Raw genomic sequence first — 72,089 nt, forward strand, 5'->3', positions numbered from 1 at the left:
TTCTTGGACTCATACATAACCCTTCGGATTAAGGGGGGGAATGTTGGACACCTAATCCTCAATGGGTTAGTGTGGAAGTTGAATGGACAAAAAGAGTCCAAGAGACCTTGGGATGTGAAACCCAACGGTCACAACAATGTATTATAAATGTATATCTCATGTTAATAAAAAAATGTACTTGCATGTTTTATCTTTCATATCTCTGTTGTTGTTCATGTGTGTTTAACACTACAAATCTCTGTAATCTTTCTCAAGAAAAATCGTTACATCATATAATGAATTAGATCACTTACCAATGAATGCTCCTATCTTTGAAAAATGAAATAAAAATTTATATAGCACTAAAGCACAATATAGGATTAGCACATAACTAGCACGTACCACAAATCAATGAGACAAGGACACCATAAATTGAACCCCAAAGTATTTTATGATATCAAACATTCCCAGCAAAGAAATGACTCAATACCAGAGTTACAAATTTACATAGCCTAGAACCAGTCATCATGATTTGAGAAGCAAATGGCTTCTAATTTATAGAAAAATTCTCCAAGTGGAAAATAACGGCTAGTTGGCTTGATCCATGTCAAAATAATCTCGATCATTGATAATTGCTTGATCATCTTTTAATCTTTGCCATCGAAAATATTTATTTTGAGGAAAATTTTGAATTTCTCATCAAACCCATTTTTTATTCATCCAAAAAATATGTTCCTGGATTAATGTCCACAAAATTTTAACTTTGACTTAACCACCAAGGTCAAAGGGCTTAATTTTTCTTAAAAAATCAATTTTTGCCTTGGTGTGGGACCTCCAAAAATTAACTTCATTTTGACCCACGAATTTTTTAGTCATTTTCCACTCGAGAAAAATAATTTCTCTAAAATTATTTTTGACTCTAAATTAATTAATTTTATGGCTTAGGACTTAATTTTATTTTAGCGAAAAAAATTAATTAATTGACACGAAGAGATTGATTATTTTTTCCACCCTTAAATATTTTAGCCATGATGAGTAAGTATGAGGGACCATGCACTAAAATATTTTTTACGTCATATATTAAATTCAACCCATCTAGTAGACCAAGTGATTTGTAATAAATAATTTAGCCAAATAGCTTAAATTATTCTCAAAACACTTTTACAAAGATTTGATATAACACTCGGCCTCACCTAAGACCTTGACAATGAGTTCCACTCTAGCTTTGGGGTTTAATATGGAGAAAAAAATCTGTCAATTATCCTTCTTTAGAAACACGCACAATGCGATGAGGTTAAGAAACCTCCTAGGATGAAATGTGTCACCAAAATCAAAGGCTTACCTAGGTTTTGTTACATAATTAAATAGGCATAGTAGCATCATTTACATTACAACTTGTGGTTTACAATGATATATCATGTAGTTGGCTGATGATTCTGATTTTTGAAAAAAATTGTACATTGCTTCCCTGGACTTGTGACAAAATGAGTGCAACACAACTCATATGCCACCTCGCCTACTTTACAGATACCTTTGTAAGGCCCATAAAACGTCGGTTTCAATTTTTCTGCTCTGCTCTAGTGTAGACTAGTGATAGGGTTGTAATCGCAAGAAAACAAGATCTCTTATATCAAAACCGTGCTTTGGTCTATGTTGGTTTGCATACAACTTCAATTGATTGTGAGCAACATGTAGGTTTTCATTGAGTACCTTGATAATTTCCTAACTCTCTTGTATCCAGTCTCTGGAAAGAGGTGCCTTGTTGTCTCCAAAATATTTATTGATGAAGGATGGTGCATCATATCCATACAAAGCCTTGAAGGGTGTCACCGCAATGCATAAGTGGTAGGTGGTGTTGTATCAATGCTCCCCAAGGTACAACCACTTAATCCATGTCTTATGCTAACCTGTCACATAGTTGCATAAGTACCCTTCAATCCACTTATTCACAATTTATGTATGATTGTTGGTTTGAGGGTGATAGCTAGTGCTAGGGGTCAATTCAGTTCCCACTAGCCTAAAAATCTCCTACCAAAATGCACCCATAAATCTATTGTCACGATCGCTGACTATATTCTTTGGAAACCCATGCAGTCTTAAGACTTTTTCGAATAATTAATTGAGATGGGAAATTAGTGTGTGAATTTAATTAGCTTGTCTACCACCATATAAATGGAGTCCTTCCCTTGCACTTTGGGTAACCCTATGATGAAATCCATCAAGATGCTCTCCCATTTTTGTTCTGGGATTGGTAGTGATTGGAGAAGACCCACAGGATGTGTATGCTCCACCTTATTTTGTTGGCATGTCATGCATTCCTTGACGTATTTCATCACATATTCCTTGATCCCTTTCCACAAGAATCGTTATTGAATCTCTCGATGTCTTAAAGAATCCATAATGCCCAGCGGAGGGAATATCATGTGTAGCCTTCAAAATCTTTTCCCAGAGTGTAGATTCAAGAACCAAGTATATCTTGTATTTATAATACATGACTCCATCAATTATTTTGTACCTATCATCATGGATGATCTGGTCTATTAGTTCATATAAAATTGTTCCTTGGCATACTCTGTTGCGAGGTGTGCCTTCCAACCTTCTGTGAGTTTCATGAGGGCACATGTTGTTGGTTTCCTGGAAAGTGTGTCGGCCACAACATTCTTCTTTCCCTTTACATACTTGATATCAAATTCATAAGCTTGGATCTTGCTTACCCATTTTCGTGCCACTTATTAAGGTCTTTTTGCCCCAGGAAATGACACGGGTTGTTTTGGTTTGTCTTGACTATGAACCAGTTTCCAACCAAATATTGTTTGAATTTTGCTAAAAGCATGCATGATATCCAACATTTCCTTGTCATATATGGAGTAAATCTTCTTTGTTTCCTGAAGCTTTTGACTTTCGAATGTGATAGGGTGAACCTTTTGCATTAAGACAACCCATATTCCTTCCCCTGACGCATCACACTCTAATATGAAGGGTTGACCAAAGTCAAGAAGAGACAAGACTGGACATGAGCTCATTATTTCTTTGAACTTGTTAAATGTTTTGTCATATTCTTCTGTCCACCTAAATTCTCCCTTTTTAGTTAAGTTTGGCAAAGGTGCACTTAGCTAAGATAAACCCTTAACGAACCATCGATAGTAACTGTAGATCCCAACGAACCCATGTAATTCTGCTAGGTTTTTGGGTGTGGGATAATCCAATATTACCTGATTTTTTTCCTGATGAACTTGTACTCCCTTTTCATTGATTGTGTCCTAAATAAAGAATCGTCACCAACCCATACTCGTATTTTGATGCTTTTTCATATAGAGACAGCTCCTGCATAATGCTCAAAATTGTATCCAAATGCCTTAGATAATCATCCCATGTTTTGCTATAAATGAGAAGGTCGTCAAAGAACACTAATAAAAACTTACTTCGCTGCTTGTTGAAGACATTGTTCATACACGATTGGAAAGTGGCGGGGGCATTGGTTAGCACAAATGACATGACCAAAAATTCGAAATGTCCATAATGACATCGAAATGTCGTTTTCGGTACGTCCTCTTCTTGAACTTGGATTTGATGGTACCCTAACCATAAACCAATTGTTGAAAAGTAAACGGCCCTGTGAATTTCGTCCAATAATTCATCGATCATGGGGATAGGGTCCCGATTTTTTATAGTTTTCTTTATGAGCGCTTAGTAATAAATGTACATTCTCCATGTGTCATCCCTCTTTTTTACCAAGGACACGGATGAGACAAATGGACTCGAGCTAAGTCTGATGTGACCCATTTCTAGCAGCTCTTGGATGGTCTTTTCTATTTCATTCTTGAATTTATTCAGGTGTCGGTAAGGCATGGTGATCACAAGCTTAGCTCCCTCTTAGGTGGAAATCCTGTAGAAATATCATGAAACATCGAAGCATGCTTGTTAATTATTTTTTGAATATCTATGTTATACTGCAGTTTATCATTGTTGGGTACCTTTTGGCTCATGATTTTGCAGTTTGTTGCATATGCGACATCGTAGTGCCTAAAGATAGCTTCCATTCTTCTGGCTGAAACAACATGTGGCTCACCACTTTCATACCTCTCAAGACTACCCTACTACCATTTGGTGCTTTAAATTCCATCTCCAGTGTTTGGTAGTCCATTGTGTGTTTGCCCAACAAATACAACCATTGAATCCCTGATACCATATTGAGATCTACAAGATCTATTACGTAGAAATCATTAGTAAAAGTATAGCTATTGATAGTTACGCTTAAACCTGGGATCATTCGGGTGCAATCCAAGTTGTACCCATCTGCAATTATCACATCTAAGCCCTCGAACTCTTCAGTGGTAAATCCCCTTTTAGCCACTAGCGCTGCATCAATGAAGTTGTGTGTGGCTCTTCCATCAAATTTTAGGGTTGTGATGTGTTGTCCCTTGACGACTCCCCTGACCCTAAAGGTGTAAAACTTGGGCGTGCCTAAAAGGGTTGCAATCTTAACCTGTAGTCATGTTTTCTTTTCTCTGTTGCGCCTTTCCTCTTAAGGTGGCTCTTCCTTGGGCTTATTAGCCTTTTCTTCTTCCTTTGCTTCCTTATTCGGTGGCTCTTCATCGGTACTTGGAGCAGCCTCTTCTCTTATTCGTCATCAAAGAGAACTTCGATGTAGTGAATATTCCCCTTTCCTAAACAATGATGTCCTAGTTCCCATGGTTCCCTACAAATAAAACATAACTTTTTCCTCGTCAATTCGCTTCAAGTTTCCTCATCTAATTTGTCCCTTTTGGGCCCATCACATTGGAAATACTTCTTCTCCTTATCTTTAGGAGGAATGGAAGGCTTGGATGGAGCCTTAGCTTCAGCGGCTGCATTTCCCATGTCTCGAGTCTTCTTGATGGCTTCTTGAAGAGTGGTAGAATTGAATGCTTTGACACATCCTTGTAAGGGCTCAGCTAATGCTTCGATGAAAATCATAACTAATCTCTCTTCAGATATATTTGTTACCATAACCGGGGTGCGTTGAAATTCTGCAATAAACCCTTCATGTAACCATGTTTGCTTAAGGAGTGCTAGTTCTCTGAAGTGGCTGCCTGGGTTCTTACGATTAAAACTTTCTATAGTCCTTTGTATAAAATCTTCATAAGAAGTGATGTTGGCATGTCTCGTAGTTACTAAACAGTGATAACACCACTCGTGCTTCTCCTTCTAAATGTAATGTGGCAAATTGGATTGTTTGCTTCAGTGATTAGATGAGCCTGAAGTATGTGTCTAATTTTTGCACCCAAGCCCCTGTTGTACATTTAGATGATCCATAAAATGATGGAAGGGAAACTTTACTCACCTTGCATATTAAAATTAGGTTGTCCCTAGGGTTTGTTCCTGAATCTGAAATTATTGTATCCATTAAAGGTCATAGCAGTGTGCGTGTTTTCTTCTAGTGCTGCATATTCCTGAAAGTAACCATCCAACAATCTATTTGATTCATCAGCTTCTTGGTTTGTCGCGACTTGATTATTCATGAATTGGGGAAGCAACAAACGGTGACTCCTTTTGTTTGTTTCCCCGACGTTAGGAGGACCAAGGTTATGATTCCCATTCCCTTCCATGTTAGTTTTGCTATTGCAAGCAACATTTTCAATACCTATGAGATGAGTCATCAGTTGAGCGAGTTGTTGTTGACCCCAGGCCAAGGTGTGCATTATCTATTGTCCTTCTTCCCTTGTAATATTAAATTTGATATTTTGTCTATCCATGTATCAATACATGTAAGAGATCCATGGTGTCTAGATCTCCTTGTTCCTCCTTCCCCTCCACGGCTTCACTGCAATTACCCTTATTTTTCTTGGTTGTAACATTACTTGTATGTCTTGGAAACATGCACAAAACTCAAGCTAGCAAGATTCCAGCACTCTGATACCACTGGAAAGTGTTATGTTCATTTTACCCTAGATCTCTTAAGATGCCAGGGTTTTATCAATCCTTGTCTCATTCAGTTACTCTCATCAAAGTATTCTTTTGTAAATAAGCATTTCTCAATAATGCAAATAATTGATCAAAGTGCACATAACAACGAAAGCATTCCAACCAACATTAATTCCGTCAATTTTAATTTTTTCCAAACAACAGACCCCTAGCAAATATCCACATGTATTAATATTTCAACGAAAGTATTCAACAGAGAGTTATTTCAACAAAACCTTAATTTTTATCAAATCTCATAAAACTAGCTTAGATCCATCTAACACTGGATCCATCATGTGCCGAGAGGGATCAAATCCCTCGAGGCTCAAACCTTCTTTTTGGAGTGTAGAATTTGAGAAAAGGTTTGCACCTCAAGGGATTTGATGCCTCTCAGCACATGATAGATCCAGTGTTGAATGGTTCTAAGTTGGTTCTAGTTGAGGGCAACAATGTCACATTTTTAGATTATCATTATTATTTGTATGTTTGAGACTAACTTCAAAAATCACATTATGTTTTCTTTGCTTGGCATGACCATATCATTCTCTTCTTTAATTAAGTTTGTGTTGCTTGCCTTGAATGGTTTGTACGTCTTTGTTTGGATGCTTTGAGTGGTTTGTGTATTTATGTGTTTGGATTTGGATGATAATGTTTTTGAATTTTACAATGGGTGTGTTCTATTTTTATGTGAATGTAATTGTCTATTAGTAATTAGTTGGTAATGAAGAAGGGAGACAAGCTTGCCAATAGTTTGTGGGAGGATTGATATTGCACATCTATTTCATTTTATTTTAGATATCACAACTTCTGACAACTAATTAATTCTCAATAGTGTCCTAGGTATTACTAAATATATCTTGAAGAGTAGTTTTAATCATTTATTGCGTCGAGATTACTCGTGAATTATAAAATCTTTACATTATTTGTTTCTGCAAACAATTATCACATCTCCTTCAAGAATATTTTGATCTATTTTGAATGTTTATAAATATATTTTTTCCTCTTATAAATATCCAATTATCTATTAGCAATTTTGAATATATGTAATTGTCTATTAGTAATTATTTGGTGATGTAGAAGGGAGTCGATCTTATCAAGGATTAAGTTGCACTTTGCATGAGGATTGATTTGCACATCTATTTAAGCTAATTAATTCTTAATAGTGTCCTTTTAGGTATCTTGAAAATATTTTTCTTAAAAACATCTGATGCATCTAATGTAAGCAATCAAATGAGATAAAAAAAATCAACATCTACACTAAATCAATCCATCCAGTGAAAGCAATCACATAGGATTAGAAATCCAAATCTACACTTAAATAAATGCATCTAGAGCAAGCAATCAAAATGGTTTAGAAATCAACATATACACTGAAATCAATGCATCTAGAGCAAGCAATCAAATAGGATTAGAAATCAACATCTACATTAAAATCAATGTATCTAGTGCAAGCAATTGAATAGAATTCTAAGAAAACATCACCTACACTAAAATTAATGCATCTGGTGCAAGAAATATTCTTCCCTCTCTCCCATTCATCTAATCTTGAAAAATATTTTTAATAATTTACAGCGTCAAGATTAACAACATCCAATCCATCTAATTTGAGCAATCAATCAAATAAGATTAGAAAATAACATCTACAATGGAATTAATGCGTCTAATGCAAGCAATCAAATCAGATTAGAAATTCGTCCCTCACCCTCCCTTTCTCTCCCACCTCATTCTCTCCCCCCCTCTCTCTTCAGCGTCCAACTCTATCACTATCTCACTCCCCTTATCCTCTCTCCTTCTCTCCCCCCTTCCTTCCATCTCTCCTTTGTCTCTCTATCTCACCCCAAAACACACTCTCTCACCATATCTCCCTTGTCACTCCCTTTCTTTCTCTTTCCACTTTTCTCTCTCTATGCATTTCTTCTTCACTCCCTCTCCCCCTCCAACTCCATCTCTCTATCCCTCCCTCTCTCCCCCTCCAACTCCATCTCTCTATCCCTCCCTCTCTCCTCCTCTCTCTCAAGTCCTCTCTCTAGTCCTTCCCCTCTCTCCCTTTCTCTCCTACCTCCCTCTCTCTCCCCAATCTCTCTTTCTCTATGCCCTTTAACCTTGTCACTATCTCTCTCCCCCCTCTCCCTCTCTCTATCTGTCCTCCAACCTTGTCACTATCTCTCCCCCTCCATTTTTGTGTCTCCCGCTCTCTTTTACCCTCACTCCCTCTCCTCTCTTTTTCTCTCTCTCTCTCTTCATTCCTCCTCTTGCCTCTCCTTCATTGTATCTCCTCCTTTCCCTTGTCATTCCCCCTATCTCTCAACCTCTATCACTTTTAAGTTTTTGTTCTTCCCTCCATATATATCTAAAATTAATAAATATCATGATATATTAATATATATTAAAATATAACAAATTTAATATTGCATTAATCTAAAGTTATTAAATTAATAATATTAATATTATAATATATTAATATTAATATTAAATATAATATCAATATTAGATTTAATGATGTTTTTTTATGTGGCATAATAACAAAATGTATAATAGGAATATATTAAATTAATGTTTTCAAATATTACCCCTAGAAATATGTGTCTTTAAAGATTTTAATATATCTTTGTGATATGGTTTTTTATTTTAAATATATCTTTGTGATATGGTTTTTTATTTTAAATATTCATTTTACAAATGTTTAGTTAAAAGAAATATTAAAAGATTTTGGAGCAAGATTTTCTACTCCTTGTGTTGAATTAATCTTTTTCCTTTGATTTAAAATTTTACTTAATTTGGAATTTAATGTGGTAAAAAAAATTGTTAAATATAAATTTATGATCCATTCAAATTCACTAACTATTAAAAACATGAGATAATTTACTATCCATTCAAATACATAGTTGTATTTTAAAAATTAACCTTAGTCCATTAATAAAATTAAAAAGTTATATATAATTTAAGTTTGGCCAACATTAGTGAAAATTATTTTATTATTTTTTGATAACTTGACATACTTACAAGGATCATATTGGGTTGTAGAATGCACCTCTCAACAACCCATAATAATTTCAAACGCCAATAGATAAACAAGGTATTACCCAAATTAGTAGTTCCACAAAAGTCGCAAACATCCAAATAAATGAAATCCTCTAACTACACAAATGACCATGATTTAACTAATCTACCAAAATTGAGATGTATCATCCCCGCTTCCTATGCGAGACAAGATCTTGACCCTACCATTAAATCTTTTCAATGCTTTTACTGGCTCATGCTATCTATCTACAACCCTTAATCCAATGCCAAAACAACCGATTTGACGGTTTAGCAGACGAAAATTCCCGTGATGTTAAGAAAACCAATCAAGAATTTTGCAATCCTTTTAGAAGGCATTCCAAATACCAGAGGATGATGACACAAAACTGTCCAAGAGAATTGTTGTTGTCTCATGGTTTCCCTATGCCAAAACAAATTGGAAATAGATTAGGGTCAATTAAGGAGGAATCTTCCACTGCCGAAATTGACAATTGAAATAGGTCTCAAGACCTCAGAGCTAATGCTCAAAAAACATATAAAATGATCCACGATGATGCTCAAAATGAACCCAATCTTCCTTTATTTATAGGCTTCCTTGAGGGGCTTCAATTTCATAAATGGTTGAGTAAATGTTACTCAAAACCCCAGTTCAGGGTTTTTCACCCAATTGCGCCTAAACTTGCCCATCAATGGCTTTTTTTTTTGTGGGGGGGGGGGGGGGGGGGGGGGTGTGGGTTTACCCATTTTAGCTTGACTACAGCCTACAATGATGTATAGGCTAATGAGTCCTATTTGTCCTCAATTTGTTGAGGACATTACGTGATATCATGTCACACTAAGAATAGTGCTGTTAAACACACATGGAAAACATAGAATAGGAAAGATAGATCATTCAGTGCATTTTTTATTAACATCAGATATACATTTATAATACAATGTTGTGACTCTTGAGTTTCAGATCCCAAGGTCTCTTGGACTACTTTTGTCCATTCGACTTCCACACTAACCCACTTAGGATTAGGTGTCCAACATTCCCCCCCTTAATCCGAAGGGTTATGTATGAGTCCAAGAAGAGAGTTGTAATACAAAATGTGCAAAAAATGCATGGCAGCACTAGGTTGAATGTGCTCTCTGAAATGTTGGTATAAAGGGCAGTGGTTTAAGGATGACCACCAACACTGGAACGCTTAGTGCAGTTCCCGGAACTCTTCCAAAACTGGCAAGAAACTGAAGTTTTATGCTAGAGAAAGTGATCCTATTGTTTAAAGAGGGAAACCTTCAACCATAAAAGGGAGGTCTCACCCTGCATAAAAGGTAAAACTTCAACCTGAAAAGGGAAGTCTCAACCTGTGATGGTTTAAGGATAACCAACAACTCTGGAATGCTTAATGCAATTCTTTGAACTCTTCCAAAACTGGCAAGAAGCTGGAGTCTTCTGCTAGAGGAAGTGTTCTCAATCTGTGATGGTTTAAGGATGACCAACAACTCTGGAATGCTTAATGCAATTCCTGGAACTCTTCCAAAACTGGCAAGAAGCTGGAGTCTTCTGCTAGAGGAAGTGTTCTCAATCTGTGTTCACGGGCATCTTTGTCTCTGGCTACAACTCTGAAACTGGTGTGGCAGGTTGTGGCTCAGGCTCGCTTGATGTGACTTTGAAGCTTGTAGATGACCATCATTTCCCCCCCTGTCAGATGCAAGGTGAGAAGATGGAGAAAACTCAACTGCAAGACTGTTCAATACTCTGGAACAAGTTCTGACATGTGTTTGGAATATCTTCTTGGCTGTTGATGCCCATTGCCAAGAAGCGATCCATCCAAGATGAATCTTTGTTCTTGCAGGACGTTTGTTTCTGAAGCATCTGTTTGAAGAATGAGTGGTTTTATGACAGTGCTTACATGGATGAAGATCAAAACAGTGATCTTTCAAATGGCCAACTCGGTCACAGTGTTGGCATTTCACGATCTGTTGTTGTTGTTGTTGTTGTTGTTGTTGTGGAAGAGGGGCAGAATCTGGAACAAATGGAGGTGAATTGTCATGAATAAATCCAGCACTCTGAAACTAAATGGGATTGGAGTAGTCTGGAATATGAAAGAACAAGTCCTTGTCATATCCAAGACCAGTTTTGTGCTTGTTGTGGACAAGCTGTTCCCAAGGTCTGATGATGGGCTTGGGAAGTGCAGACTGAACCTCTGCATCTACATGTAACTTTGCTGCTTTATCTGAATGAACTGTAACATTATTGACTCGCTGTTTATGGGAGTCTGTTTCAATCTTCTGAACAGAAACAGGTTCAGAATGATGACTCCACTGCTGTAATTCTTCCTGCTGTAGCTTTGTTTCCAGCTGCAAAAACTCAATATTTTCTTGTACATTTTTTAAACAGATTTGAATGTTTGCGACAATGGCTTTATCAATCATAATTGTATTGTCCATGGTAGAATGTATTAGAGTATTCAGTAATTCTAATACAACACCCATTCTATCCATTTTGACAATAATATCACTGCAAAAAATTGATTGGTGTACCACTTTGTCTTCAAAAAAATCTTCAAGTATGTAGCTTTTCAATATACTTCCATATACCATGCAATTTCATACCATATGACATATTTTTCCATGAACATATTGTGCGCAAAATTACACAGAAATTAAAAAAAAAAAAAAAAAAAAAAAACATCTTAACCAACAGACTGTAATGAAGAAGTAGCTGGGAAGCAGAGAACTTGGTTACACGATGAGATGGATACAACATATCTCTTCAGAAATCCAAATAAGTATATGACAACCCAACCATTAGCAGAGGTCTATGCAGCTAGACTTGAATTTCAAACCCCTTCAAATAGTGTACAGGGATGGAATTGGCAGCCAAATGCTTCAAGAAAGATGGTCTACTAATAATTATCACCAAAAAGTACTTTCTGTCACTAACCCTTCACAGTACGCATGCAACAATATATGGGCAGACCCTTTTACAATACTGCTGGATATTCCAATGATTTAACTCCATTGTTCTCTGCTCATCACTCCAATACATGGATAGTTATTAACATTGCACAACTGGTAAACTTCAATTCAGGAACAGGGATCCGCTTCAACATCCCTCATTGCATCTACTTGTCAAGGCTAGATGACCCAAACTGGGCTCCAACAACACACTCAGTAAGAATTAAGGATGCTTATACCCCAGTCCACTTACCAACGATACAACTTCAGCAAAGCATTATTCTAAGAAAAATCATGTGCACAGTGTCAAATTCGCTCTGATCCCTTTATTCTTCAATGATTACAATGCAGAACCTGAAACTTGCTCCCGCTGACACGAAAGCAATTAATTTCCTTAATCAGTGCTAGTACGATGCCTGGAGATCACTCTTCAGCGATACTGGGTTAATTCAGCCTCCTGGACAATATAATTCAGCCACCAATAAAGTCTGCTTCAGCACTTGAGATTGACTGATATACCAATTGGAATGATAACAACTTTCAACCTGCTGCAAATAAGGAATCAGACCTCTGGAAAGATGAATTCGTCCTTGGCAGAGATAAGGTCTGCACATAAAATAAACTCAGCCTCTGATAATAAGAATTCGTCCTCTTTAAAACTGATTTAGAATTCCTGAAAGATACCAAAGATAATTTTGTTCTCCACCCAGAATAACAAGCTTCTGATTTGGATCCTTTTGCTGGAAAATTTGTATTTCTTCTTGAGGAGAAATCGACCATCCAAGCAAAATGAATTTGGCCCTCTTTATTCAGCCTTCAGGTAGCCACATAAAATCATGAAATCAACCTCTCCTTCCAATCTTCAATGGACTGAGATAACTCTTCCAAGTTGAGCAAATAGCAGGGGAAATGCCCAACTCGGCCTGCAAAATCTACACAATTTCCTGGTGCAAATCGAGCCCTGGATGATTAATGACACTCAACCTTGATAATTGTGAAATCAAACTCCAAAATTCGGCCCTCTTGAAAGACTAACTTGGCCCCTTTATAAATCAATGCCTTCAACTTCAAAATCCATCATCTCTTCAAGTAATCGAATTTGACACTGTGCACATGATCTTTCAGGTTCTCGACTATATGCTGGGCGGATGGCACAATAGAAAACCCACTCGGCCTTTGCAACAAAAGACAAATTTGACCCTCTACAGTTCTGCCTCCCACACTTGCTAATTCAATCTGAAGATGGATAAATTCATCGCCTTTTTGTTCTGCTTCAGAATTGAAGGGATACTCAGCCCTCTTGAGAATAATAAGAATCCCGTACTCCCTTCTTCGATTTGCCTAAGCTTCACGATCGGCTGGATTCGGTTGGTGATTTGGACAACGAGTTGAATTCTTCACAGTCAAACCTTTGCTTTGAAGAAATATAAGCCCGTGACTCGGTTACAATGCCCGATTCTTAACGTCTGCTTTAAAGAACCGAACTAATTTAACTTTCTGGTGAGAAATTATCAGAAAGGACCAGCCAAAAGTCATTGAACGTCAATAATTTTGATTGGAACAAGCGCAGAGCAGGAAAGAAGTTAGCGCAACGACAACTGCAAGAAGAAAGAAGCCGCTGGTAACTAGATCTCGCCACCGGGAACTCAAAATTTGGATCGATTGTCCAATGCTAACATTAAAGACCCTAAATTAGCAAGTTTAGGGCCATCTTAAGTCCACATCCCTTCCATTTGCAAAACGTAACGGGAAAAGATTTTAAAAATTCGAGATGGGAAATCATCTATTTCGAAAGCATGGCTCTCAATGACTGTGATGCATTCGCACTGTTGAGCTTCTCTAGACCCTTGTAAGTATATCGTCTGAAGCTCTCCAAATCCCCTGACCCTGAACTTCAGGCAAAAGCAGCGCCTTATTCAATTTCTCTTAATAAATTGGACTTTGAGCAAAGCAAATTTCAACGGCGCCTAGGCTAGTCTCACGGGACTCCTCGTGCGTTGGGACTCCTTTTGCGACTGTCTGTATCTTCAAATTCAAACTCGAACGGCCATCATCCATGGCTGGCTGTCCATTGTAAGTAACCAGCGATATTCACTGAGCATAATGGTTGGAGGGCGGCCTATTCAGAGAGTAAAACGTATACTGACACCATCTGCATGGAGCAGGCTTCAGGCAACAGCAGCGTATTATATGTCAGAGCAGAGCAGAGGAGCAGCGCTCAGGCCAGTGGAAGCGTCAGGGCAGGAGAATAATGATGCGTTGCGGTTTGGAGCATATGACCAGCGTGGAGAGAGCAGCGCTGTTGTGCTTTGGATTGATAGCCTATGGCTTGAGTGGTGTATGTAACGTATTCAGAATTGGAGGTTACATTCAATTATTCTGTCAAGAACAATAAAATGGCTGCAATTCGTACTACAGAACTGGGCAAAAAAGACAGCTAAAATATAGCCGACAAGATTCGCTCTAAGGTAAATGTAACACCCAGGCTGGGGAGAAGGCAGATTGGTCAAAGAAAAGGGCACAGAAAATTATTATGGCAGAGAGCCCAAAGCGCAGAAAGGAAAGTTATGGACAGAGAGCGCAGGTAAAAATATGGCAGACAGACTTGTCAGAAGAACCGCTTGGACAGTGCTGGACAGCGCCAGGAGCAGCTAACATTTAGCTGAAGAATTGATGGCAGAAATGACTGCACAGAAAGGCCATAAGACAAATGGCTCACATTAATTATGTAGGGCAGGAATACGCCTGCTCTGATACCATGTTAAACACACATGGAAAACATAGAATAGGAAAGATAGATCATTCAGTACATTTTTTATTAACATCAGATATACATTTATAATACAATGTTGTGACTCTTGGGTTTCAGATCCCAAGGTCTCTTGGACTGCTTTTGTCCATTCGACTTCCACACTAACCCACTTAGGATTAGGTGTCCAACAAGTGCTAAAAAAAACACTGCAACATATTATTCATTAACGAGAGACATATTTATTGCAAGGAGAAATGATTCTCCTACTATGTCGATTGTTAGTTTGTCCAACGAGTTTTCTATTACATATTTACAACTAATACTATTCACCACAATCTTGGAGGATTAAGGTATCTAAACGTTATAAACTCTTCATGGGGGAAGAGAGTGGGATCACCTCCACCAACACTAATGAAGAAAAAGGGGTCTTAAACCCTCAAAGCTTCAGGGTAAAAAACAAACAGAGAATTCAATCCAATTCAATGATAATAAAATGATTACCTCTTTTATTTATAGATTCTTCATGGGGGTTTTCTCTTAATCTAATGTTAGGGGTTCATGTGCAACCTCAAATTATGGCTTTTTTCCCAGCCACCACAAACTTTACCTAAAATTGCCCCAAAACATAGCATAATGGGTTCCCCTCTATCAATCACTATAGCCTATAAGATTGGATAGGCTACTTCGTCCTCCTTTGAGCAATTAATCCATAGGGGACATTAAAACGCCCCCTTCCCAACAATGTTTGTGGGCCGAGCAATGGCCACCCTAGGTGCTACAAAATTTGCCCTATCTTCAAACCTTTGCCTGCATCTATAGCATTTGCATTTGCTCAACACTTAACCTTTTGATCTTTTCAAGGACGAAGCCATCTTTTCCAAATTTGTGGATGGGGTAAAAGGGTCAAGCAACGCCAATCATGCTCCACAGATACTATTGTATCTATTAAAGTCAGATTTAAACCAAGTCCCCCAACATGTATTGGGGGAGGAAAACATCAATGGTTGGGTCTGAATTGAAAGCTTTTACAATGTCAAACCATCTTGAAGGCTCAACAGAACCATCCAAATGCAGAAGAATTTGAAAGAGATCCTTCGCAATTATGTCTAAAAGTACTTTGTGCAAAGAAAAAATAAGGACATGATGCTTACTGCCTTCTGCAACAGCTATGCTTTCACTTCCTCAGCCTGCTATACCTAGTCCACATTCTTATAATATTTCTTAAGCTACCAATTTTAGCGCTTGTTGCAAATCATGTAGGCTTGATTTAATATCTTTACTATCAGGGACACATTCAGATAGATGTGATGCAATGTTGTCAGGTGACATATCACCTATTGCAAGCCATGGATGCCCACATAAATTTAGCAGGTATTGGAGAGCCTGGAAAACATGATAGGAACATTTGGATGTAGATGTAGCATCATCTTTTGGATCTGACAAACAATAAGTCTCAACCAAAGTAGATATTCCTTTCTTGGCCTCTCAATGAGAAATTGTTCATAACGTTTTAACTGTACAGGGATCAAATTACAGTGATGACCCTAAATAATTTTTTCTAGCAAATCAGCCAACACTTCATCCTAGGTTCATCAAAGAAGAACAGGCATAACCTATGAGATGCAAGGCGAAGGTTGGTATTGTTTATAGAAAATATCATCATAAATATGAGAAAGTCAATAGTTAAAAAAAAGTACTAGAAACTAGAAAAGACAAGTGAATCTATTATCCACTACTTGACCCTCTTGCCAAATTTCTTGTCTCGTGCTTGATTGGAGTCTCCTCCTACATAGTCGAACGACATTGGTGCTCTTGATTAAATACAAGTTCCATACGGTAGTGCATGACAAAATCCAATGGAAACATTGCAATCCCCATAATCCTAGAATCCTAAATAAATGATAAGTCCGTTGGATTTTGAGTGAAATCTAAAATTCTACTTTCTCCATATGAAATCCAATTAGGTAGAAACCACTCTCAAACATCCTGAGTCATTTCATGGTAATATTCAAAAATTTAAGTAAAAGAACGGCATTTTCATCCTTTTACTTTAAGAATTTAACATTACCATGAATTGCATACCAAAACTAGGGCCATAAGCTTGAACATTAGGCTGCCCACTCAAAAAAAATTGTTTCCAATCTGCAATAGTTGTTGAACATTACGCTGCTCCACTCAAAGAAAATTGTTTCCAATCTTCAAAGCTCCCTTTATCACTCCTGAATTGGCAGGGTGTGAAATAAAAAACGAAAACGAAAGATAAAATAAAAATAAAAACCGAAAAAAAACACCACTTGAAGGCTGAAACATGTCCGTACAACCTGGAAACGTGTTTCAGGCCATACTGGGCCACGTTTCCCCCACATGAAACATGGCAGTACACCTGAAACGCGTTTCCAGGCCGTACCAAACGCGTTTCCCTATTGTTTCTGCCTAGAAACGGCCTCTGGTCCAGCATTTCCAGCAACATAGCTTTCTGCATTATTTGAAACAATCTTGTCTTAGAGAAGTTGCTGAGTCAATTACTGCTTGGAGGGCTTTTCAAAGACATCCCTTTCATGAAGATATCGAAACAGCATCATCTTGAAACAAGAGCAGAAAAAAAAAAGAAAACAGCAAGAACAAAAGAGAGTAGACCAAGAACTAATGAAACTGAATGTGTATCTGATTATTCGATGATGATTTCATTACATGGTATTCAATATAACCTGTGAACAGCTACCGTTACATATAACTAAACTAACCGTAACTAAAAACTAAATTGGTTACAAAACTGTTTGACCAAGTTCGTTGTCAAACCAACAAACTCCACCTTGACAACAACTTTCCCATTCATCATCTTTCCTGCAAGCCAAGAGAAGCTAAACACCACCGCAACTTCTCTACTGTAACTGGCTTTGTGAATATGTCTGCACAATTTTCTCGTGTGTGGACCTTTTTAAGAGCTACTTTTCCACCATCGATCACATGTCTCAGAAAATGATATCTCACATCAATGTGCTTGGTTCTACTGTGATAGGCAGGGTTTGTGGCCAAGTGAATAGCACTTTGACTGTCACAAAGTACACTCACTTTCTCCTGCGTCCTTCCGATTTCATCGAGCAAACCCTTTAACCAGATTGCTTCTTTACTGGCATCTGAAGCAGCTATATATTCAGCTTCGGTAGTGGACAATGCAACCGTGTCTTGAAGCTTTGACATCCAACTAATTGCTCCACCTGCAAGAGTAAAGACGTAACCTGTAGTAGATCTTCTTTTGTCCAAATCACCTGCATAATCAGCATCTACATATCCGCAGACTGATCCTTCACTACCATCAAAGACGATGCAATGATCTCTTGTGCCTCTTAGATATCGAAGCACCCATTTCACTGCTTGCCAATGTTCTTTACCTGGATTTGCCATGAATCTGCTGACAACTCCAACTGCATGTGAAATGTCAGGTCTTGTAGATACCATCTCATACATTAAGTTGCCTACTGCATTTGCATATGGTACATGAGACATATACTGCTTTTCTTCATCAGCTCTTGGACTCAAAACCGAAGAAAGCTTAAAATGGAAAGCTAAAGGAACATTAACAGGGTTCACATTATTCATAGAGAACTTTTCAAGTACCTTCTCCACATACTTCTGCTGTGATAACCAAAGCTTACCATTTTTCCTGTCTCTGTGTATCTCCATGCCCAAGATATGTTTTGCTGCTCCAAGATCCTTCATATCAAACGCCCTAGAGAGTTGAGCCTTTAACCTGTTGATCTCTTCCATGCTTTTGCTTGCAATAAGCATATCGTCAACATACAAAGCTAAGATAATGAATATGCCATTGAAACTTTTGAAGTACACACAATGATCATACTCACTTCTTATAAAGTTCTGGCTCACCATGAAGGAATCAAACTTCTTGTACCATTGTCTGGGAGACTGCCTCAGACCATACAATGATTTCCTGAGCTTGCAAACTAATCTTCTGCTGCGACCTCGTACAAAACCTTCTGGTTGTTCCATATATATCTCTTCATTCAAATCACCATGTAGAAAAGCTGTTTTAACATCTAACTGTTCTAACTCAAGATTAAGCAACGCAGTTAGTGCCAACACAGTACGTATAGAAACAAGTTTTACAACTGGAGAAAAAATCTCATGAAAGTCTATACCTTCAACCTGAGAATACCCTTTTGCTACCAGTCTCGCCTTATACCTCTTGATACTACCATCAACTTTCCGTTTCAGCTTGAAGACCCATTTACACCCAACAACACTTCTCCCTTCAGGAAGCTCTACAAGATCCCAGGTATTGTTCTTGGCTAAGGAGTCCATTTCTTCTTCCATAGCCTTTTTCCATTTCTCGCTATCTGTATCATCTATCGCTTCCTGATAACAAGACGGTTCCCCATCTTCAGTAACCAAAGCAAAAGATGAAGCAGCAGAATCTTCATACCTTTTGGGAGTTTTCCTTTCCCTTGTAGACCTTCTCAGAGCGACTGGTTGCTGAACTGGTTCAGAAACTTGCTCTGGTTCAGAAGCTTCAACGGCTTCCTTTGTGTCTTCAACACCTTTGTCTCCAGAAGTCTCTCCTTCCTTTCGACTGCCACCGAAAGATCTGGCCTCCAACTGAACTTGTTGACTCGGCGATACCTGTTCCTGTTCAATTCTTTCAACATTTGATTTTAACAAAGATGATTCATCAAATGTTACATCTCTACTAATAACTATCTTCCGCAATATAGGATCCCACAACCTATATCCTTTCACTGCATAGTCATACCCAACAAAGACATAACATTTCGACTTTGGATCTAACTTTGAACGCTAATTTTTCGGAATCAGAGAATAAGCATCACAGCCAAATATCCTCAAATGAGAATAGTCACAAGACTGACCTGTCCAGACTTCTTCAGGAATTTTACAATCAATTGCTACTGAGGGTGATCTGTTAACTAAATAACAAGCAGTAGATACTGCTTCCGCCCACAACTCCTTTTGCAAGTTAGCATTGCTGATCATGCTTCTGGCTCTTTCCATAAGAGTCCGATTCATACGCTCAGCAACACCATTTTGCTGAGGAGTATAAACAGCAGTTTTGTGTCTAACAATGCCCTCATCCTTACAGTATTGTTCAAATTCAACAGAAGTGAACTCACCACCATTGTCAGTTCTTAGACATTTAATAGATTTGCCTGTTCTTTTCTCTACCATTACTTTAAATTGTTTAAACACATTGAATACATCAGCTTTCCTTTTTAGCAGATAGACCCAAACTTTACGAGAATAATCATCAATGAACGTTAAAAAATACAATGCACCTCCATATGACATAACAGGGGAAGGCCCCCATAGATCAGAATGAATGTAGTCTAAAACATCTTTACTATTATGATTGCCAACTTTAAATCTCTGTTTACACTGTTTCCCATACACACAATGTTTACAGAAATCTAAATTCAAGGATTTCAGACCGGGAAGAGATTTACGTTTCATCAGTATATGAAGACCTTTCTCGCTCATATGACCCAAACGTTGATGCCACAGACGAGTACCTGCTTCTTCCTTTTCCGACGCAACCGCTGCTTCTCCGACCTGAGTATTTCCTTTTAACCTGTAAAGATTCCCGACCTTCTCTGCCTTCATAACCACAAGGGCACCTTTGAAGACTTTCAAAACGCCATTCTGACCTGTAAACTTATAACCATCTGAATCCAACACTCCCAAAGAGATTAAATTTTTCTTCAAATCAGGCACATGTCTAACACTAGTTAATGTCCTAACTGTGTTATCATACATCTTAATCCTGATATCTCCCATCCCAACAGTCTGACATGACATATTGTTACCCATAAATACAGAACTACCGTTTACATTTTCATACGAAGTAAACCAGTTTCTATGTGGGCACATATGATGCGAAGCACCAGAGTCTAACAGCGAGCTATCAAAACTATGAGAGACATTACATTCAGGTGAAGTTTCTTCTATCGTACACAAATCTTCAGCAGATAAAACTTCGTCTACAATACTTGAATCAGCCTGATTCGCTTTGTTCTTCAGGTTTTCGGATTCCTTCCGTTTCCAACAGTCCTTCCTCAAGTGTCCAACTTTACCGCAGCTCCAACATTTGGCCTTACACTTTTTGCCCTTCGATTTCGACCTGGAAGTTCCCCTTGGTTTGTCTCCTCTTTCCTCTGAGCGTCCTCTAGCAATCATGGCTTCTGATGCAGTTGTATCAGTGCTGGATTTCCTTCGTACCTCTTCAGACAGAAGAGCTCCCACGACTGATTCAAACTTCAAAGAATCAGCAGAGCTGAAGCTGATCGAGGTTACGAAGTGATCCCATGATTCAGGCAGAGAACACAGCAAGGTTATGGCTTTATCTTCTTCCTGTATTTTTACTTCCATATCTGTTAATTGACAAATTAGTGTATTAAAGACATTCAAATGTTCTGCAACGCTTGAACCTTCTTTCATTCGAAGACTGTATAATTGTCGTTTCAGATAAATTCTGTTAGTTAATGATTTTGTCATATAAAGGGTTTCAAGTTTTCCCCACAACCCTGACACCGTGGTTTCTTCAACGATGTTGAAGAGAACTTCATCCGCTAGACATAGCCGGATGGTACTGAGAGCACGGGCATCCAAGTCCTCCCACTCTGTAGTAGTCATGGTTGTGGGTTTCTTAGTAACCCCATCCAATGCCTTGTGCAACCCTTGTTGCACAAGCAGATCCTTAACCTTCAGTTTCCAAAGAGCAAAATTGCTCTTTCCGGTGAATTTCTCCACCTCGAATCTAGCATTCGACATCTTGGCCATTTTCCTCCTTCCTAGGATTTCAGTCTTTTAAAAAAAAACTAATAACTTCCCCAATTCAAACAGAAAGACAAGTTTCAAATCTTTTGTTCTCTTGCAAACTTTTCCTTCTACAGTATTTGTAAAAAACAACACTCTTCTCTGCTGTAAAAAAAAATTCTGAACAACCTTTTTCAATCTGTTGTTCTATAATATTTGTAAACCAACAACCTTTTCAATCTCTGCTGTTTAAAAAAAAAATTCTGAACCAATCTTTTCAATCTGCTGCTGTCTTTTTTTTTTTTAAATAATAATTCTGCAAACCGTTCCTTCAAAAAATTCTGCTGCTGTCTTTTTTAAAAAAAAATAATTCTGCAAACTGCTATATTTAAAAAATCTGCAATCTGCTATTTTTTAAAAAAAACTCTGCAAACTGTTATCTTTTAAAGAATCTGCAAAACCCTTTTTTTCCTTTAACAAATTTCTGCTTAAAAAAAAACGATACAACGATACCCGGATTGTAACGCCGTCCTCAACCAACAATTCTGTTCTGCTACCGTATGCAGGAAAAATTGCAGCCAACTGCTGGTATAATTGCAGCCAACAGTCCTCACCGTTCTGCCGTCCTCAGCCAACAGTGTCCTCAACCAAGCCCGTCACGCTGCCCTCAGGGAGTCTGCCGCTCAACACGATCTTCAAACGCCGTCCGTCACGCTGCCCTCAGCTCAGCACGATTCTTCAAGCTTTCAACAACACCGTCCAGAGGGATAAATCACGGGTGTCCACGCTCAGCGTATTATTCAGGAACGCCGTCCGTCACGCTGCCCTCAGCTCAGCACGATTCTTCAAGCTCTCAACAACACCGTCCTCAGGGATAAATCACGCCCGGATTCGACTCAGGGTTTCTGCCGTCAATTAGGCTCTGATACCACTTCTTGAAACAAGAGCAGAGAAAAAAAAGAAAACAGCAAGAACAAAAGAGAGTAGACCAAGAACTAATGAAACTGAATGTGTATCTGATTATTCGATGATGATTTCATTACATGGTATTCAATATAACCTGTGAACAGCTACCGTTACATATAACTAAACTAACCGTAACTAAAAACTAAATTGGTTACAAAACTGTTTGACCAAGTTCGTTGTCAAACCAACACATCATCCCTATGTCCAAAACTACGTCAACACCTCCCTTGCTGACCCTTTTAAGGCTCATAATCTTGTTGCAACTCTTCAGCTACCTACTAGATTCCTGGCCTTCTGGGGATGTGTCTTCTACAGTCCGATTCTGTGACTGGTGATTCTTGTTTCTCGTCTTTTAGATGCTCAGTTTCTTGTCTTATTTTCTCATCTTTGGGCTTTGCAGCCTGTGCTTCCCAATCCCTGGGTTTGATGGTGTTTTCTTTAAGGGGCTCAACCTGGGCACTAACAAGCATTACTTCTAGTAACTTAGAATCTCGTGTTTTCCTTATGAAAACCTTTCCACCTTGACATGGATTTTATATTGTCTTTAACTGGCCAATAGTAAACATTATTTTCATTCTCTTGTGAAAATCCCTTTTCAACCGATGATGCCCCCACTTTGAGAAGACCATTCTGTTCCCTCAGATTTGGTTGACTTCTCTCATTTTCTTTGGTAATACCGTTACCCCTGTCAAAACTACTGTTTAGGAAAATTTTGTCTCGTTAGGAGCTATATGCGCTACTTCTGAAATTTTATTTTGACTAACAATGACATGCTCTAGATGCATAGCTTCAGACACTATTGGTCCACTAGATATCGTTTCACCTTTTGGAATTTCTTGCTGAGATGTTGCAACCCTTCTGCTCAACTCTTTCAACTTTGCAAGAGCCCTTCTCTTCAACTCTTTCAATTTTTCATTAGCTTTTGCCTTCTGCTCTTTTGTTCTCTCTTCTTTTCGTAACTTCTTTGCACGTGCTGCAATTTCCTTTAACCTCGCACATTGGGCCTCATAACCCACGTCTCCTGTAATAACCAACAATTCACATGCTGGCTAATTATCACTGTGCTTAAATAAATGAACGTTATCCCTCACCTTAAGAATTTTATATGGGTCATTCATTGAACCTGCTTTATGTTGGAACAGCAGACCGAAGTCTTAACGAGCTGACTGAATAGATATGCTAAAGGACTGGCATAAGGCAAGGGAGCAGACCAAGGCTACAGTAAGGCTGGCAGAGGACTGCTGAGGACAGAAAAAGAATGTTGTCTGCTACAGCAAGGTGAAAGCTACTGCCAGGTATGTTGTTTATTGTTTGAATGAATTAAGGTGAGAAAAAGACTGCCACAGTATTATTTGTTTGAGCAGGGGAAGGCTTCGAGGACAAAGCCTCTCACGTAGGATTTGGTCAAAAGATTAGACTAGTATTTTGGCATTTGTACGGGGATATAAAGGACCACTATCCCTGGTACAGGAGCACTCAGAGTTTTTTTGTTAATGGACTGATGAGAAACAAGTGAGTATTAATTCTTGTGTACTATACTTTGATGTGCCTGCTGGTGTGGTTTTTGCTGTGCAAATGTTTTTAAAGTTAGACACAATGTTCCACCAAGTTTCCAGGACGTGGCAGCGAGGGAGCGGGCAGCCTATGCAAAAGCTCCCCACCAATTTTTACGAAACGTGGGGGTACATCAGGGTGTTAAAAACTTATAAATACAAAAAAATAAGATATATCATTGAAATTTTAATATTTATAACGTAACTGTCTTTACCATTATATAATATATAACACTTACATTATGAAGGATAAATGATAAATCGATGAATCATATCACTGAAGTTTTCAATAAATTTAAAACGAAAAACATGATATCATATAATCATGCATGATACATGTAAGTTTGTAACTGTACAGTGTAACTACTAACATTGTACAATGAAAATAAATGTTTAAAGTTTCAAAGTTTAAACCATATTGAAGTTCCAACTATGATATATCATATATCAAGATTCAAAATATATCATATATATCATATATCAATACTCGAAATAAACTGAAGTCTGAAACAGAAAAGCAAATACATTAATAACATAAGAACATATCAAATCATAAATCATAAATGAGCATAATTGCTCAAGGTAATGCCCCGGTGGCCTCTGCATCCAGTGGTTGCATGAATAAATTAGGATCAACCATGTCACCCTCTGAATCAGAATCACTTGCATTCTCAAACATGCTAAGTGGCACACCAACCAACCCCATCTGTCTCATCAAGTCTCTCGAACTTCAGTGGGAGGATGTGTCTTGGTGATGGCAGGCCGAATTCAGCGAGATGACAAGAGGACAACTGAACAGAGCAATATCATGAAAAGATGAAACAAAGTGAAATGAACATTGAAGTTTAAACCCTTCGCAGTTCATAAAAATTAGGATTTTTTTGTTGTCTAGGGAAATGACCCCAAAACACCACACAACCCCTTTCGCCTAGGAAACGACCCCTTTTGGAGGATTCGAACCCCGAAATATGAGGAAGCGCCCCCTTACAAGTTTCCACGTGTACCCTGCTTTTTGGGAGCATGGGGAAACAACCCCCAGTCATCCCAAAGTCCCCGGAGCGCGAGGGAGCTAGGAAACTCGACCCCCAGTTGGGGGGATGCAACTTTGCGGAGCACTGGTTACAAAATGCTCGTGTCTTTATGTTTTCTAGTTATAACATAGAGCAGACCTAGGGTGCATGGATTTCTAATAGAAATTCACCAAACTCCTCCATATTTTTACAATGTTCCACCGGGTTTCTAGGACGAGGATACGCATGGGGGGGTGTATATAAGCAACCCCAAAATCTAGGGAAATTTCAGGGAAACAGGGGGACGTCAAAGTCATAAAAATTATAAAATTATTAAAAATTTAATATATAAAAATAAAAAATAAATCCCAACTATATGTCAATAACTAAGTTAGTAAACAGTAAATCTTAATAATTATGAAATGTACATCTAAATATGATCCTCATTTCGTATTACACTATTATGAATCATAATTATCATTTGACATTTATGCAATCATTAAAGTAAAATTGTAAATCTTAAGTTAAATTACTAAACTGAATCCATCATTTGACATTATGCAATGTTCCAGCTAAATTTATCATTTGGCAATAGGCATTAATATTATGCAAGGTACATCTAAATTAAAATATTCATTTGACAATTGAAATTACACGATGCACATCATATGACAATGACATAGAAAGCAGTGAAATACTAGTAAATTTCTCAAAAAGAAATAAATAATAAGTTGCAAGTCCAATCTGGTGGCTCCAAGTCACAAAATGAAAATCAGCTCCAATCCGGCAGCTCCAAGTCAGAAAATGAAAATCACAGCAAATTGCATATGAAAAATGTCGAGCAGTGGCAGTAGGAAATTCTCGGGTGGCAAGGTAAAATGTCGAGCAAAAGTAGAAGAAAAATGTCGGGCGACAAGGTAAAATCATAGGGTTAATGAGAAATGAATGTCGAATGTGAAATGTGAATGATTATGCTTTAAAGTTTAATTTATCATTCAGGGGGTGTTTTCATTTTTTATGTTTTAATTGTTATTAGCCATAAAATTAGGCGGGACGCGGGGGACACTTTTCGTCGCCAGAAAAAAGCCCCCCGAGTTTCCCCAAAAAAGGGGATGTGAGGAAATGTTTCCCCAGAGTTTCCCCATCCTGGGAGCATGAGGGAGCAAGGAAGCGTGTCCCCCACCCTGAGGGCGCATCCCTGTGGAACACTGTATTTTTAGTATTTTTTTCTTTTTGCTGAGTGTGAAAAAGTCACTGTCTTCCGTAGTCACATCACAGGCTAGCCAAGTCTTAAAAGATTCCAATTCTGAAAACAGTGGCATTTAAAGAATAATGCTAATTCTACATCAGATTCCAAAGAGAATCAGAGTTGGTTGTCAAAATAATCCTACACACCCTGCAAAAATGAAATTACAGTGCATGAGCCCTTTTGTAGCCAATACAAACCTCCCAAGCCATGGTGAGGACATAGGTGCCTAATAAGCATGGCATATGCTTACAGTTTAAACCTTGATATTCAACTCAATAGAAAAGTAAGAAAGTTATTACTTATCATGTTGTAAATAATTACAAGAAAAATGGTTAGCTAGATAGACAATAGAGTTTGCCCAATATCTTACATGCCGCATCAAATACTTTCAATTAACCACGAAAAAAAATACTTTAGTAAGTTCTTTAAACATGAGGGTACTTACATGATAAAAATTCTCACACGAAAGCAGTTCTAGTTCATGCATGATCATATGGCAGAGATCAAGTCTAATTGCATGTTTTAAGTGGTCTGGTTGTTGAAATTCCTTGAAAGCTGAGTTCTTTGGTGTTTTCCTTTTGTTTTATTTTGCAAAGGAAAACATATGAGAATCTCTCTCAGATATTTCCAGAACGATCCTGTACAGATCTATTGTATATCATTTCAAACATGGATCCATGAAGCAACCATGACATGTTCAAGAAGCATCCAGATCTCATATGTAACCAGGCATATCAGGGAAGGATGAGGAAAGGATCCAATAATATGGCCAAAAAAGAAAGCAAGAAGAAATTGCTGGTTTCCAATAAGTATTTCATATTCTTGAAAATGAAACTGTTATTCACAACCTCCTAAGGATTTGGGGCATACAAAATGAGCTTCAGAATAGAGACATTGAAGAGTATTTCATCTGGTGGCCCTACAGGCCTATTCATAAAATTTCCATGGACACTATGCCGTCTTAGACTGAAGCTCCCATGATGCAGATAACTATTAATAATATCAAACAGTGCAGAGAGAGACTTTATCACGGCATATGTAACAAGTCCTTTCAAATAAGGTGTACCCAGAATGCAACTTGTATTACAACGGACATGCAGCATCTATGCAGGACCATAGTTATAGAAAATGTCCAAAATGCTAAAATGCAGTAAACACCTCATATGGTTCTAACTTCTGACACATCTAAAATCATCAAACAAAGAAAAAATAACTACTAACTTCAAGATGGACGATAATTCAAACTAAAAATGTTAATGGATTTGCATATTTATACTGGATATCAGGATATGGTGTTGGATAACTCACATTTTGTTGGAACATTGTCTTGTAGCTTCAATATGAAGATGTGCAACACCAAAATTTCCTAATTGTTATGATTGCTCAGTTAATATTTTGCTATTAAGATCTTGAAAACACTTAAAGCGTAGAATCAAAGGGAGACAATGAGATGGATATCCTCCTGAGATTAACTCAAATATATATTTAATCTGCACAGTTTCATGAAGAATAAAAACGAGAAAATATTCACTCAAAACTGATGTTGTTTTTTGGATGCTACTCTTTCAATACTAATATTGCCTTCTAAAATCTGAGTGTACTCTGCACATAATTTTAAGATACCATGACGTGGATATGAATATAGGTTAGGAGTGTATATCGATATATCAACTTTGAGGAAAAAACCAGATATAATAAATCATACAGCTAGATACAGAAATTTAGAAATTGATACACAAACAAACATAAATATGTTAAAAATCTTACTTCATGGTATCTGCACTCTTAAACAAATCCAAGATAACTGAAAAGTGAAACCTATCAAAACAGCAGATTAAGGAATGCTCAATATATCAATGCATCACACTGAAAATGATGGCTGTGGGCTAATATTCCTACAAATCTCCTAGTCCTTCCCAGTTTTTCTCCTCTTGTTCCTTGTGCCACTGTCACTATCACTTTCTTCTTCATGCCTTCTACCCTCATGCTTCCTTGATCTTTTTCCCCTATTCCTCATATCATTGTCACTCTCACTCTCACTCTCACTATCACTGACACTCTCACTGCTGCTGTCATCTTCATACTGTCTTCTTCTCTCTTTGTGCTTCCTTGATTTTTTACTCTTGTTCCTCATGTCACTGTCACTTTCATCTTCATACTTCCTACTCTCATGCTTCCTTGAGCTCTTCCCCCTATTCCTCGTATCACTGTCACTGTTGCTTTCATCTGCATACTTCCTACCACTCTCTTCATGTTTTCCTGAACTTTTCCTCCTGTTTTTCATGACATCATCATCATCATCATTGTGGTGGTCGATTTGATCTTCATGCCTGTTCCTTTTCCTGCTTTCATCACGCTTCTCAATCTCTTTCCTATTATTTTCTGTACTTCTTCCATTATGTCTTCTGTCTGATTGCCTGTCATTATCTGATCTCCCCTCTCTCCCATATGATTCATCTCGATGTTTTGATTTTTCACTTACCCTTCGCCTGCTATCTTCATGTCTCCTCATTTGAGCTGCCTTCTGTTCTTCTTCCCTCATCCTAGCAGCCTCTTCTTCACGCTCCAACCGTTCCCTTTCCTCGAGCTTCCTCTTCCTGCGCTCTTCTCTTTCCAATTCTAATCGTTCCTTCTCTTCCCTCTCCTTCTTCTTGTGTTCCTCTTTCTCAGCTTTTTTACGCTCTTTTTCCTTCTGTTTTTCTTTATCTCTTTGCTCCAGTAGCTTCTGATGATGCTCCCTCTCTCTTTCTTCTCTTGCTAAAATTCTTTCCTGCTTACGTTGTTCCTGAAGCTCTCTGTCAAAAGCCTCTCCCTCTTTTATGTCTCCGAGACCAAGAGCAGCCTTAAATGTCTCCAGTTGCTTTTCCTTCTTGGCTGCAATATGATGAGTTTGGGTTTCAGAAACCCTGAACAATACAAATCACAAGTTAGAATATGCAGATAATATGCAATAAAAAAAAAGGAAAAAAAAAATTATACAGCAGTAACATCCACCAAATTCAAAAAATTAAAAAGGTAAACATTTAATCTGCACAAAACGTTGCTATAAAACAAGATTGTTATTGAAACAAAGACAACTTGCGAATCAGGACAATGTCAAATGCCTCAAATGCTTATCAAAAGCTCTTTAAAAGGGGATGTTGAAAAAAATAGTTATATACAAATATTTCTATATTCTATCTAACTGTATAGAAAGATCATGCGTCTATCCAAAGGAAAAGCAACAGTGACCTAGATCATCTAGAAGATCTATTCATATTACCTGGAAACAACAAAAGAAATAAGAAGTTTAAAAATAGAAACAGAAAAATGGGATCGAACACAGCAATAGAATATCACATTCTAACAAGTACAATTTGAATATCTCACATAGAAAAGTCTCTGCATATTAAAAGACAGGTGTGAACATAAAGGAAATACCTACAATAAGCTCAGGTGGCACTATAACATTCTTAAAAAGCCATCCCAAGTCAGTATTCACAAATATCCATTCCCATTAAATACCCAAGAGCAGACAACTACATCTGTGTTGGAAATATCCAGTTCAGTTGGGATATTTGCAAGTGTCCTTCCCTTCATGGAGAAGGGTGTTGATGTTCAAAAGTTTAGAGTTTGGTTGATGAATTGAACACTATTGTCTGAGTTGGGAGTATTAAATACAGTACAGCCAACTGTGTTTTCTAATAAGTTAAAATGTTCAGATGAAATTGCTCATGTCTATGAGTTGATGAACCTGGTAGAAAAAGCACCATGGAACTCTAGAGGTTGTTGAGTAGACACGTGAAGAATAAAACTTAACCAGAATATTCTTTTTGAGTTACAAATAATCATCCATTAGTGAATAATATGCTCAACCCAGACTGGTTTATTGGTGCACATAAATTTGGTGTCCAATCTTCATCACATTGATGTAACTTTTCGAGCATGCGTTCACTGTCCATAATGTTCACTGTGACACAATGAAACAAATCACTATCTCATCTCTTCAACTCGAGTCCTGTGCAGCTTGAACAATGTGAGATTATGTTCATGTCAGTCACTTGTGCAAGAACTATGTAACAGACCTATATGAAAATCTGTTACCAGAAACAGACAGTCAGTTCCCCTCATAAAATGGTTTAGAAATGGAATGGGGCAAAAAATGTAGTTTTCAATAACAACCATTTCCAATTTTCCATTTCTAAGACCACAACCATTTCTCAAGGGTTTCAAAGGCTGTTTCTCTTTCTGAGACTACAAAATCGTTTCTAGAGAAACAGAATGTTTCTCAACAAACATTTTTCTGTTTCTGTGATGGTCTGGTTGTTTTCTTATTTCCTCCATCACTTGAGAAAAACAGCAAAAATAAAATTAAAACATTACATGAAAAGAGACCCCAACTTATTTCCTGCCAGGTGCTAACTAACCGGTTTGCATTGCGGAGGAGTAAATGTTCTTTGCCACACACCGTCACACACACCTCCATAAGGCTTGAATTCTTTGAATAGCAGCCTTTGTAGTGGTCATTTTGCTAAAGAAATTGAAGATACCACCAGGAAAATACTGAATCTGTGACTCAGTGACTCAGGCAAGGAGACTGAAGAAGGGAAATATCCATTGTTGAGAAGAATCATTGAAGTGCCATCATCCATTATTTGATTCAGCAGTTGGTTCCACACTGCTTGGCTGGTGCTCAAAGTCCCTGGTAAGTTTGTGGGGCATATCCCTACAAAGACGCAGTCAAGGAGGATAATAGCATGCCCTAGCCGCAGCATTAGAAGGCATCCCTAGACGGCATGGAAGGGTTGTATGGACAGCATATCTCTGAGGTAAGTTTAAGGGCTAAACACAGTTGGTTTAAGGTCTGTTTCAAGGTGAAGGAGGGCCGAGTTCCCTTGCTGGAAGAACCGCAGTCATAGGACTGATTTAAGGGCAGTTTAGTGACACGTTGGAGCAGTCTTACCTTGCAAATCAGGCCGCAGACTATAGGTGAGTTTAATGATTGTTTTGTGCATGATTTTAGGGTCTATATCTCTGTTTATAGGGCCGCAGTGAGGGACTGCTACAGCAGCAGAAGTTTAGATGGTTGAGAAGCCTGGAAAGGACCTCCTAACCAAGCCGCAGTCATATCTAAGGACAGCGAAGCAAAATAGAGGGATTCTCCCTATACGTTAGGCTTGTTTATAATGTTGAAGTGGAAAGATTGCTTCAAGTCTGGGCTAAGTGTTGTAGGGAGCCTTGTGGAGGTGGCCAAGTCCTACAACATCACCTTGGATACCTTGTAACCTTCAGCTGAAGTAAGCGGCCTGTTTGGAGAAGATTAGGGCACCGGTGTAGCCTTGTTGGTGTGCCCTAACCACACTGGTACATGCACAAAACCCTAGACAAGATAATGGATGAGGGTCTTAGGACATGGTACAGCAAGGCTACAAATGGGACAGTAGCCAAGCATGGTGTTGCAAACTCATTGGACAACAGCAAGGTACATTTTGCTACTAAATGGGACAGCAAAGGAATCCTAAAGCAAAGTGGGACAACAATTGTGACATGGTGCAGCATGGACAGCATGGATAGAAGTGGCAAGCATGGTGTTGCAAGCACATGAGACATGTTGTATGACAACATGGTTCAACAATGACACGTGGGATAGCAATGCAGCATAAGGTGCAGCAGTATGATGTGTACAGCATGGTCATGAGATCCAGCATTATGATGATGGGTGCAGCGTGGTGCAGCACAGTGAGGTGCAACTTGATGACGAGATATAGCACAATGATAAGTGAAAGAGTCACCTTGGAGAATTAGTGGAAGCAACATGTCTTCAACTAATCTCATGTATCATCTTCTTAGAGATGATTTATGCTCTTATCTAGATAAGTCAAAGTGTTGACTTCTGTTCTAAATGTACTATCTCTCTCTCTCTCTTTGCTGAACTATTGAAAAACATATAAGAAGAATTGATTAAGGGTTCCCCCACATTGGGGTTTGTCCCTGGCTAGGGCCACATCTTGTGTCCTCTTGTCTTGGCTTGTCTTCTGTGATTTATGTTTATGTTTTATCGATAGTTTACTTTAATGCTGATGTGATTGCTAATCTAGAAATAAAATTGAGCTAACTATGAAGAAAAAGTTGTTATGCTCTTAACCTGCAAAATAATACCCAGATACAGAATATGCGAAGAAAAGATACCCAGAACACAGAATATGCGAAGAAAAGATACCCAGAACACAAAATAGCAATGATTTTATTATTCAAAGAGCAATGTTCACATGCCTCTTCGAGGGGGCAACCTCCAATAGAGCAGAGCTCGATTAAAAAATAAGACACGATGCTCCTCGCAAGGAGTCTCTATCCTTTATATATGACTCATACATGCAATACCACGGACCAATACCGTGGGTTTTATTAATACCATCTATCTAATACTACGGCCCATTTGCAACTAACTGTGGTCCCGTCATTAATTGCGGGTTAACCACTTACAAATATTAATATGGGTTTTATTGACTCTTGACTATGACGTGATCCCATGACATAAATAAGGGGGTTAGGGTGGGACCCTAACATGCCCTCCCCCTTAAGACTAGCCTTGTCCTCAAGGCTGAAGCTGCGGAAACTGCTGAAGAATAGTGGCTGGTTCCCAAGTTCCATCTTCCGGAGAGGTGTCTTTCCATTTGACGAGGACTTCCTTAATCATGCGGCCGCGCAGGTGATTGTCTCGTGTGTCTAGAAGCTATTCGGGTTGAAGCCAGATTGACCCTTCTTCGTCTAATTCAGGTAGACTGGTTTGAACTCGGCAATTGTTCCCAATCACTTTCTTGAGGCACGATACATGGAAAACTGGATGGATTTTTGCCGTAGGTGGCAAAGCCAACTTGTAAGCCACTTCTCCAATGCGCTGAAGTACTTGGTATGGTCCGTAGAATTTTGGAGAGAGCTTTTGACAACCCTTGTCTTTGAGTGATGTTTGCTTATATGGTTGCAGCCTCAAAAAGACCTGATCCCCTTCTTGAAATTGGCGCTCTGAGCGATGTTGGTCGGCCTGTTGCTTCATGCGGTTCTGAGCTTGATGAAGATTCTCGCGAAGATGGGCGAGCATGGTTGCGCGGTGTTGTAGGAGTTGATCCACTGCTTGTACTTTGGAGCACCCCTTGAGATAAGAAGTAGGGGTGTTAGGATATTCCGACACATAGGATATAGTTAAGTTCAACTTGGTCTAGTATAGAGTTAGGTTAGAGTTAGGTAAAGTGTGTTTCTTTACCGTTGTACATTTTGTAACTTACAATCCGACGGTCACGATATGTAGTGATCCGACGGTTCACTCTCACCTCGGTATTACCGACACTTGATCCGTGGCTTGACACCCGATTGGTCCATGAGTTCTATTTAAAGCGCATGGAGGGTCATTGTTCGGGTAATCCGTGCATGAGAGAAGCTTATGTAAATTTTCATTCTTTGATTAATAAATTGCCTGTAGTACCCACGTTGGGACAGGCCGTGGACTGTTTCCCTCCTTGCACTCTGAGGGTTTTAACCACGTCAAAAATACTGGTGTATTGATTTGAGATCTGGTTGTGAGCGGTGTCCTTTTGGTATTCTTTCTGTGGAACTTACCCTGTAAATTCCTACATGGTATCAGAGCTATTTGAGGGCCGCGTCCGTTGGTGATCCAAATCTGAAGCCGGTAGAACTGCATGCGGCTGTCGTTTCCTAGATCTGCTGTTTCTGACTGCTTTCGAGCCGAGAGGACTGCTCTGTTGCGTTCGGAGCATCTATTCCAGTGAGGAAACCCTTTCGTTTCACGCGAAAAGGTTTCCGGTAGCCCTAGCTGCGTCATTTTTCAGATCGGGAGGTATACAGTGTTTTTTTGCAGTTTACTATTATTTTCTCTCTGCATTTTTCGGTCTCAGTTTATTTAGCCTTTTTTTTAACCGGATCTATACCTTTCATTTCTGCGTATGCTCTTTGCCCTGCGACTCTGTGCGATCTGGGCAAATCAGAAACAGAAAGGAAGGATTTTTCTCATGCGTATGCTCTTTTCCCTGCACCGTAGTGTGATCTCGAAAAATCAGAAACATTGAGAAAAATATTTAGTTTTTCGGCTAAAGCTAACCTTGAGATTTTTTTATTTTTTTTTAAATTTCTAGTTTTTTGGCTAAAGCTAACTTCGAGCCGCAAGGTTCGTTTTTCTTTGCATATTCGTGTTGGGTTTTGTGTTTTGTGTTTTGTAGGGAAAAAGAGCTTTCTCAAGGCAAGCACGCAAACCAAGGCCCCCCCCCCCCTCTCTCTCTCTCTCTCTCAAATTTTTTGTATAGATCAATTGGTTCAAAGCTATTTTAAGAGAGTAGAGGTCTTGGGTTCAAGTCTCCATTTTGTGGGGGTGGATTTTTTCATTCCCGCACATTCGCGCACTTTGCCGGCAACGTCAACAATTTTTTTTTTCAAAAAGCCATAACTTCTTCATCCGGAAGCCATTTTCAGAGCCGTTTTTTTTTTTAAACCGCCTATTTTTTCGAGATCTATCCGTTGGTACACTTACTTTCAGCATCTTCAGCTTCAGTTTTTTTAAAAATGGAAAGTCCATGCCAAGTCATTCTTGACAGCACTAACTACTTCCAATGGGTAGAATACATGGAAGATTTACTTAGAAGTAAAGGTCTCTTCAGAATAGCCACAAACCAAGAGAAGAAACCAAAAGATGAAGACAAGGCGGCAAAATGGGAAAATAGACAAGATCAAGCACGTGGTTTGATAGGGATGTCTATTTCTCCTGATCTTAGATTCCACATTGCAGGACTTGAGACTCCTCATGAAGCATTAGAAAAACTTGCTAAAGTTTTTGGGATTAAAAATGAAATTAGAGCCCATCAACTTGAAAATGAGCTGCTTACTTTGGATCCTAATAATTTTTCTTGCATTGAAGATTTCTTGTCCAAATTCAAGACCCTTAGATATCTCTTGGAAGGTGTTAAAGTTAAGAAAGAAGATGGTAACCTTATTTATTCCATCCTTACTAAGTTGGGACCAGCCTACTCTGTATTTGTTTCCACTTTCCATTCTACAAGGGAAGCTTTCATTTGTCAAGGACAAGACTACAAGCCCCTTCCTTTGACTCCTTTTGTGAATCCTTAATAAGAGAACAAGAAAAACTCTTACACCTTGGTCTTCTTAATCTTGGAAACTCTTCCACGAAAGCGTTAGCCGCCCAGCAGCAACCAAATTCAAAGAATCCTAAGAAGTCATATCCTCAAAAGAATGGTCCTAAACCATCTCAGCCTCAAAATGAAAGATCATTTCAGCAAAATGATAAGACCAATAAAAACAAATGGAAGAAGACTGATAGACATTGTAACTTTTGTAATCGAGAGGGCCACTTAGAATCTAAATGCTTTAAGAAGATGGAAGCCTTGGAAGCCGCAATGAAGAAACATAACATCCATGTGGAGCCAACCTCAACTTCAACTTCCGGAATGGCACTTTCTGCATCTCATTGTCAATCATCTCAGTCTGGTTATGCATTAAATGTATCTTCTTCTTCTTCTCATTCTCATGAGTGGCTCATTGATTCTGGAGCCTCTTGTCACATGGCCAAAAACCAAGCCATGTTTTCTTCTTTAAATGATTGTAACACCAAAAATATATATATTGGTGATGATAGATCTCTTAATGTTGTAGGGACTGGAACTGTTCATCTAGACAATGGTCAGTTTAATGATGTATTATGTGTTCCAACCTTATCCTGCAACCTTCTATCTGTCTATCAGATAACTCATTCAGGTGAAGGTAAAATTGTTGAATTTTCACCTCATGATGTTGTAATCAAGGATCTAAAAGATCCTAAACAGATTCTAGCTACTGGTCTTGCTGATGATTCCAAAAGGTTGTATAAGTTTCACAACTTTGGGTCATCCAATCTTCCCTCAGTATTTGTTGCTCATAATGATGAAGTGAGCAAACTTTGGCATGAGCGATTTGGTCACTTAAACTATCGCTCCCTTCAACATCTATGTAAAGAAAATATGGTGACAGGTCTTCCTATGGTATCTTGCAGAGATGGTGTTTGTTCCGGATGTGTACTCGGAAAACATCATCGGGACAGTTTTGACAAACGTGCCTCTTGGCACGCCTCAGCCCCTTTACAGCTTGTGCACAGTGATTTATGTGGTCCTCTTCCTATTGCTTCATTCTCTGGCTGCAAGTACTTCTTAACTTTCATTGATGATTTCTCCAGACGCACTTGGGTATACTTCTTAAAACTCAAGAGCGAAGTATTTACCACTTTTTTGGCCTTCAAAGCATTTGTTGAAAAACAATCTGGACATCAAATTCTTAAGCTAAGAACTGATAATGGTGGAGAATATGTTAAAAACACATTCATCAACTTTTGCACCGAAAATGGAATTCAAATGCAACATACTGTTCCATACACTCCACAACAAAATGGTGTAGCTGAAAGGAAAAATCGCACCTTAAAGGAAATGGCTAATTGTATGCTGCAATCTATAGGACTCAGTCTTAGTTTTTGGGCCGAAGCAATTAATTGTGCAAATTATATAATCAATCGCACTCCTACTAAAGTTCTAGAGAATATCACTCCAGAAGAAAGCTTGGAGTTCCATTAAACCAGATGTAAGTCACTTTCGTGTGTTTGGAAGTGAAGCATGGGCCCATATTCCAGATGAAAAGCATAAAGCTTTAGAACCTAAGAGTGAGAAATGTACTTTTGTTGGATATTCTGAAGATGTAAAAGGTTATAGACTTATTCCATTTAAGTCCAAAAATGTTATCATTAGAAGAGATGTAAAATTTGATGAAAATAAATCGGCCTGCGAGCCTAGTCCGGCGGATGTGCCACCTCTTCCTCTCTCTTCTATTTTTGAAAACATTTCTTCTTCAGATGATGAAAGCGAGGATGATAATCCTCCCCCACCTTCTCAGGATCCTCAACTTCCAAGATGGGTCCGTGCTACTCGGGATGCAGCAGGTGATCTTGCCGGTGATCCTACAGATCAGCGACGTACACGTTCTCAGTTTGAAAGAGCCTCTTCTTTACTGGCTCAAGCTCCAGTAAATCATGATCCTGACACTTTTGCAGAAGCTTCAGGCCATCCACATTGGGAAGCAGCTATGAATGAAGAATATCATTCATTAATGACAAATGATACATGGGATCTTGTTCCTCTACCAAAGGGACGCAAACTTGTTAGATGTAAATGGGTTTACAGAACCAAGTATGGACCAGATGGGAAAGTTGATAAACATAAAGCTCGTCTCGTTGCTAAGGGCTTTTCACAGGTCGAAGGCATTGACTACACTGAAACCTTCTCCCCTGTTGCCAAAATGAACTCTATCCGCCTTGTTCTTTCCCTTGCTGCCTCTTTAAAATGGGAAGTCCATCAAATGGATGTTAAATCTGCCTTCTTGCATGGGACTTGCAGGAAGAAATCTATATGGAACAACCCATTGGCTTCATACAAACAGACTCCAGCCTTGTTTGTCGACTTAAGAAATCCCTTTATGGCCTCAAGCAAGCTCCTCGGGCTTGGTATGCCAAAATGGATAGCTTTCTTTTAGAATCTGGCTTTTCTAGGTGTCATTCTGACAATACTGTCTACACCAAGAAAGTGGGCAACTCTCTTATCATCCTTGTTCTTTATGTTGATGATCTTATTCTTACTGGTAGTGATCCCAACCTTATAAACCATGTGAAGTCCAGCCTTAAAAAGAAATTTGAAATGACAGACTTAGGACACTTACACTATTTTCTCGGTCTTCAAGTCTTGCAATCCCAAGAGGGTATTTTCCTTTCCCAGTCCAATTATGCTTGTGATATTCTTCGTCATTTTCACATGGAAGACTGTAAGCCAGCCCCTTCTCCCTTTCAGTCTGGAGTCAAACTTTCAGTCTCTTGTACTTCTCCTGAAGTTGATGCTACCTTATACCGTCAACTTGTCGGAAAACTCTTGTATTTAACCCATACTCGTCCTGATTTTTCCTTTGCTGTTGGCCTTGTTGCTCGTTTTATGCAAAACCCCCGTGAAAGTCATTGGAAAGCAGTTAAAAGAATACTTCGTTATGTTCGAGGTACAATACAGTTTGGGATTCATTACAGTGCCAAAGCAGCTCCTCTGTTAGTTGGTTTCACTGATTCTGATTGGGCTGGTGACCCTGATGATCGGAAGTCTATTGCCGGCTATGTCTTCACTCTTGGTTCAGGACCTATTACATGGGCTTGTAAGAAACAGGCTGCCATTTCGCTTTCGTCAGCAGAAGCAGAGTATCGTGGTGCCGTGGAAGCTAGTAAGGAAGCCTTGTGGCTTCGTCAAATCCTATCAGAGTTTGGCTTTGAGCAGCAGCATCCAACCACACTTTGGTGTGATAATCAAAGTGCCATTCAGCTATGCAAAGATCCAGTCCAGCATCAGCGCAGCAAACACATTGAACTACACATGCACTTCATCAGAAAGCTCATTCATGACCATGTTCTTGAAGTGCAATATTGTCCAACAGATGATCAGGTTGCAGACATCTTCACAAAGGCTCTCACAGAGGCGAAGTTCACTAAACTTCGATATATGCTTGGAGTTCAAGAAGTTGTCACTAAGGGGGGATAGGCTCTAGTGCCTCCTTCCTTCTCCTATTGTGTCATATTTGTAAATCCTTCAATCCTATCCCAAGTTGTTCTTAAGGGGGGATGTTAGGATATTCCGACACATAGGATATAGTTAAGTTCAACTTGGTCTAGTATAGAGTTAGGTTAGAGTTAGGTAAAGTGTGTTTCTTTACCGTTGTACATTTTGTAACTTACAATCCGACGGTCACGATATGTAGTGATCCGACGGTTCACTCTCACCTCGGTATTACCGACACTTGATCCGTGGCTTGACACCCGATTGGTCCATGAGTTCTATTTAAAGCGCATGGAGGGTCATTGTTCGGGTAATCCATGCATGAGAGAAGCTTATGTAAATTTTCATTCTTTGATTAATAAATTGCCTGTAGTACCCACGTTCGGACAGGCCATGGACTGTTTCCCTCCTTGCACTCTGAGGGTTTTAACCACGTCAAAAATACTGGTGTATTGATTTGAGATCTGGTTGTGAGCGGTGTCCTTTTGGTATTCTTTCTGTGGAACTTACCCTGTAAATTCCTACAAGGGGAAGGCGGAAGTTGACCATAGACTGCTTCATAGGGAGTCATTTTGGTGGTGGCATGATAGTTGGTGTTATACCACCATTCAGCCAGAGGTAACCACTGTGCCCAAAGGTGTTGCTTTTCTGAAGTGAAACACCTAAGGTAGGTTTCTAGACATTTGTTGACGGCTTCGGTTTGACCATCTGTTTGCGGATGATATGAAGTACTGAGTTTGAGTTGAGTGCCTTGTATTCTGAAGAGTTCCTGCCAAAAATTGCTGGTGAAGATCGGGTCGCGGTCGAACACTATAGAAGTGGGCATGCCATGTAATTTGAAGATCTGATCCATGAAAGATTGAGCAACCAAAGTTGGTGTAAACGGGTGGGGTAGGGCGCAGAAATGAGCATACTTCGACAGTCGGTCCACAACCACCATGATGACTGACTTGTTCCCTGACTTTGGAAGACCTGTAATGAAATCCATAGAAACCTCCGTCCAAATTGATGTCGGAATGGGCAATGGTTGTAATGTGCCTGGTGTGTTGACGGTTTCCCCTTTGTGGCGTTGACAGACATCACATTCTGCTACGAAAGTAAGGATGTCCTTTTGTTGGCATTATGTTTCTGGTATGGCTATATGTTACAGATGTTGTACTTGATGGCAACTCCCGTGGCAAGGCTCTCAATATGTTGAAAATTAAGAAGTACGCAGGAAATCAGTTCAAAAGGTGCGTACCCGCAGGTACACCATGCAGGGACCGCGTCCAGATACGCAGGCCAGCCATTCAGGAGGTGCGTACCCCCAGTGCACACATTTCAAGACAGAGAAAAGCACACGTGGGGTTTCTTATGATTTACTCTTGGTATTTAGCCGACGGTATTTGTGTTATTACGGTTTTGGCTCGTGGTATTGTTCCATGATTTTAGGAGGAGCTTGCCTATATAAAGCAAAGGAGATCACTTGGCTAAGTATCTTTTGCAATTGAATATCTTTAGATCTGAAATATTGGGTTATGGTCTTAAAAGTTTGATCTATATGAAAGGGAAGTTGAAGGCGAATCTGTGAAGGGTGATCTCTCGAGCGCATGATCAGATCTGAGCAACTGTGCCACTCTGGTGGACTGCCTATTCGGCCCTAATCAGAAGTACGCAGGTGTTTAACAGAAGAGCTGCGTGGGTACGCAGAGTAGAAACAGGAGATCTGCGTGGGTACGCAGAGCAGAAACAGGAGACCTGCGTGGGTACGCAGAGCAGAAGAAGGAGAGCTGCGTGGGTACGCAGAGCGACTAAGGTTCAGGTGCGTACGCATAGTAAAAGTACGCGGCGCGATAGTATTTCTGGGTGCGTACCTGCAGTAACAGTACGCGGCGCGATAATGTCTCTAGGTGCGTACCTGCAGTAATAGTACGCAGTGCGGTTGAAGGAACAGTGCGTGGGCACGCAGTGCGGCAGAAGGATCTCTGCGGGTATACACAGGAAAGCAGAAGGTGAACTGCGTAGCGACGCAGGCCACAGAAGGGAAAACTGCGTATCTGTCTTAAGATGTTCTGTTGATTGAATTTTTCTGTTGATGAGGTGTTCTGGGTTAGTTCTGTTATTGCTGATCTGATAACTGCAGTGGACTGTAACTTTTATGTACTTGATGATCATTTGATGCTTTATGAAAAGAAGTAGGGGGTTGTAGCTCCCTTCCAGGAGAGACTGGAAAACGAGAGAGAGAGAGAGTTATAGCTCTCTGCAGGTTGCAGCCTGCGTACTGGTAAAGGACTGCACCAGTACAAAACCATTGTAAAAGAAGTTTCTAATTTGAAAGAAGATAGAGACATATTGCAGCAGGTGGTTTTCACCCACATTGGGTTTCCACCTTACATCTTGTGTTCTTTGGTGTGACTATCTGTTTTTCTTTGTTCATGCACATTATTTTATGGTACTGACATGCAAGAATAATTAAAAGAACAAATAAGGAAGATTTATTAAAAGAATTAGATAATACTGATTCACCCCCCCCCCCCTCAGTATTATTTTCAACACCTTTTTCATGCCTATCCAAAAGAATGATCTTCTGGTGCGAGCATACGTCTTCTGAAAGCCCGAATGTCCTGCAATGGGAGATGAGTGCAATTCTGCCAAAATGCGACTTTTGAGGGTAGATGTTGGTGATATTACGACTCTGTCCTTGTAGCGAAGAATATCATTCTGCCACGAGTAGCCCTTGCTGGAATTTGGATCTACCTGCAATTGAGAAATGAGTTGGGAGAGCCCTGGGTGTGAAAACCATTCCCTGCGAGCCTCTTCAATCCAGTCTGGAATGGGAAGGGAAATTGCGAGTAGAGTACTTTCCTCCTCAAATTGGCGCGATAATGCATCTGCTACACTGTTGTCTTTCCCTTTCTTGTAAATGATCTCATAATCATATCCCAGCATTTTGGCTAACCATTTATTTTGTTGTGGGGAGGATAGGCGTTGCTCCAAAAAATATTTAAGACTGTGATGATCTGTGCGGATTTGGAAACGTCGCCCCAATAAGTAAGGTCGCCAGGTCTCGACTACATGTAAGATGGCCATCATTTCCTTCTCTTAGGTAGATTGGCCCAGATTCCTCCCACTGAGTTGTTGGCTTGTGAAGGCCAATGGTCGCCCTTCCTACATTAAGACCGCCCCAATACCTGTACCCGAAGCATCACATTCAATGACAAAGGATTTGGTGAAGTCAGGTAGTGCTAAGACTGGAGTGGAACACATGGCGTTTTTGAGAGAGGTAAATGCCTGTTGTGCTTCTTCGTTCCAGAAGAAGGAATTTTTCTTTAAGAGTTGAGTGAGGGGCTTCGCTATGCGGCCATAGTTGCGGACAAATTTACGATAATAGCCTGTGAGACCCAAAAATCCTCTCAAGCTCTTCAAATTCTTAGGTTGAAGCCATTCTTGCATTGCCTGGATCTTTTTGGGGTCCACCTTGACACCTTCACGCCCCACAATGTGGCCCAAATACTCAACTTCTTCCATGCCAAACGAACACTTAGACATCTTGACAAATAATTTATGCTTGCGGAGCAGTTGCAAGAGTAGATCTACATGCTGAAGATGTGCCGCCCAAGTGCCACTATAGATGAGAATGTCATCGAAGAAGACAAGGATAAATTTTCTGAGATATGGTTTGAGGATGTGATTCATAAGACTCTGAAAAGTAGAAGGGGCATTACAGAGACCAAATGGCATGACCAGGAACTCATAATGGCCTTCATGAGTTCTGAAAGCCGTCTTGGGAATGTCGACTTCCTTCATGCGAATTTGGTGGTCGCCGGAGCGAAGATCCAACTTAGTGAAGAATTGAGCCCCATTGAGTTCGTCCAGCAAATTGTCAACCACCGGAATGGGAAATTTATCTTTGACTGTCAACTTGTTGAGGGCCCTGAAGTCGGGACACATCCGCCACTCCCCATCTTTCTTGAGGACCATGACCACTGGGGATGAATAAGGACCAATGCTGGGACGAATGACACATGCTTCCAACAATTCCTTGATGATTTTTTCTATTTCATTCTTTTGAGTGAACGGATATCTGTATGGCCGCACATTTGGGGGTTGGGCCCCTGGATCCAAGGTGATGCTATGATCATGTTCCCCTCGCGAGGGTGGAAGCTCATGAGGCTTATCAAAGACCGTCCGATGGTTATTTAAAATCTGCTGCATCTCAGGATGAATTGGCAGAGACCTGGTTTCGACTACCTGGATGGCATTAAATTGAGCTACCACTCCATGATGGCCCTTTTTTAACAATTTTTACATCCGATGCGAGCTGATGACAAAGGGGGCTCCCGCCTGGAGTCCACGGAGGGTATGTGTGGAGTTGGTCTACTTAAAACTCATATATAACTCCTGGAAATCCATTATGATTGGCCCAAGAGTGCGGAGCCATTCAGCGCCTAGGACAATGTCGCATCCCCCCATGTGTATGGCAAACATGTGGGTTTTCAACTGATAGTCCCCCATTTGAAGTTTGACATTTTCACAGCGGCCTTCACATTTCATTGTGCCCCCATCTGCAATTTGGACTTGGAAGTTAGAAACTGCCCGTACAAAACAATGCGCTGCTTCGGCGATTTTTTGATGGATGAAATTATGGGTACTTCCACTATCAATCAAGACTACTACTGGGCGATGTTTAAGAAAACCCCTGATTTTGAGAGTTTGAGGGGAAGAAATTCCTGCCAACGCATTTAGCGAAATAACTGGTTCGTCAGATACAATCTCCTTTTGGTTGTCTTCTTCGATCGCCTCCGGTTCCTCAAGTGGTGGATCTTCCTCGGTGGAGCTGTAGTCAGTGGCATCTATTTGAAAAAACTTGGGCTCCTTGCATTTATGACCCGGGGAATATTTTTCATCACAGTAGTAACATAGTCCTTGCTTCCTTCTTTCGGCCATTTCCGCAGGTGACACCTTTTGAACCTTAAGTGTCTGAGTCGTGTTGGGAGCCTGTGGGGGACGACCTTTAGCGGGGAAGTTGGGGCGGCTAGATTGGGCTGTTAATGCACGTTCCACCTTACGAGCTACCTGGCAAGCCTCTGTCCACGTGGGAGGGTGGTGGAGTAGAACTTGAGCTTTGATGGCTTCTTTAAGACCGCTGATAAAACATTCCATGTAGAACTCATCTGTGAGACCCTTAGTGCGGAAGGCTAAGGCTTCAAAAGCGGTAATATATTCATCCACTGTACCCGTCTGTCGGAGCTTAGTGAGACGCCCCAAAAAAGAGTCTTCCTATTCAAAGCGATTTCGAAGAGCTTTGGTAAATTGGGCCCAATTCTGAAAAGTTCCATTGCAACGCTGATGCCATTCCCCCCATTGCCATCGTTCATTGTCCAAGTACATGGTCCCCACCATAAGCTTAGTCCCCTCATCTAGGATATGATTCAATTGGAAATACTGCTCCATTTGTGCTAGCCATGCGGACGTGTGAGAACCGTCAAATTTATGCATATCCAACTTGGGAGGTCGCTGACTGGGTGGTGGATGGGTGTGCCAGACGTGAGGAGAGTGGCTAGATTCACCCTCATGGTATTCATGGCCCTTATACGCCTCCTCGTGGGCTGGCTCCTTGCCCTTCGAGAGTGCTAGCTGTACCTGGAGACTTATTCCGCGAATCTCAGTTTGGATGTTGTCCATCACAGTTTGGATGGAGGTCACCTTGTCTTCAATTTTGTCCATCCTTTCATTGGCCATCGCTTGAGCGCGAGTTTCTACCATACACCAACCTGATGAAAAATTGGGACCGCCTAAAAATTTTTACTAATAAATTGAATGGTACCACCTTGCTCAGCTCGTCGTCCTGATTCTGATGGGCTAGATCACCAATAAGCGCCCCAGAAGATCTCAGACTACGGAGTTTTACTCCTTCTGGATCAATACTGCAGTCGCCAAATCCTCAAAATGTCAATGCTGCCAAAAGTCCTGCGAAAAGTATTCCCCTGTATAGGAACCCTGCACAACAACTCCGATCTGGTGGATCTGAGAGATCTGAATGGTGGAACAACTGCTGCTGCGGATCTGATGGAGCTGCGGGACTGATGTCTGCTGCTGCAGCACGTCTTTGCACACACGGATCTGATGTGTGATCCCTGATAGAAAAAGGAACTATGGTCGAGAGGAGTGTCAGGTGCTACAGATCGCAATATACATAAGGGTCTGACAGTAGTACTCGGCCCAATGTTTCAGGGCTCTAACTAAGGAGGATCGACCGTACATTAGCCGTACAAGCCGACTACCCTATCGTACGGGCGAGTAATCTCTCTGAGTGCTGTTCTCGATGTACTGTAGCCACCAGACGGCCGAAGGTTTATCTAGGGCGAGGTTTCAAGGGAGCCTAGGGGGCTTCCTATATACCCAGAGGGTACGTGGAAGACAGTCCATGCGCGGTTCTGTCTAATGCGCTACTACTCGAAGGGGTACCCACAGGGGTTACAAGGGAGTCCAACAGACATGACCACCTCTTGTATTTCCTGCGTGCATGCCTCCCCAAATCCGCAGGTTTATGCGCTCAACGACAGATCCCGTGGTTTAAAGACGCCGGAACATGTCTCTAGCCAAAAAAAAAAATTGTTAAAAATTGGAGATCCCGCCGAGCCCTGGAAAGTGCTCTGATACCACTTGTTATGCTCTTAACCTGCAAAATAATACCCAGATACAGAATATGCGAAGAAAAGATACCCAGAACATAGAATATGCGAAGAAAAGATACCCAGAACACAGAATAGCAATGATTTTATTATTCAAAGAGCAATGTTCACATGCCTCTTCGAGGGGGCAACCTCCAATAGAGCAGAGCTCGATTACAAAATAAGACACGATGCTCCTCGCAGGGAGTCTCTATCCTTTATATATGACTCATACATGCAATACCACGGGCCAATACCGTGGGTTTTATTAATACCATCTATCTAATACTACGGCCCATTTGCAACTAACTGTGGTCCCATCATTAATTGCGGGTTAACCACTTACAAATATTAATATGGGCCTTATTGACTCTTGACTATGACGTGATCCCATGACATAAATAAGGGGGTTAGGGTGGGACCCTAACAAAAGCACAGGTGAAGACAAAGCCCAAGCAAGAGTGAAAGAGCAATCACCGAAGACAATTGGGAAATGATCAGTGGATTCCTCATCCCTCTTCAATTTCATCAAGGGTGAAGTCGAAGCAGAGAATATTATCAAAATGGCGCAGCGAAAGCTTCTAATGGCCTACCTAAAGATCACTTCAATAGGAATTCCGGATCTAAGGGTGGAAGGAAAGGCAGATGCCTTGGTTGTAATAAGTTCAGCCATAATGCAGATGAAGATAACAATCATTCCAGGGACATCTTCAATGATTAAAGGAATGACAGGTAATGCAAGTCATCAAGGAAATAGCCGACTCTTCAAAGAAAGCAAGGAACCCAAGGTATGAAGAATCAAATGTTGTTTCTGATAAGATAAAGAAACGTTATCTTGTATTGGCCCTCTCCTTCAAATTCTGTGGGAATCTGGCTTATTGATTGTAGTGCTTCAAGGCACTTCATCGAATCAATGTTGCATTAATCAGTGGAATCTGTTGTGCTCTAGAAGCTGAAGAACTAGATGTAGGAGCAATAAGAGGTAGACCACGTCGTCTACTGGTGGCAGGGGTAGCTCGGGCAGGTGGTTTCACCTCCTCCTCCTATTCCTCCTCCTCCTCCCCCTCCACTACATCCTGCACTAACCAATTATCAGCAGACTCCATGAGAGGCTTCTCAGCCTCAACCGTCCATGTAGCAGTGGTGTCAATCCCATCCAATGAGATGGCCTCCACATCAGGAGGCCTCTCAAGTTGCCTCACTCACAATCGAAGATTGTAGTAGACATAGACCATGTCATTAAGTCGTTGGGACTCTACCCTGTACAAAAATCATGAAATAATAATTAATAATTATAAAAAAAAAAATTGTAAGAAGAGCTTCGGCGTAAATCACATAAAGAGAGATCTTTGTCGACGCGTTTCGAGCCAGCAAGTGTGGCTCATCGTCAGGACAAGTTGAAGAAACAGATCCAGCTTTGCAAGTTAAATAGTCTGAGCAGGGCCTCCAACAGCTATCTAGATCAACGGCTAGATTTGACCAAGGGACAGTCAAAAAGTCAAATGGATTATTTAGAGGGTTACATTATTAATTTAATAATTAAAAATTATTATTAAATGGGAAATAGTTATAATGGAAACCTAATATTTAAGTGTTAACCTGTTGCGCTTCTTGTTGTGTATTTTTTCAAATACACTCCAGTTGCGCCCACATCCTGAGGAGCTACATGTTTGGCTGAGGATGCGAATGGCAAGCTTTTGCAGAAGGGGTACCCTACCACCATACATTCTCCACCATGCATCTACAACAAAATTACAAATAAAATTTTAAATAAACATAAGAAAAAAATGGAATTTGAAAAGACAATGAAATTTGTAACAAAGTTACAAACTAAAAAATACCTGGCATTTTAATTGTCCTATCAATGATAGCCATCTCAAAGCCAAATGTGCCACCTGCCATCCTATATGTCTCAATTTCTTTAGAGATCTCTATACGTTTTGTTGGGGATCGCACCATCTTCTGGACACAAGATAAGAATCCATCCATGATCTCAGCGGTCCAGAAAAAGCTAGCGACATGAATGGGACGATGGAATGTGTTGTTCCATCGCTCATCAATCACTCCCCATAGGAGGAATTGTCTCTGAAACCCATCATCTCCCTTATCATCATAGTAGGCCCGAATGGCTTCTTTGGCCCTGTCCATGGCCTCATATAAATAGCCCATTGCAGGTTTCTCACCATCAACCAACCAAAGAACCTTTATCAAAGGTCCAGTAACGGCGCACACCTCCTGCACTCCCGCCCAGAAGTCTTCCTTGTATGAAACTAATCTGCATACAATCTCTCCCTTTGATTTGCGGCTCATTGGCAAAGCATGCCACTCCTCTGAAAGAAACATTCTCTTCACATCCCACATAGAATTCAAGAAGGATTGAAGAGATATGAAACTAGTGGCAAATCGTGTAATGGCGGAGCACACCAACTCTTTGTTGTTCGTGAATCTTCTCATCACGCTAAGCACAAATGTATGGTTATATATAAAATTTGTAATGTTTTTGGATGAATCAACAATAACTTTGACAAAGGGAATTTTCCCTGTCTTCCAACATCAAATCAATACAGTGTGCAGCACAAAGTGTCCAAAATAAAGTAGGATGCCTGTCCATAAGCATCCTGTCAGCAACAACATAATTTGCGACAACATTTTTTGCACCCACCTCCAAAATAAACACATCTAACAAATCACATAAAGTTCTTGCATCTTTGATTTGTGCAGATGCATCAACAGATTTGATAAACATAGTCCCCTTGGGACAACTAACCAAGAAGTTTATAATGGTTCTCCCCTTTTGGTCAATCCAACCATCTGACATAACAGTGCACCCTGTTTGTGCCCATGATGCCCTAAAATCCTCCAATCTTTGGGTGCAGTCAAGCTTTTCATTTTGAAGAATCCGGCCTCTGAAATCATGATAAGAAAGGATTTTGTACCCTGGGCCAACACTTGCAATAGCATCAATAGCAGGTTGGAAAAATGGATTATTCCTTACAATGTTGAAAGGAATATCACTCCAGGGGAGAAATTTTGCCAGCAACTTGTCAGCTTGTTTTTTCTCAGTTCTTTTTAGCATTGAACTGATAGATGGATGTGAACCAGGTGTGGTTCGAAAACAAAAAATGATGTGGCAGCTACCGGATTGGTTGATGCTGCAGTTGAAATGTGCCACTTACTTCAGCTGACTTTTTTAGTTGCCTCTTCATTTCTTCTTTGGCCTCTTTATTCTAGTCTAAAGCTTCCAATGCTTTCATGGCTCTTCGGATGAATTCAGGATTTGTATTTGTGCAAGGGCCTACATCAAATCCAGGGATTTGTGCGAGGTGATACTTCAATCTGTACACCCCCCGGACATAGGGTGGCCACACAATTTGCAAGTCAAGTTTAGTCTATCATTCGGAGCTTTAGGTTCACCAAATTCCCAAAAATGGTCCAATTTCCTTGGCATGTTTGTTTTTGAACTTTGAAGTTGAAAACTTGAATGGTGTTTCAGTGAAGTTGTGAACCTATGGGAAAATAAGAATTACAATTTAGTATTTACAAGTTACAAACTTACAATTTAGTATTTTAATTTTTACATTGTACAAAAACTAAAAAAATTACATACATTTTAAGAAACCCCATTCCAAACCCAACCAAAAAAACTAAAAAAACAATACATCAAAAACCCCATTCCAAACCCAACCAAAAAAACTAAAAAAATTTACATTGGGCAAATTTCATAAACCCCATTCCAAACCCAAGTTACCCAACCAAAAACAATGAAAACAAACATAAACAAAGTTTCAAGACAATGAAAACAAAAAAAAAATGGTGCCCATACCGTTTCTATGGAGATAATCGGTCTCCTCCTCTTGATTTTCTCCTCCACGCACTTGAAATAGCTCCAATCCTCTCCAAGCAAAATCTCCAAGCCCTCTCCAACACTCCACTGCCCTCCACACGCCTAACTGTGCAAATGAAATGAAAAAAAAAATCGTTTTTTGCCTTATAAAACCGCGCTGCCCCAACATCCCATGGTAAATTGGGAAAAAATCACACCAGTATTACTCGCAATAATATCGGTTTCGGGAAAAGAATCGCGATAAAACGATAATATCGCGATTTTAACAACATTGCATCGGATAGAAGGGTGATCTCTCTAATTTAGTAGAAACGGAAACAATCATGGGATTATACTTGGAGCCGATGCCACCTATCCTGAAAAGGGTGTAGGAAATGTTACCCCTCAAAGTGTTGACTTTTGTTGTAAATGTACTATCTCTCTCTACTGAACTAATGAAGAACATATAAGAAGAATTGATCAAAAGTTTTCCCACATTGGGGTTTTTCCCTACCTAGTGCCACATCTTGTGTCCTTTTGTCTTGGCTTGTCTTCTGCAATTTATGTTTATGTTCTATCTGCAGTTTACTTTAATGCTGATGTGATATGTGATTGCTAATCTGGAAATAAAATTGAGCTAACTGTAAAAATTGAAATAAATTGCTCTAAGCATAGAACATACCTAAAATTAACAACAACTTATGTTTTGCTTTTTCTGTCATGTGATTGGCTAACTATTTGGTTTACTTTCAGTGTGCAGCAAAAGAAACATTTAACATGGTGTCAAATTGATTCTTTGGTCTGACTGTTGAAATTCCCAAAATTTATCACGCTAAATTCATGTTTTACCCCTGCAACTGTGTCAAAGGTCGCAGGTCCAGTCATGATATATTCCGCAAGCTTATTTTGCGATGCGAAAGTGCAAACAGCATACAACCTATAGACTAATTGGAGTGGAGGAGGCTGTAAGATTATCATCCAAACAAGTGCTAAATTTTTGGGAGGAAAAAAAATAAATAAATAAACCGGAAGGTATAACCTAGACGTGCCTTCTCATACCCGGTATAAAAAATTACAGACTCCCAACCTGCGAGGTCCACAGTCCTAAAACAAGATTACTGACTTAATTGCAAGCAAGCCATGACAGAATGCCTAATCTAGGTTTGCCACTGTAACTTCCAGAGGGTGCGGACAATTGGTGAAAGACTTACTTTTTGGATTCCTGTCCCACAGCATCACCTCCATCAGGGTTCTCGACAGCAGCTTCCATGATCTTTCTGGCCTCCTCGACTTTATCAAGTATTTCATTATCCGTGTAACCCTGCTCAGCCAGGGTATCTTCAAGCAAAGCTAATTTGAGCTCGATTTGTCTCTTCCTGTCATGCTCGAGAATATCTTGGTTGGCCTTTTTCGTAACCCCTCCAGCACCTTGACCCTCCTCGAATCCCTTGCCCTCAGCTCTCACAGGCTTTGGCCGTACGAAGAACTTATTGCTCTGGATGTAGCCGTTTGTCCCCGACCCACGGGGTGTCTGCAGTCCGATGCCGTTATACATATTTTAAAACCCTAAATTCGGCAACACCATTTTCGCAATATTCCCGACTTCCTCCTATCCTTGCGTAAAGGGAAATCGTCTTCTTCGATGAAATTTGGGAGTTTTGGACGAATTTATAAGCTGCACTTCAACATAAATACATGAATTAGAATTCATTTGCCAGCGAACCGACGCTTATAAAACCCTTTTGCAGATTGAGAGGATAAAAGTCGATGCAAAATTATTCAAAAGAATCCAGAGACTCCCTCATCGAATCGATTGGAATGGACAAATTACCCTATTTTCTTCATCGCAACTGGGCACCGTGCTTTCTTCAATGCTTCGCCCTTCCACGATTTCTGCTTAGATAATAAGGCTCTCCGTCATTTTCATTTGATGTCGGTTAACGGCAAGTGTCGCGGCGCATTTTCATGATTGGTCTCCCATGATTTTAACGGGACTGGATCCCCAGTGCAACTAAATTCTTGACAAATAATATTGGGAGCATGGAAGAGGTCAGTATGGCCTTTTTATTAGAGTTGTATGGCGCAATCAAAAACCACCCTGTTGTGAAGGTGGTCTATATATGGTTGGGTCGATGGGACTCGAATTTGACGGTCGATACATCATCTTAGACAGCACTTAATGTTATACAGATGTGGTTGAAAATTCGAATTACAGTGTATGCTATTTTATGTAGCATTTAATTTTATATATATCTAATTGTTTAAAGTTAGTAAAATATAATGAGAAAGACATTATTTTATATATAGCATTTAATGTGGTTAGAAATTTGAATTATAGCGTTATTATTTTATATAGCATTTAATTTTATATATGTCTCACGTAGTTTAAAGTCAGTGAAATATAATGAGAGACATTATTTTATATATATCATTTAATGTTATATATGTTTAGTGCAATTTAAGGTTAGTGAAATGTAAGCCAGAGATACTGTTGACACCTAATCCTCAAAGGATGGGTGAACTGGAATGTGAACAGTCATCAAGAAGATGAATTGTTCAGTCACACTCATGTATATAAACAATAGCTACCTAATGAAATATACGAATCAGTTTTTCTGTCCATTTTGGAGTTACTCCTGGTCTGACATGGTATCAGAGCCAGTTCTAAGAATAGTCGTAACTCCTCTCATTGATTCTCTGCGCCACAATACCTGAGCGCTGCCTCTGTCCTGCGCATGAATACCTGCGCGTCTCATTGATTGTCTTGCGATTCTCATCGGTTATGAGTCTTTTTCGCTGCCTCTCCACACCGTATACCTTGCTACCATTACGTTGAATCCCACTGCGTTGAAACCCTCTCTGGTTAATACTTCCTTGCTCCACAAATCGCCCGACTCAGAGCTTCTTTTGAAAGCTTCCTAAACAACTTCAATCTCTGCAACCACCTCTCGATTACCGTTCAATTCTCGACTCCCTTGGAGCACTGCACCTGAAGCATTCCATTCTACTGGGCAAAGTTATGCTCATTACATCCTGACCTACCACAAATCCAATCACCAGATTTCCACTCCAGAAGTGGCGCATTGATTATTTAACGGCATATCCTCCAAATCATCTGCCTCGCCCTCGGCGTTGGCGTCCATCATATCTACATCTGAAGAAAGCCTATCCCAATCGGACGCAGCATCTTCGTACATTGTCTCTAATACACTCTCGCTCCAGTTGTTTCAAGTGCGGGGCATATAAAGAGGAATCTGGCAGTGAAGGTTCTGGGTACGAAACCTCCGGAGGTCGAGGATCCAGAGGATTTACTTCTTTCAACAGTGGTTCTGGCGCACGTTGCGGTTGGAAATCTCAGTGGATCACAGTAGGAGGATATGGAGAGCGAGAGCGTGTACATGTCGAAGCTGGCGGAACAGGCATGTGGGCTGGTAAATTAACGTGCCTTTAAATGATTTAAACTCCCGGCTCTTACCTTTAATTGCAAAATTTTTTGATATATTTTCTGGAGTTAAGGTGAATTCACATTCGGAATGTGAACTGAGTATAGTTTTTGAGACTTTGAAACTAAGCTCGTGGAGATCAGAAGCACGAACCCGAGCAGGGATATTCTAGTTTTTTTGTTTTTGCATATCTGACTACGTAAAGTTCGGGCACCATACGTTGAGCTATGGAGCAGCTGAGAATATTCATGAGATTCAAGTAGATCTGTGGGTAGTAAACAGTTACATCTTGCAGACAGAATTGATAATAGACGGGTGCATTGTGTCAGCATTGTGAAAAGTTTTTTTGTGATCTTTCTGCCAAGAGCGACATGCTTCTGCCATTACAAAAGCAAATTTTTGAATAATGGATGTGCTGACCGATTGGTTTCTGGTATCAATTGGTGTCAGTCTTTTTGAATGAAATACTCTTCAAACTCTTTGAACATAGATTTTATCATTTAATAGCAGCAATTAGTCAAGAAAACAGAGCTCCCGCCTGTCATCCTTTCTTGTGAAATTTGGAGAGAATGTCTGAACTTTAACACCGTCATATTTTATTACTGTCTAGAGAATCAAATGGATTTATGGTGATTTGATTGATTATTTCCCACATAGATTTTTTTCTCACTGTATATCAGCAGAAATAATTTTTTACATAATGCATTCAATCGTCTTTATGGTAGGAATAGTTCTCACTGGCAAGGAGAACTATCCTGAATGGTCCCGGATGGTAAAACACACCCTCATCTACAATGAGTTGTGGAAAGGAGTGTGTGTCGGAGAAGAAGACAAAGACCCTGTGCAGCCTACATCAGATAAAGAACTTGTCATTTGGGAAAACAAGAACAGCAAAGCCTATGCATTGATCGCAGCATCTGTAAATGAAGAAGTAAGTCATCATATTTCATCTTATTCCACTGCCTTTGAAGCTTTACAAAAGCTAAAAGAACTCTATGATTCACATTATGCACTTGAAGTTGTTCAGCTCATGATTAAACTCTTCACTCTTGAACTGAAAAATAATGATCCTCTTGCTCTTGCATCTGAAGTAAAGTCTATAATGCATGATATTAAATCCACTAAGGTTGAGTTGGATATCCCTCTTATTGCTTTTTTCAAAGCACTCTATCCTACCTACTCCAATTATCTTGAGTCATTACAAGCAAATGGAAATCTTAAAGATATAACCTTTGACTCTCTTGTGAAAAAGTTTGATGAAAGAGAGAAAGCCTTTGGAAAGAAGACAGTCCCTGAATCTTCTGAAGAAACTGTTTGCCTTGCTCATAAAGAAAAGCATCCTGCTCAAGATTCTACAAGAGGAAGAGGTGGACGAAGAGGAAGAGGAAGATACTTCAGAGGCAGGGGGGGCAGACATTCTCAAGCAAAAAAAGCAGATTTGCATTGCATTTGCTGCAAACGAAATGGATCACATGATGCTTCTACATGCAAGCTACCATGGGACAAAATTGAGCAGAGAAGAAACCAGCAGAAAGGTAAAACTGATGATACAGACAAAGGTAAAACACCTGAATCCACTCACTATATTGAGGCACAATGTAACATTGGAGTAAATGAAGATTTGTTTAATGCTTCACTTGCTTCTTCGAAAAATGATTGGTTGCTTGATTCAGGAGCAACCTGTCATATGACTCATAGGAAAGATTTTTTTGAAGATTTCACTGACAATGTTGATGGAGCAGTATACTTTGCAGATCAGTCAAAAATCAAGCCATCAGGGCTTGGCACAATCAGGCTTAAACTGCCTGGTCTTCCATACTTTCTTCTGGATCATGTTCTATATCTCCCACAGCTCAAGAGAAACTTGTTGTCCTTGGTCCACATCCGCCAGCAAGGTCACTCCATTCATATGTTTGATGGAAAGCTTGAGGTAAGAAAGGCATCTGACCACTCACTTGTCATGAGGGGAATAGAAGAAGAAAGACTTCTTAAACTGCAAGGAACCTCTGCTCATGCACAACATTTCTCATATATTTCTCATCATGAAGAAGGTACACTTCCATCAAGTTTATTATGGCATGCTAGATTTGGACATTTAAACTATGACAGTCTTCGCTTATTGAAGAAAAATGGTGTTACTGGTTTGCCTACAATTCCTAGAAAACATAAGCAATGTGATGCTTGCATTCTAGGAAAGCATAGCAAACAGTCTTTTCATGATTCACATTCAAGAGCACATAGGAAGCTTGAACTCATTCATTCAGATTTATGTGGTCCAATGCCTGTTCCTTCTGCAAATGGAAATAAATATATCATGACATTTATTGATGATTACACCAGAATGTGTTGGGATTATTTATTGAAGAACAAATCTGATGCTTTTCAAACATTCAAGAATTTTCATAAATGGATTGAAAATGATGCACAATCTCATATTGGGTCTATTCGCACTGATAATGGAAAAGAATATACATCAAATGAATTTGAACACTATCTTCGCCAACATGGGATTAAACATCAAACAACTGTGCCTTATAATCCCCAACAGAATGGTGTAGTTGAAAGAATGAATAGAACAATCTTGAATATGGTACGATCCATGCTTTTCTTCAAAAATGTAAAGATAATGTTTTGGGCTGATGCTGTTCTATGTGCTGCATATATAAAGAATAGATGTCCATCTAATGCTATAAGAAACAAGACTCCTTATGAATTGTGGTATGGACATGTTCCTTCGGTAAAACATCTCAGGATTTTTGGTTCCACCTGTTATGCTTTAATACCAAAGGTACATAGAAACAAACTTGGTGCTAGAAGTTGTAAGTGTATCTTCCTGGGGTATTCAAACACCTCTAAAGCATACCATCTCTATGATGAAGTAAATAAAAAGTTTGTTGTATCTAGAGATGTCATTTTTCTTGAATCATCCAAATCTGACAGTGTTGTTGAGCGGCAACTTGATCGCTTGGATAGATTCACAAAAACAAAATCATTTCAAGAGTTTGATAATCAGATTCCACATCTTGAAGGGGGGATTCCTATACTAGATCAACATGTGGAATCTTCTTCTGAAGAACAATCTCCCCTGAATGAAAATCCAACACCGGATGATCCTTTAAGTGATGTAATTGATAGAATTGGGAGACTCAATCTTGATTCAATCCCAACTCAATCAACAGAGCAGCCTAGACCATCTCAGAAAGGTCCCCCAAAGTGGCTGACAAAGACACTTGAAAGTGTTCATCCTGATGAAATTGGAAAAACAGGAACCAGAAATACAAACCGACAAGATGGAGGTGATGTAGATAACTCTAATTCACCAGTTGATATGGATGTTACTTATGATTGTGAATTGAACTTGTCTACAGATTTTGAACCAACTTCCTTCAAAGAAGCTGCTTCTCATGATGAATGGAAAGAAGCGATGCAGAAGGAGTATGATGCCCTCATAAAGAATGGCACTTGGAAGCTGGTTGATCCTCCATTTGGAACCAAACCAATTGGCTGCAAGTGGGTCTACAAGAACAAATACAAAGCTGATGGCTCACTTGACAAGCACAAAGCTAGGCTTGTGGCAAAAGGTTTTGCACAGAAGGAAGGGGTCGATTATGAGGAAACTTTTGCCCCCACAGCAAAATGGGCCACCATCCGGACACTCTTTGCACTAGCTGCTCAGAACGGTTGGAAAGTCCATCAAATGGATGTAAAAACTGCATTCTTGAATGGAGATCTAAAAGAGAATGTTTTTATGTCCCAACCTGAAGGATTTGCTGTGAAAGGACATGAACATAAAGTATGCAAACTTGTGAAGTCCTTGTATGGCCTCAAACAAGCACCACGAGTCTGGTATGAAAAACTAACTGAGCATCTTCTGAAACTCAACTTCAATCATTTTGATCTTGATGATGCAACTTTATTTGTCAAGAAAGTTGGCAAAACAGTTGTATATCTTGTGGTATATGTAGATGATCTTTTAATGACAGGGAACAATGAAAGCTATATTGCATCCATAAAGAAAGAATTAGGAAAAAGTTTTGAAATGACTGATTTGGGCTATGTTCATTACTATCTTGGCATTGAAGTAACCCAACATCCAAAATCCATATTTCTTTCTCAAAAGAAATACATTGGAGATTTGTTAAACAGATTTGGCATGACAGAGTGCAATCCTCTTTCTACTCCAATGGAACAAAACTTGAAGCTCACATCTATTGAAGGAAAGGAATTTGAGGATGCAACAAAGTATAGACAGCTTGTAGGAAGTCTCATCTACCTCACTACTACCAGACCAATCATTTCATTTGTTGTTGGAATCCTCTCCAGGTTTATGCAAAAGCCTTGTGAGGGACATTGGTCTGCTGCAAAAAGAGTTCTAAGGTACTTGAAGGGAACTCAAGACCTTAGAATCAAGTATACACAGGTGGACGACTTCAACTTGATTGGATACTCTGATTCAAACTTCGATGGAGACAAAGAAACCGGGGTAGATACTTCAGGATATGCTATGAGTCTTGGATCAGGAGTTGTCTCCTGAGATCACGCAAACAATCAGTACCAGCAGATTCCACAACAGAAGCAGAATACTGACCAGGAGTAACTCCAAAATGGACAGAAAAAACTGATTCGTATATTTCATTAGGTAGCTATTGTTTATATACATGAGTGTGACTGAACAATTCATCTTCTTGATGACTGTTCACATTCCAGCTCACCCATCCGTTGAGGATTAGGTGTCAACAGATACATCACTTTGTATCATATTGATATTATATGATAAAGTCGTTATTAATTTTGAAACTTTAGTCACTCTGGTTATCTTATATGGATGTGAGGTTTGGTGTTGTAGCATCTTTAGAGAATCCTTGAGAAAGATTGAGCAAATCCAGAAGCGTTTTATAATATATAACCTCAAAATTAAAAGCAACACACCCTATCCTATTCTCCTTATAGAAATGGGTATTTCCCCTATCGAGAGCCTAGCTATGACTAGGCTTCTGTTGTACAAGCACAAACTCAGTGACATAGGAGACCATAAACTTCCTAAGCTAGCTTTAAATTACAGCCAAAACCACCTAAGGCTCAAACGAGGTTGGTATAAAGACACCAGGGCCTGGTTAAACCATTGGGAGATCGACGAGAATGTTGCATTGCAAAACATTAATAACATTAAAAATATTGTTACTTCTAAGTTCAAAGAAAAAATGCGGTGTGAAAAAGATTTAGCAGCTAAAAGAAAATTAAGATATTATAAGGAGGTCATCAACTCCACCCTAGAAGATCAAAAGTATCTCTCTGTTTTAACTAGCTCAAAGAAGAAAATTAATATAACCAAGATTAAAACGAACTCTCATGAGCTCCATAGTGAAACGGGTCGTTGGGTAGTTCCTAAAACACCATGGATGGAAAGGTTTTGCCATCTCTGTGAGAATACGAACGTCAAGGATGAAAATCACTTCCTCTTAGAGTGCCCTACATACAACCACATTAGATCTCAGTTTCAAAATCTTTGTTGCAAAACTGACCTTCCTAGCCTTTTACGTTGTCAAAATTACAATGAGCTCAGGAGGCTTCTCTCCAAGTTTTTTGAGCATAAATCTTAAATCAAACTAAATAATTCGTTTCTTTAGGTCCGATAGACCAAAGTTTGGTCTCAGTGGACGTTAACTATCATCATCATCATCATTCTTATTTTAAAAGTGAATTAAAAATATACATAATCCATGTTTTTATTAATTTTTTGAACTTAAAATAAAATTTTATTTTTATGTGTTTATTCATTTAAAATTTGAGCAATTTAAATTGTTTACTTATTCAAAATTTGAACAAATCTAAATTAATTTTAAACCCTACAAAATCTTTTTAAATAAAAATTTATGATTATAGTTTATATAATAAAGTAAAACCAAATTAAATTTTAGATAAAAAAATTATATTAAATTTAAGGAAGAATTTTCACATGAAAATATTTGATCTTTCTTTATATTTTATTTTCTTACTATTATTTGTAATGTTTTTGTTTTTTATTTTTATTTTTATCTTTGTTCTTGACGTTAAAGATCACTTCACTTTTCTTTTACTGTATTTTTGGAAATTTAAGTATTATGGTCGTTTTGCTTATTTAAATAATTTTAGATAGATTTTATATATGTAACCTAGTTTTAATGTGAGGTGGAGATTTTTTGGTTGTTAACGTTATTATTCAACAACATTGTTCTCCAATAACTTATTAACCACGTATAAAGGCTTGCATGAGTTTTACTTTATCTCATTTATATCCCAAAATACTCTTTACTTGTAATCACAACTTTACATTAAATGTATCTGTTAAATGGATCAACTATTAAATAAGCTCCCCAACTCGCTCAATCTCAAATGGGTCGACTATTAAATAAGATTCCCAACTCGCTCAATCTCTTAAGTAATGGGAAATTATATTTACCTACTTCATGTCCCACTTCACTTATTGTTCACAATTTCATTTATAATCTACATAGGTTCACTTCTTTCTTTTCTTTATATACATCTTGGAGTTGTGAATGGTATTGGAGTTACTTCTTTTCTTGGAGTTCGTGTTTTTTCCTTGCTTGGTTGCATCCCTACTCTACATTTACATTAGGCACATGTGATTAAGGTTATGTCTTTGTAAAGTTGATTGGTCCACTTGTATAGTACCATGGACACATTGTGTTATTATGCAATGTTCCTTCCTTGTGATTATACACCCAAGGCTTACTACTCCCTCTAAGGTGAAAAGTTCAAATATCTTAATGCTCCCTTTCCCCTCATTATTACTTAAACTATTATCATATGTTTGGAATTTTCAAATTTAAAGGGTTGCTTGCAAATATCCTGCTTTTTTCTCATTTTACTTATGCTTCTTTGTCTTTCTTGTTTCATTTCCCTACAAGGTTGACTTAGATCACATAGTAATTAAAAACTTCACTTGCATTCTCATGGATTGTTGATTTAGTTGCAAGGGAAAAATAGAACACATAGTGTTTGGGACAATAGGGTATTCCATGCAGAACAAACACCTTCAATGACCATTCACACAACCAAATTGAATATCATAACACTAAAAATTTTATGTTGTTAAAACCCTCTATGAGGGAAATAGTCATCGGCCCTAGCCAATGTGGTCACTTGAGGCAATTTTATTAATGCAAAAGAAAAAAATTACATGAGAGGGTTCTCATAACTTGTCATTAGTCATGACCCTTCATGCTCTTTAAATAGATATCATGGACCAATTAGGTATTAAGCCATGGATCAATAGTCATTAGTATCATGGAGAATATGAACCATCACATCACTTATGTTTAGAACATATTGTCACAGTCAGATTACAATGCAACTAATGTATATTAAAGAAACAAACTTTTACCTAATAGATACATTAGACAAAGTTGAACTTAACTAACTCCTAAGTGTTTAATATCCTAACATCCCCTCATAAAAATAATTAAGGATAGATTGAAGGATTTGCAAAGGTGACACAATAGGAGAAGGAAAGAGGCATTACAGTCTATCCCCCCTTAATGACAACTTCATGAACTCCTAACATAGATCAAAGTTTAGAAACATTTGCTTCTATAATACACTTTCTGAAGTTGTATGCAACTTAATCATCTGTAGGGAAAAGGAGCACTTCAATAACTTAATCGTGAATGAACTTTCTAACGAATTGCATTTGTAGCTCGATGTGTTTGTTGCATTGATGTTGAACTAGATCATTGGCGAGCCTAATGGAACTTTGATTATCACACAAAAGGGTGGTTAGATGTTGTTGTTGCACCAAACTTTAAAAGGATCTGTTGAAGGCATGAGACTTCTTGACTTGTATCAATTGCTTCTTGGTATTTTTCTTTTGCTAAATAAAGAGCAATAACCTACTACTTTTTACAATCCCAAGTGACAAGTCTAGAACCAAGAGTGAAAACATAACCTGCAGTAAACTTATGATCATCAATGTCACTAGCCCAATCTAAATAAAAAAAATCCAACAAACAAAAGGGTCATCCCTGAGTTGTAATGTATCCCAAACTAAATTGTACCCTAAATATAACGAAGTATTTTTTGTTGCTTTCCAGTGATTTTCATGGGATGTTTTCATATACCAAGCAACAAGACCAACATTAAAATAAATATCAGGACATGTATGAATCGAATATAAGAGGCTACCAACTAACTAACAACACAAAGTGGCATCAACTTCGAGTGTAGTGCAGGTGGCAGTAAGTTTGACTCAAGACTGAAAGGGAGAAGGTGTTAGTTTACAATCTTCCATGTAAAAATGGTGAAAGTCACATGCATACTTAGATTGGAAAAGAGAAATTCCTTCCTTGGTTTGTAATAGTTGGAGGCCAAATAAATAATGCAAATATCATTTCATTTAAAACTTCTTCCTGTGAGGACCTAACCTAGGTCTTCTAACTAAACCAAATTTAGCATATAATTGAATTACAGTAAGTAGAAAATATAGCATGTTTATAACTCTATATTTACTTGATAAAACATTACAAGTAAAATTTAATCAACAACATATTAAACATGTAAGAAATTTCATTTGCAACAATTTACATAAATAAAACAATATATCGAAGAATATATGTTCCAGTGGCTTGGTTGGGATGCTACTGACTCTGTTGAGATGCTCCTCTTGGCTACCCGACTAAATTTACTTCACAACCAACTAGGAACAATTTCCTATGAGTTCCCTAGTCCTTCGAGCCCTAGTCCAACCAGTTGTAGTGTGTCCAAGTTAAAACCAACACTCTCTAATAGATCCAGGTTTGAATTCTCTCATTTTTCTCTCCCTTCTCTTTCTCCACATTCCTCCCTAAAATAAAATCTCCAATCCAAAACAAAGACCAAGGATCTCCCCATCTCCTCTCATCTTCCTTCCCTTTTATGTCTCTTCCTCCCATTCACCTCAACCACCTACCATTAATGTCATGACTACCCCCTCATTCTTTTATTCTGATATCTTTGACTTTCCTTCCCATATCTTATCCAAAAGTAGATTTGAGAAGACATCTTGGGAATATAAATATGGATATTTAATTTAGAAATAAATTGGAGAATACCACATCTTATCCAAAAGTAGATTTGAGAAAACACCTTGGGAATAGAAATATAGATATTTGATTTAGAAATAAATTGGAGAAGACCATATCTTATCCAAAAGTAGATTTGAGAAGACACCTTGGAAATAGAATAATAACAAATAATAAAAGTCATATTAGTAAAATAAAATTACATATTCACAAGTGTAGGTTTATACCAATATTACTTAATAATTGTAAGTCAATATCTTCATATTAATTAAACACTAATTAAAATTATTCTCATAGGATCAAGTAGGGCATTACATACACCCCTTCTTCAAAAAAATTCGTCCTGAAGTTAGAGTGAAAATGACACAAGGAGTTTCAAAGAAGTTTGACAATAAGGCATAACAAACTACAAATAGATATAGTAGTGAAATAAAGTAAGTAAACCAATGATACCACTTCCCATCAAGAGTCTCCAACAAACCTATAGCCTCCTATCCTTCATAACCTACTTCTGTTCCCATCCTATCCATCCTCTGTTGCAATATACTCTAGCATCGACTATACCGATCTAACTACTGATAAAACCAATATGGCAAAAGTGTCGACTATATCGACCTAACTTCTCCAACAGGAAATTGGCAATTGTCATTACACATCTAGGAGAGCGTGTCCATCACTGCCCTCCCACGATTCCATGCATGGAAGTTACACGATGGGAAATGCGTCCACCCCTCCTCAAAACTAGGGTCAACACCCTAATACGGACCACACTGTGGTGTTGGTTGGATACTTGTCATCACATAATTCAGTTGAGCAGTCATGTCACCATTCATCATTGGGTGTCTCAACATTCCTCCATCGGAAGCGTAGATCTTGGTTATCATACAGTTCTTTCTAATCTGCATGTTAGTTCACATTCATGCATATACATAACAACAAAATATATGTAGATAAGTGATCTTAATCATCATGTTATTAAGTCTAGTATCCACGTGTCAATTTTGTACTTCATAACAATATACTGAAAATAAATCTTACATTAGATAAATCATAATTTTGATAAGTCATTCATTAGATAAATTATATCCCCTTAAGTTATACATCAAACAACAATAACTCTCATAAGTCATACACTAAATAAATCATAACCAAGTAAGTCGTACATAAAGTAAATCATACATCAAATAAGTCATACATCAAATATTTTAATCAACAATACCTAATCTATTTAATGATTTATATAAATAGTTTTATCTCTCCAACTAAAATGCATCAATATGACATGGCGTCCGTAAATAAAATAACATGGAACTATAGATAGGGTCTTAGCATAGGTAGCTATCTATGTCAAAAATTGGCATCATTTGTAATAGCCCTGGTTAAAAATCCATGTAAAAATATATAAGGCCGCGGTGATGGGACACATATTCCAAGCTGAATGGTGGGGGGAACATCCTAATGGGTGTTGATTCCGTTTATTATGGCTAAGGAAATTGGCAAAGGCAATGGTTAAGGCTTTGGAAGGGCATGAGGCATTAATTGGCATTTTATTTATGAAAATAATGGAAATTAGGAGAAAAGGAAGGTGAAAGGCCACAGGTTGCATAAGAGGAGGAAAATGAAGGAAAATAATGGAAAATGAAGAAAATAGAGGCCTCATTAATAAAAAGGTTTCTGAGGATCAATGGGCAAAACTTTATCAATTCAGTTTTGGAGCTCTCTCATTATTCTCTCTCTCTCATACTCTTGGATACTTAGAGTTTTCTTGGAGCACTCTTGGAGGGGGTGGAATACTTGGACTTTTGGAGCAAGAAGGAAAAGGAAAAGCAGGAAAGCGCAAGAAGCCATCGGGATCAACAGTTAGAACAATTTTGCTTGCAGGTACTAAGTTGCATGTATGTTTTCCTCACTAGTTTTGGCATGCATGGCACATGCATGTGGTTTCTTGATTATGATCTGTCACTGGCATAGATGATTGCCTAGATTGGCAGTGTATTTTCCTAGCATTTGCATTTCTGAAATAGCCATGGATATTGTGGGTTTATTCCCTTGTTTTGGTTGGTTCACATGTTTCCTTAGCTTGGGTTGAGTTATTAGTTCCTAGAAGCCTTGGTTGGACAAACACTTTGGAAGCCCAGTAATGGCTTGGGTTGAGTTACTAGTCCTGGAAGCCTTGGTTGGAAAAATGCTCTGGAAGCCTGTAACAACTTGGGTTCAGTTACTAGTATTGGAAGCCTTGGTTGGACAAACACTCTGGAAACCCTTGGTGGGTTGAGTTACTAGTCCTGGAAGCCTTGGTTGGACAAACGCTTTGGAAACAGGGTAGCAATTGTGGGTTGAGTTACTAGTCCTTGGAGCCAGGTTGGAACAAATGCTCTAGAGTCCTGGAAGGCTGGGATAGAGACCAATTTGATGATGGTTTTGGTGATGTCTGGCCGTGAGATGGAATCATTGTTTGATTGGTTGAGGTGGATGGCCTCTGGAAGCCTTGGATGGTTTATGATTGATGTGTTCTATGAGATCCCACATTCATGCTTGGAATATGGCACGGGGGTGAATGGATGAAGAGACATTTGGCTCAACCATTCTACGGTTAGGTGGAACGTGGAAGTCCCATCCTAGGTTGGGATTTTGCGTCATTAATGAAAGTTTATTTATCCTTGTATCTCTATGAGCATTATGATGGATTATATGTGGTTTATATGGTTGTGATTTCATTGGTATTTATGTCCCTATTATGTTGGTTATTTACATGTTTTATGACAACAACCATGAGTGGCTCTCATCATGTTCTTACTTGTTATTGAATGATCAATGTATCTATGACCTAATGGATGAAATGACAGCTAATGTGATAAGGAGACAATGCTTCATAGTGAATCTTAGATAAGTATGAGACCCCTATGCTCAAAACTGTTATTTACACTTGTAAGTTGCATATTTACTAAGTGTTTGACAAAATGCTTGTCATGGCTAGTAGGGTTCTAGTTAAGGCCTTGAACAAGTATTTTCTTTAGTAATGTCATTTCCATGTTATTTTACTGATTTGAAGAGATGATTCATTTTTGGGTAGTGACCTAGGCTCTGGGCCTGAAAAAGTGGCTCAAATCCGAGAGTCACTGGCATAGCACTAGAAAATAGTGTCTCTGGTCACTAACAGGGAAGCCTATGAGAACAACTTTGGGGTTACAGTCGCATGCATGCCTTGTCATGGGAGCGAATTTGGGTTTAATTAATTTAAATGCTAGGTTAACTCAGGGATTGGGCATATGGAGTGGTGGATTAACTCCTAGGGGTCCTGAAGCACCTTAGGGAGGTCTATGTGTTGTGTTTCTGTTGATTCCAATTCCTTAAGGATACCGAGGAGGTTGAATCATATCATAGTATCCTCTCATCGCGTGTTTACCCCAGTTGGCCGGTTGCTTGGGTAGATATGGGAGGAGGGTGTTACAGAGTGGTATCATAACATGGTTGCGCTGTCCTTGGGTTGCGTGTTGATTATGCTTTCATATTGGTTGCATTTATGTTCCTTATGCATGTATTCCATGTGTTTGTTGCATTTGCATGGTGTTGATCATGGTTGTAGTGATGTCGCCATGTAAAGGTTGAAGGTGTTGTCATGGAGTATGTCTTCCTCCATGTATGGTTGATTATGCAGTTGTCATGCATGTATGGTCTTGGTTATAGTTATGCATGAATAATAGGTCAAACATTCCTTGTGAAATCATGGGATGCATTTTAGGTCATCATGAGGCTATTGGTTGTTGTGATGCTAATGTGTTGGATGAGATAGAGCAGAAGATGTAGATCGTCATAATGAGGTTGCAGCATTAGACTTTAGGGTAAGAGTAGATCATCATACATGTATTGTATGTTTGGCATGCAGGTATGTAAGTTAAGGATTGTCATATGCATTACGTTTATGTAGATGTATTTTGATGTTATGGTCACATTCATGATAGATGTTAGTTGATTAGTGTAGTTATATACACATGTGTCGGATAGTCAAGAATGATAGTAACTTGTCATTGTATAGGTTGTTTTATATTAGATAACCTGATGATTATGTTATATGTTGTTGATGAGTATGTTATAGGTTAACTTGTTGTTGTTTTTTTATAGTTAGCTTGACGATTAGGTTATATGTTGTTGATGAGCATGATATATAGCTTATGGTTGTTATATGCTAGTAACTTGATGATTAGGGTTATTTCATTAAGATCTTGATGTCATATGTATCATGCTAAATTGGATTGGCCTATGCAGATGGTTAGGGTTACGAAATTTAGGTCTAAGTCGACTTATTGTGTTGCATTATGTGTTACTAATCTAGACCAATCGTACATATGTGATTGCTATGCATAAATGATAAATGCTTATGAGTTTATGATGTGAACATGTTAGTTAGTTAGTGTTATGGATATCATGATCTTATTTATGTTTGAGTTGACATGTTGTAAAGTTATATCTTGCTAACTAGATTGATTGTGCATACAAGATAGCCTCCCCTAAGATACATTAAGGTACGAGCTATCTTATGTCGTCTATTTAGCGTTTGAATGTTTGATTATGCCGTCTATTTGGTGTTTGAGTGTTTGGTGTCTATTATGTCATCTAGTTGATTTATTTAACATTGTATGTTTGCCAGTTGGTTGAATGTTTGATGAATTGCATAATATGAGTATGTGTCTATAAGGTTTCTTGCCGAAATGATCTTGTTTTAAGAGGATTATAATAACACATATGTGTTGAGACAGTTGATATGTGCTTGAGTATAGTAGGTGACAGTTGTAGCATTGTGTCTAAGAACTATGAGTTGACTATGAATTATGACATGATAGATATGTTGTCTTGATATTTGGAACATGTGTGAGCAGTTGCAAGGTAACATGTTAGGTATTAGCATGACAAGGTAACACTTGATGTGTTTACATAACTAACAGTTGAGTGATGTGATGGTAGATAGTAAGCCTCGATTGCAACGAGGTAAAAAGGGAAAAAGAAAGGAATTGGACAAGAATTCCTTTGGCTATGTTTGGAAACCCTAATTCCAAATGAATGAGTGCCTTGCATATAGGGGGTCTTCTTAACCTTGATTTTGTCTGACATTATCTGGATATGTGCTATAGTCATGAACATGTACTTAACAGGTATAGTAGCTAGTCTTTAGTTGCAGGAGGATCTGTCAAGGGAATTGGAGTCCCTTGAGAGATGGCATGGATGTGTTCAGTTGCAAGAAATATGCTTGGCACAACAAGGTAAGGTAACCAATGTATTGTTATGTTTATTTATGCACTGACAGTTATGTGTTGATGGCAGTATGATGTAGGGGATTGCATGGCAAAGAGATTGCCACAAATCTTGAAGAAGGCTCAGGTTGAGCTTTCCTTGGGAACCATGGGGATTGAGTCATGGTGTTTGTTGTTAGTTTTGTGTTTTTGGTCTTTGTGCTTTTGTTGTGCTTGATTGTGGTTTTGTTTGTGTCTTGTGCATGGCCATGCCACTTGGGTTGTGGTGTCGTTATTGGTTTCATGGTTTCCTTCTTGGTTGTTTCTTGTCTTGCCTTTTATGTTTTGAGTGCCTTGGGAATTGGTTGGGAAGAGGAAAGTTGATGGAGCTCGAGGACATTTGTGTGGCACTCAACAGGTAATGTAAGATACAGATGAAGCTCAGTGCATGAGTAAGCGCAGCGGAAGGTAAGACTATGACAGTCGGTTGGACTGGTTGGGTCCATTGCAGTAAATGGACGATGGCAGTACAGTCGTGAGAAAGGTAACCAAAAAAGGTAAAGTAAATGGATCTAAGATGTCAGATGGCTTGACTAAGTTGGGAAAGGTGGTTCTCAATGTTGTTCATGGATAAAGGAAGTTCTCTTAACTATGACCTTGATATCTAGTATTTATGTTGTGATTATGATTTCTTTATGTTAATGATTATATGCATATATGTATGTATGTACGTTGTTATTTGTAGGGTCATCATGGATCATGATTGCTTTATGTTAATGTTTATGTATATGTATGCATGTTTCTATTTATATATGTCACTATCCGATAGGGTCATCAAGAATCATTCTTGTGGAGGAATGATTGCTTATGTAGGTAAATGACATGAAGCGGTTCCTGGTCTTACGAGGAACCAATTGGGAAGAGTAGCCATGACAAATATATGAGGTCAGTATCATGTGGTTACGAGTTGATATTATATGATTATACTATGTCTATGTTATGGACAGGTTATACCAAGGGATACATCAGGGAAATGAAAGTAGTGTGGTCTGCAGCATGCTAGGACAAGCATGAATAAGACACTAGAAGCAAGGTTTCTTGGTAAGGATAGTGTGGTTTCGGATGTGTGGTATTATTGTTGTGCATATGTTGTATAAGTTGTACATGTTGCGTCTATGATGATTGTGCACATGCAGTATTGTGCATATGTAGTGTGTGTACATGTTGTTTATGCAATATTATGTATAGGTTGCTAGTATAGATAATGTTGTATGAATGTTGCACATTCAATGCTAGGTATAGATGGTGCTATGTACATGTTGGATATACGGTGTTGTGTACATATTGTACTATGTGCATGATGGATATGCGTTGTTGTATGCATATGGGGCTTTGCGCGTGTTGGATATGCGGTGTTGTGTACAAATGATGCTATGTACATGTTGGAATTGCAGTTCTATGTACATGTGGTGTCACGTTCATGTTGTACATGTGGTGTTATGCACATATGGTGTGGTGTGCATGATTGTACAAGTGGCGTTGTGTGCGTGTGATGTTGTGTACATGTTTTACAAGTGGCATTGTGTGCCAGTGGTGTTGTGTACATGTTGTGCATGTGGAAATGTGTACATGTGGTGTCGCGTACATGTCGTGCATGTGATACTACGTACATGTGGTATTGTGTACACGTTGTACAAGTGGTGTAGTGTACATGTGGCGTTGTGTACACATTGTACAGGTGGCGTCATGTACATGTGATGTTGTGCACACGTTGTGCAGGTGGTGCGGTGTACAGGTGGTACTGTGTACATGTTGTACATATGGTATTGGTGCACGTGTGGTATTGTGTGCATGTCATACATGTTGTGTTGAGGGCATGTGGTACTATGTATGTGCATTGTGTAGGTGCATGTATTGTGTGGTGTTGTACATCGGGTATAGATGTATTGTGTTGTGTTGTACGCCAGTGTAGGTGTAAGTATTGTGTTATGCATGGGATGTAGGTGTATGTATTATATTGTATACACTGAGTGTAGGTGTATGTGTTGTATGTTAGGTGTAGGTACATGCCTTGCATGGCATTGTATGTCGTGTGTAGTTGTATGTGTGTGATGTACACTATGTGTATGTGCACATGGTTGAGGAGAAGGCATTGGGTGTTTGTTGGGTGTGGCAACCGATCTTCTTGTGTACAGAAAGAACAAAGGCAGAAGTAAGGATTGATGAAGGATAAGTATCGATATTTTATTTCAATTTTATTATACATATGATTTATGATTCTGGTTTATTATGGTTACATGTGAATTATGATTTTGGTTTATGATGGTACATGTGATTTATGATTTTGATGGTTATGTTTTGACCTAACCTAATGTGATATTTTTATATACATGTTGATTTGGTCAAATATGCTAGTTTGACTTGTTGTGACAAGAAGCGAACATGATTGCAAACATACCTTATTGACGAGCTACCAATGAGGTATGATGTGAATTTATTTCAATTTATTTTAAATCTAATGGAAGTTATGTGCTTGTTATAAGAATGCATGAAATTCTCGGTTGGATGATTGAAATTGATTGCAAGAATTTGCAACAACAAAAGGAATTGGAAAATGTAGCAGTATGATAGTAAAGCATTCATGAATAAGGCCATTGTGGGACACTCTTACCAATAGTTTCAATTGATTTCCATGAGCATGTTATGACCAGTATGATGGTTTGAGGCAGAGATATGCCTTGACTTTTATATATTTCGATGCAAGGAAGCCTTTCTAAGGGATGGAATACCCGAGATGGGGGTGCCAATGGAACTTGGAAGGTGAGTGACTATAGGGAAGGGGTTGACTGGATTTCCCGAGGGACTGTGTAACAGAGAAGGGAAGACCGGAGATGGATTTGTTTTGGTCATTAACATTTCCAGGTGGAATCAGATGCACATTAGGAGTGCCCTGGAACAATGAGTCAGTAACTGTTCACTGAGAGGACAAGTGGCGTAGGATTATAGTGCTAGACATTGGATGTAGTTTGACCGTGGCAGTGGATTATGGACTTCTTGGGAAGGAGCTGAATCCTGGTATTACTTGAGGGTGGATGTGTGAGCCTCTAGATTCCCTTGTTGCGGATGTAGGCATCATATCCTTTTATTTGTTGGTTGATCAAATGTGCATATGTGTATATGTGTGTATTATTGTAAATATTGTATCGAGTTGGATTTATAAATCTCCATAGACAGTATGGTTATTTGCTGGTTGAAGAAAATGTGTGTATATATGTGGTTATTATTGTAAATATCGTAAGGATATGAGTTATAAAGCTCTAGTAAACGATATGTTTGTTATGTTTTAGCAGATGGTATTTGTATATACTACAACGAGTTGTGTTATAAAGTTCCATGGGCAATATGATTTGTTTTCAACAATCTTATTGGTTATAAGTGTCATTGAACACTGAGGACGGTTTTCCCCCAAGTGGGAGGGTTCTATAACAGCCCTGGTTAAAAATCCATGTAAAAATATATAAGGCCACGGTAATGGGACACGTATTCCAAGCTAAATGGTGGGGGGAACATCCTAATGGGTGTTAATTCAGTTTATTATGGCTAAGGAAATTGGAAAAGGCAATGACTAAGGCTTTGGAAGGGCATGAGGCATTAATTGACATTTTATTTATGAAAAAAATGGAAATTAGGAGAAAAGGAAGGTGAAAGGTCATAGGATGCATGTGAGGAGGAAAATGAAGAAAATAGAGGCCTCAATAATAAAAAGGCTTCTGAGGATCAGTTGGCAATACTTGATCAGTAGTTTTGGAGCTCTCTCATTATTGTTTCTCTCTCTCACATACTCTTGGATACTTAGAGTTTTCTTGGAGCACTCTTGGAGGGTGTGGCTTACTTGGCGTTTTGGAGAAAGAAGGCAAAGGAAGAGCAGGAAAGTGCAAGAGGGCATTGGGATCAGCAACTACAATAGTTTTTCTTGCAGGTACCGAGTTGCATGTATGTTTTCCTTGTGAAAATTTGATGCAATAATTGATTTATTTCTCCTACTTATTTATGATAAGTTATTCACCAAAGCTTCAGTAAATGCCAAAATAAATTCAGTTGCAGACTTCACAAATTAGGAACTGAAAATTAAGAGGCAAGAGAAACATCAGCATATGAACAATCACATTGACACACTTGTTTTTGGACAATCATCCCCGGGAAAAGCCAATGTGGGAAAACCGGTGCAACAGATCTAAGGATTCTTATTATTAGCAGTAAATATCTGAATACAATTTGGATGCCCTAGAGAAAAACGACAATCCACTCACAGAAGATAACTGAGAATTCTCTCACATTGATTCCAGAGATTTTGCTTTGTCCACAACCCACTATGCAGTGCCTGTGTGAGCCTACGTAGTTGATCCGGATTTAAACAGGAACACAACAAATTACAGATATGACCATAAATACAGAGATGTAACAGAAATAATACTTTATTTCATTGATGAAAAATACTGAAATACGCTTACAAATAGAAATGGAAATAAACTAGCTCGGGCGATGGTAGCTTATCTCTGAGAAGAGATGTGGCGGCTATATGCCTCTGAACTGTCTTACAATGAGGGTCGAAGGCCTATTTATTGTTTAGAAACAATGGAAAACCATAAACATCCAAAAACCTAACCCTAGAAGATGAAACGCCCAACTATGGGCCTCGTTTTGGGTAAATTCGTACATCAACTTCCCGGGGTCGTAACTTTGGCATATGATCTCCATATAACATGCACAATACCTCATTAGAAATATCTATCCAAGGACTACAACTTTGGGATGAGAAACATCGGACCATGGACCCATGTTGCTCCCAGTTTTCCCAAAAAAACGTCGTTTAGGGCCTCAATACGATCTCCTTTTGACGCGCACAATACCTCGTTAGAAAGATCTATCCGAGGACTACAACTTTGGGATGAGAAACATACCTCCATGGCCCCATGTTACTCCCAGTTTTCCCAAAAAAAATCTTTTAGGGCCTCAAAACGGCTTTGGAAGTTCAGGACCCGAAAAACTGCCAAAAATAGTAAATTGTGCTACAAATAA

General features: G+C 39.0%; 1 protein-coding gene across 2 annotated transcripts; it reads right to left on the reverse strand.

The window, feature by feature from the left end:
* Positions 1–27,891: 27,891 nt before the first annotated feature.
* Positions 27,892–51,373, reverse strand: LOC149163469 (uncharacterized). Of its 2 annotated transcripts, XM_089431739.1 has the most exons (3): positions 51,115–51,373; positions 50,495–50,958; positions 27,892–29,105 (listed from the first exon to the last, which is right to left on the reverse strand). In XM_089431739.1, the coding sequence occupies exons 2-3, from the start codon at positions 50,836–50,838 to the stop codon at positions 28,106–28,108; spliced, it is 1,344 nt and encodes a 447-aa protein (XP_089287865.1). In that variant the 5' UTR covers positions 50,839–50,958; positions 51,115–51,373; the 3' UTR covers positions 27,892–28,105. The 2 variants fall into 2 exon arrangements, with proteins under 2 accessions (XP_089287865.1, XP_089287864.1); XM_089431738.1 differs by having other exon boundaries at positions 50,495–51,373.
* Positions 51,374–72,089: the final 20,716 nt, after the last annotated feature.

The sequence above is a fragment of the Pinus tabuliformis genome, chromosome 5_1, assembly GCF_031772625.1.
Source record: "Pinus tabuliformis cultivar Carrire ecotype Pingquan chromosome 5_1, CPIR1, whole genome shotgun sequence".
Taxonomy (NCBI): Eukaryota; Viridiplantae; Streptophyta; class Pinopsida; order Pinales; family Pinaceae; genus Pinus; species Pinus tabuliformis.

Bases quoted from the DNA above. Each gene is read 5' to 3' on its own strand.
- LOC149163469 (XM_089431739.1), bottom strand. From the start codon at position 50,838: ATGTATAACGGCATCGGACTGCAGACACCCCGTGGGTCGGGGACAAAC. The intron at 29,106-50,494 runs GTAAGTCTTTCA...TGTATTGTTCAG, and splicing joins GTGGGACAGGAATCCAAAAA to GGTTTCTGAAACCCAAACTC.